The sequence below is a fragment of the Pleurodeles waltl genome, chromosome 2_2, assembly GCF_031143425.1.
Source record: "Pleurodeles waltl isolate 20211129_DDA chromosome 2_2, aPleWal1.hap1.20221129, whole genome shotgun sequence".
NCBI lineage: Eukaryota > Metazoa > Chordata > Amphibia > Caudata > Salamandridae > Pleurodeles > Pleurodeles waltl.
In genome coordinates, this window is record NC_090439.1 from 787564820 (window position 1) to 787636908 (window position 72089).

Consider the following 72089-nt stretch of genomic DNA (forward strand, 5'->3'; position numbering starts at 1 on the left):
GAAAAGTGATGGCAGGTGCAGGTCATCCTCCAAAAAGTGCTGGATGTCCAGTCCGCCCTATTTACAGAGCTTACATGTCTATACAAGACATTTGCTATTGTATGTGGGATATCTAGCATCATCCAAGCTTTAAATCAAGCCTGGAGTTCTCACTGACCCATAGACTCCATAACACTTTTCCATCTAGTCCTCTGTTAATGCGTTTTTGGCAGTAAATCCAATATTGCCACTATTGCTTTATCTTCGATAGCAACCTTCATATCACAAACGTTCTCAAAGTGGAGTCAAGTTCAACTACAATCTATGGAAACATAAAACCGGTCAATATAAGTAAATTGACTCACTCACAGGTCACAGACGTGTTTGTGTGTGACGCAGTGAAGGAATAAATGAGTACTTTAGTGTAGCCTGGAGGTGTGATGGATTGCTCCAAGGCTCACACTACTTTATCTGCGCTTATTATGCCAGTAGCTGGGCCCATGAGGCTGCATCTGACACATAATGGCAGTAACTGTGCATATCAATTTCACCTGTTATGGCAGGGTATGGGAAGGCGGGCTGTATGTGCATATGCTAGATAAACCTGGGTATATTAGACTGCACATGGGCATATGTCTGCTGCACTAGGCATTAGATGGCAGAGCCTAGACATAAAATTTACGAGTCTGTGATTTAACAATATGAATACCTATATGCATGAGGCTGTACCTAAGCCCAAGGGATTTATTCATGACCCTTTGAATAAGGAGTTCAAAGTTGCCTATAAGTAAAATCCTCCAGCAAATGGTTTGCGAATGAAAAACATCAGAAAGAGATCCAGCTCACTGTTCAGACTAATGACCTCACAATAACTGATGCTTCTTTTTTTTATCATCGTCGGTGATCTGACATAATCGATAGAGACTAGCAGTGGTCTATAAAATGGGCAAATACATAAGTAATACCTTTGTGTGTGTGGCAAAATGTGGCATAGTAATATCACTACCAGATTATGTGGTGTATATATATATATATATATATATATATATATATATATATAGCTACTCCTTTGCACGTGAGATAGTACCTGAGCACTGGGCATTTGATGGCTGTAGTTGGGCATAAGAGGCTGCACTTGTTACAAGATAAAAACATACCAAAGTCTTTTAATTTGCATTATGCTGACATAGTCAGGACAACGATTTTAGAGCACACTGACATTTTTCTGCTAAAGCCGTGGTATGACGTTATGCTCCCCCTTCTTTTCTTTGAACCCCGGTTACATGGCATATGGTACCTCAGAAATCACTAATAGTTAAAAAGCTATTTTTAAGTGGAGTGCCAGCGTGACAAATAGTCTGCTACAGGAGTGTGCTGCATGGATGTAACTAGTATTCCATGTAAGTTTCCACTTTGCCTTGAAATACTCAAGCTGTGTTCTTAAAAAGTAGGCTGTGTATTTACAGGTTTTCATGCTGGTGGTCAGAAAATGACTGAATGAGCGTGGACCATAGTTTTGTAAAATCTGATTGAACATTTTCTCAAGGTTAGTCGCTTTATTAATAATAGTTACTCTATCACCCAAGAATGCTGTAAGGAGATTCTGATTTTTTGACAGGCTTTTGGATTTGTTCTTAAAATTCTTTAATACCTTATTGTCAGCTCTTTAATTTCAGCATTTTAGGCTAAGCTCCACATTCCAATGGCGATTACAGCTTCAAATGGAATGGTTCTCCCTGTGGGGCACAACATTCAACCAACCAGGGATTCCTTGGGAAGGCAGTCGCCATTTTGACGTCTGCATGGAAGCACGTGCCAGACATCTTTGTGAACTAATCCTCTTACCTCCGTAATTGCTGACATGTGAAAGTCAGCTGTTTGTGCTCCGCTTAATCTTGAAATGTATTTTTGCAACAACACTTATAAGAATATTTTTTTTATGAATCATATTTATTAAATTGCATCACACACTATCAGCAATAAAGAAAATCCTTGTCACAAAAGCCTACTGACATTGGTTGACATTTACAATTACACCAACTCACTTTGGCTACATAAGATCTCCTTTGCAAGACTGGAATCTAAGAGGTTGATTAAAAATTCCCTTAAGTATCAGCCGGATTTCTTATGTAAACTACAGACATTTTATATTTTTTTGGTTAGGCAGAATTAAGTGATATTTTTGCTTTAATGTTTGTACTGAGTAATGCAAGGTTCTAATTGGTTGCATTTTGTGTTAATATGATGTTATCCTGGCAAAGCTCATTTCCCTTTGCGTCCCTCCACTAGCATGATCTCATCTCACTGACTCCTAAATAGAGCAAATATCAGTGTTGAACTTTTCAGTTCAAAGAATGTTCAGTCTCTTAGTGATTTCAGAAGTATCAATTCACAATTTATATTTCTGAAATGTACAATTGAAATCCAGTGTCACCTGCTGCATGCTTCATTTATTTGAAATTTACTTCCCAAAGCAAATTGATCACATGCAAGCAGAGCCTCTTCTATGACTCACAGCCTGGAGGGCTGCATCTAAAAAGACACTGACTGGGAGGGGAGTGTTCCACTCTAAGGACCTTATTTAGAGTTTGACGGAACAGAACATAGAAAATTTGAAAGAAGTGTCAGACGTCCCGGGTGGCATATTTAAAGTGCCATTTATACCAATATTCTATGGAGGCCAGGACCTTCACCATTTTTGGCAGATATTCCACATCCACTCAACTCTTCATAAAACCCTTAATCTTGTAAGAGGATTCACAATTTCTACTCCACCTTGCAGTACGGTGGGAGACACAGCTGCCATGTTTTGGACAGAAAGGGGTGCACCAGTCTGTGCTTCTGGCACAAGTGAGTCCACATGGCAAATTTTCATAAGGAGACCTGTCTACGCGACTCATGACCATATTCACTGATTGATTTTTCACTCGCGCCTCTACCAGGACACAGCACCGTACATCAGAGGGAAACAACAGAGTAGGAAAACAGGGCATTGCTCTCACTCTATATGCAGTTAAAAAATTCTGAAATCTACCTAACTCAAGAAGTGGAAATGAACGACATTTATAATTCAATTTCAAAGCCAATATAATGATTTCTGTATTTTGCCATGTTTGAGAAATTGCTCCCCCACATGTTCCTTTATCTTCAACCCGTTCACTCCTCCCATTCTTCCATTGTTCCCCTACCCCTCATGTCGTGGTTCTTTAAAAAAAGAGAGGGGGCAGCTTTTTGGAGAGCATAGCAGCTGCCTTTTGCCGTGGGGCTGTTCAATTGCTTAAAAGCACTTTTCTGCATGTTTCAATTCATGTTGTTTATTTACCACTTCAAGTGCCATCCCGAAACTTGGAACAAGCAAAGAAAAAATAAAATGCCTTCTGTGTCATGCCATGTGTGAGCATGTTTGGTGACTCATGCACTCATATGTCATCATGGTGGGCCACCATACCATCTTGCACGTGTATGCGTGTATACACATCATCCAAAAATGGTAGAACTGTTGGTTTTGTCAATGCTTGTTTTAAGTTAGCCTCTTGAAATTATGAAAGAAATGGCTTCCTGGGGGCTTCAGTAGAGCTTTTACTCAGCCTGTCATGATGCACATCACAAAATATATGAATGGAGTGATCAGAAATATATATATATATATATATATAATAATGGCTTCTCTGCACCTTGGGGCAAACTACACGATATTGCAGAACTGATGTGAAACTTTCCGTCAGTTTTTCTGCTGCAAAGAGTGCAAAAATGACACGTGCTCTAATCAGCTAGTGCAAAACAGTATTTTGTTTGCTGGTCGTTCAATGCAACTGTCGTTTTATGACACTAGTCGCACGGTGCAAATCTAAATATAAAATTGCACTGCACCGATGGAAATTTGCCTATTATGACCAAACGTGGAAAACACTTTGTAACAGTTTCTTGCCGCAAATTTTCTTTAACATTTCTCATGACTCGAGAACAACAAGTTCGCTTCAAAATATTAGTGGAGGAAAGAATAGCGAAAATATGATAAGCAGTCTGGGTCGTGTCTGGTTTAAGCAACCGCTTTTTAATGCTATTGTGAAATTAATGTGCAAAGTCAAGGAAGAAGCTGGTTCCGCTAACTGTTGCCTAACTATTTCAGTCTGTGAAAAGCATACAGAATGTGGGATGTCAGCAACTGCAACAAGCTTTCTGGAAGGTCGAGTTTGTGCTGTGGTATTTGTATAAGGCCTTTAGGGATTGTTCCATGCCAAATATAAAGAGTGATTTTAAAACGAACATGAGGACATCTGTTCGAGGGCTTGATGCAGCCGGGACGCTCCCCTTCCACAGAAATGTATTTCACTTTCTTCAATATGCCTGTTACGCGGCAGAGCAAAAAGGGGGTGCAGTAAGAGAATCTGTGTGGGTTCGAAACAATGTGATTTGTTTCAAGAATGATTACTGTTAGAAATGGGGTTTCTGGTTGGCTAGGGTATGCACCTCAGCCAGGCAGAACTTACCCACTCTAGTCAGGGCAAGGGAGTTACCGTCCAAGATAACCCCTGCTCACTCCCTTGGTAGCTTGGCACGAGCAGTCAGGCTTAACCCGGGGGCAATGTTTAAAGCGTTTGCACAACACACACAACACATGTGACGCAAAATCCCCACCACAAAGGAAACACAACACCAGATTATATGAAAATATACTGTATTGTACACAGCGTAATTATCAGACCAAACATCACATATCAGTACTATCCTGCTACCTTAGCAGTTGTCAGAACGTTACACATTAGTTACTCTGCAAACTAGCAGTAGTCACACATAACACACAGGTTACTCAGTATTCTGAAACATAAGCAGTAGTCAGGAAACACGTTATCACATTAGAACACTTGTCATAAGAATATCATAAAACGCCCATAGTAGGAACATTAGAAAACATATGGCAAGTTAGGGAAACATATTAGCAAGTCATGCCCATAAAAGGAACATTTGCAAATGTATAGGACACACCTATGTAAAAACATCAAACGCAGGTAGGTAATATATGAATCAAACAAAACTCTGTAGAAAGAACTTTGGATTGCCACTATATTGGTCCTTTAAATAGTACCTGGTTGGATGAAGGCACCTCCAGTGCCTAGAAGGCGAACAATGGCCCCCCCGGAGCTCCTATGCGCGAAACGTAGGCCTCCCTTATACTCTGGGGTCAGAGGAGGGCGACATGCATCTCCTCTCTTTTATAGACAGGCCCCTCCGGGGACCGTGATTACTGGGGGCCCCCCAGGGCCTCAACCGGCCCTCACGAGGGGGGCCAAAGCCAGCAAAAACAACTTAGGGCAGGAGGGGGGCACCACGCACACCCTCCGGTTTAATGACCGGCCCCTCCCGGGACCCGTGATCTATAGGGCCCCCCCGGGCCTCCACTGGCCCTTCCACCAAGCTGGGGGGGCACAATAATGCCTGTTTTACCTAACAGCAGAAAAGGAGCGTCCTGCTCCTAACGCAGAGGCCAGGGGGAAGGGGGCACTCCCCGCGCCTTCCCCTGGTCCTGCCGTGAAGCCAGAAGAAGATCAGACCCCTCCTGGGGCCCGAGCAGACACTCGTCTGCACCCGATGCGGTGCACGAGTGTTCTTCCAGCTTCCCAGGCTGCTGCGGTGATCTTATTTAAAGGGGCACAATGCAGCAAGGAGCCTACGAGCTCCCAAGGCTCCATAAGCGCGCTGCAATCAGCGCTATGGCAGCCACAACCACGGAGAAGCACCCCTCATGAAGAAATGGATGCAGGGGTCAGGGGCCACATCACCCTGCCCCTGGGGAGCAGAATCTTAAGACAAGGTCCTCAGGTGGAGGGCCCAGCTACAGGCCAGCACAAGGGAAAGGCAGCAAGTGGCAAGTCCTTCACAGTGACCAGGCAGGTCACAGGTCAACACAGCTGCAGCAGTCTATGGTGGTACCTGGTGAGTCCTTTCAGCCTTTGGTGTCCAGTTCCAAGATGATTCCAAGAGTCTCCAAATTGTGGGGAAAATTCCCCTGTACTTATAGTCAGTTCTTACAGTGTTTTACAATGGTAGGGAGAGGAGGTTCCAGCCAGTTACAACTGGTTCTGGGAGTGCCCCCTCTCTCCTTTCAGCACAGGCTCCAAACATCAGTGGGGGGTTAACAACCCTATTGTGTGAGGCCAGGGCACAGTCATTACAAATGCAGGTGTGCCCCGCCTCTCCCTTCTCTCAGCCCAGGAAGACTATTCAGTATGCAGATGCACCTCTGTGACATCTCCACCCTCCCTGTGTACAGGCTGTCTGAAAAGTATGCACAAAGCCCCAACTGTCACTCTGCCCAGACGTGGATTGGAGTCAAGCTGCAAAACACCAGAGTCATAAGCACAGATAAATGCACACTTTCTAGAAGTGGCATTTCTGTGATAGTAATAAAAAATACTCCCACACCAGTAAGCAGCATTTATTATCACCATCACAACCATACCAAACACGCCTACGCTACCCCTCATAAATCAGACAATACCCCTTACACATAAGGCAGGGCATTTCTAGTGCAATCCTATGAGAAGGCAGCACTCACAGCAGTGAGACACCAGTTAGGCTGTTTGTCACTACCAGGACAGGCCACGCAACTTGGCACATATCCTGCCTTTCTACATACATGGCACCCTGCCCATAGGGCTAGCTACGGCGTACCTTAGGGGTGACTTACATGTAGTAAAAGGGGAGTTCTGGGCCTGGCAAGTAAATTTAGATGCCATGTCCCTGTGGCAGAAAACTGCGCACAAAGGCCCTGCGCTAGCAGGCCTGAGACAGGTTTGAAAGTCTACTTCAGTGGGTGGCGCAAGCTGCAGGCCCACTAGTAGTATTTAATTTACAGGCCCTGGGTATAGAGATACCACTGTACAAGGGACTTATAGGTAAATTAAATATGCCAATTAGGTATAAGCCAATCATACCAACCAACTTTAGATGGGAGAGCACCTGCACTTTAGCACTGGTCAGCAGTGATAAAGTGCTCAGAGTCCTAGAGCCAACAGCGAGAGGTCAGAAAAACCAGGAGGAAGGAGGCAAAAAGACTGGGGATGACCCTGCGTAAGGCAAAAAGTCCAACAGTTACCGTCATAATGCCTCTGAAAAGATCATCAAGATCCTGATATTGGCCTTGAAAGAAGGCAGCAGTAGCCTCCATCCAGAAAAGTACCACCACTGTAGACCTATGCATCAATTGCAAAGTAGTGGCAGAGGCCAAAATACCGCCAATCACCTGGTGGCATCTCCACAAAACCTGCAACAGCTAAACTCTCACCATGTAAGGTCCGTTGGTTATACTCTCACCCCTTTTTCTACACGACCTAGCGGGGAGAAAAAATGGTGGTGGGTCCATCATGTCCGATATTTTGCAATAAAAGATGTTCTTTAACACTAAATTACATTTATTTATATTTAATATATATATAATAATTGAGCTAAAGTTTACATTATTTCCTATGGGGTTGTATTTTGAGTCCCTACTGGTTTTATTTTCTGTGGGTGGGTGTTGCAGCACCAGTAGTTTACTACTGTTTTGGGTCATCCTTTTAGGGTATAATAACTTTAGAAGTGCAGTTTGTGAATAGCAATAGGATTACTCTTTTGTGGATGGCAAAGTGTTCCTCCTAAGCTCCGCCCTAACCCTCTCTAAACCCTTTCCATTCAGCAACAAGCATGCCCTCTTTTCTAAGTATTTTTTGTGGTTTCCTCTACATTTGCTACTAGATATTAAACTTATATGGGTGAGGGCTTCCCATAGAAAAGACAGTAGAGGTGGAGGTGGAGATTTGTACTTGTATGTGTGTGAATTGCAGTTTATACTAAGTAACTAGTACTACAAAATGCAGACTGCGAATTGTGTCTTATGACCCTACCAGTTTAGCAGGTTTTTTTCTACTGGCCACTTCCCTGCTTGCAGTATTTTTTACTTTGCACCATAAATTTATTTTAATACCATTATCTTGAAGCTTGACTTGACTTGTTGACAGGTGTTTAATTAAATAAGTTTATGTCGATATGTGTTAAAATAAAAAATATATTTTTTAGGCCATACATAATCACAATTTCTTTACACATAGGCTGTATATACTCACAATTTCCAACTAAGTGAATAATACATTCCTTTGCACATAAACATCTTTGTGGCACTCAGTTTAATTGTTTTTAAATGATTCCTGCATGAAATCTGAATAAAGTGCTCCGCCACCAGTGTTTTGCACACTTTAATGTGTTGCCTTAAGTGAGACGGGTATGCCTGGACATGGTCCCACGCACACTGTGTAACTTGAACCAGGCTATACTTGGCTTTTGATGCCTAACAAGAGCAAAAACGGTCGTGGGTTACTTGTGATCTGGTTCAGAAACGATCTGGCCTGGCAATTTGTGGTGGACTATCCCCGATGGAGCAGGATCAATGCTGATTTCCATATGGCTGGGTTCAAACTGAGGTGGCATGGTGTGCAAAATCATGATGGACTAGGATGCGACCGAGTAATTAGCAGTGGCTGAGATTCATTCAAGCACTTTGTGGATCACTTTATTGTATACTTTAGCTCCTCAGAGTTATGTCTGCAATGTATTAATACCTAAATGAATATAAAAGTAATATGTTCATTTTTTTTTTCCCAATGTATTGCACTGTTATTGGTTGAAGGGAATGTTTGCTGTGACAATGGCAGGGGCGGCTCCTCCACTAAAGAGGAGGAGCATCTCCCTGCTGGATTTTTGAAAAAGGAAAAATAAAATGACAATAACGTGCACTATGTTATCATCATTTTATTTTTCCTTGGAGTAATGGGTGGGGGACTGGAGGGAGGGGGCAGGAGGAGGCATTTTGCAGCATGATGTCCGCATGTCTGTTTTGGGGCCAAACAGACATGCGCACTTTCCATGTTCTCTACCAACCTGTATTGAACAGCCGAGTGGAGAACATGCACAGGCTCCCACTCCCAGTACGAGGGGCGAAGCAGACCGCTCAGACCAATCATGACGCTGCTGTCATGCTGGTGACATCAGCGTAGTGATTGGCTGGGAGCCTGTGTGCAACCGACAAGAGAACGGAGAGGAGATGAACGTGTCTCCCCTCGAAGGGTAGTGTTTTTTTATTAATGTATTTATTTTTTTACCACCCGTCCTGTCACACCCATCCCGCCCACCATCCCCATTCAGTAGCAATCGCCACTGTACAATGGTGTGCCTTACTTTCATTGTTACATGTTTAATGTGCATGTATTTTGGGTAATCCAGAGTTATATTAGCTACCATTATTACATCCTCTATATTTTATGATTAGGCCTCTCTTGTGCAGCTGTCACTGTCATCCTTAATATAATAACATGTTACATGTGTCTTGGTATGTGTCAGGGTTCCCCAGTCACTCCCTTAACACCACCTTCAGGGACTGGCTTCATCTTCTTTGTGGTGGGACCTACTTCCTGTGACTTTCATCCACTCCCTCCTCACATCTTGCTGCATATCTTTATGCTAGCAGAACTTTCAACAGTTGCATCAGGGTGGGGTAGTGAGCACTACATTACGCCTAAACCTGAGTATTCTGGGTCTTGACAGTATGATCTTATTGCTTCTTTCATTATTTATAGAAATTAGGTATATGGGCTTCCTGGCCGTGCATGTGTGCACTTGTATGAAGAACTATTTTTGTAGCTACCTCTTGATCTCCTTACTCATAGCAGTGACATAAAGCATTATTGTATTCTTCAAACTGGCTTCAAAATAGGAAAAATGTACATCAATGTCCACTGCTTTGTATCTCTCAAACATGCTCTGCATGTTAGTACTGCCCCATCTGTGGTCAGACAGTTTCTCTGCATCAGCTAGGCTATTAAATAGTATTTACAAAACAAGATTACCCCATTTATTTCTCAGTTGACATGGACTGCGCCTGCAACCATTAGGTATATAAGTTTCAGTGCCCTTGTTTCCTACAGAGGTGATCAACCAATCAGGTAATTAAATGTGTATTGTAAAGTGGTTTTACAATTTAATTTGGTTGCTGTGCCCGTGAAGAATACTTTTGTGTGGGTACATTCTGAAGTTGATTGAAACAGTGCAGCCTCCAATACTAAAGCATGCAGTTTCCACCAGAAGCATCACCATGTCCACAAGCATTCCCCAGGCATCCTCCAACAACTCCACAGCTTCCATGCTGCACTCTTTAGTTAACTTAGTATGATCAAATTCTCATTTCTCTCTGACCCATCGTCTGTGGTCACCTTCTGCTCCACTTCTGTGATTTGTTCTTCTCTGTTTTAACCATTTGCTACCTGCTATTACTGATCCTCCTCCTCTACAGAAATAATAGAAAATGTTCTGTGCCCCAACTTCTCTGCAGTGGGTCTCCATCTTGAAGTGGAGCCTCCACCCTGGATTCCTGACAAGGGCTAGTGCAATCAATTAGGTATTTTCTTATTCCTTAATCTTGGAAGCAAGCTTTGCTTCTTGTAGGGGCAACATGATCTCACACTCCTTGGAGGTGCAGCTCTTGACCACCACTTATTTTTTGTTAATAAACATTTGCATTGCCATTTTTAGTTGTATACATAACCTGAACATGCAGAGCAGTTGAAACATGATGCCAGTACAAACGTATGGAGGACTTTACCTTGTGCTAGGCAGACAGAGCAGGCGGGGAGGAGTCAAAGAGATATGGAAGGTTGTTCCATGGCACCAGGTGGGGAAAGGGCTAGGGGAGAGGACTGTCAATCTCCAGTCTTGAAATCCTTATGTAGTTGCCCCACGTGTGGGGTAGCTGCCAGGAATGCTCTGCTCCCAGTCTGTAGTACATCCTTGTTATGCCACATATCTTAGTGAATTTCCAAGGACAGCCCCTAGCAATGCTCATTACTTTTTCAGCCTCCACAAACATGTCAATCTCTTTTGTCCATTGGGTTTTATGAGCAGCATCCATGCCCCCCACACCTTTGATAGATCTCTTTTGGCAACCACAAGGCCCGGGGAACAAAACACCAGCTTTCTGCTGATTAAATCTACATCTGCCAGGACCCCATAAGAATGAACAGAGGGGTAAGTGAAATGTCCTCTTCCAACATGATTCTCATCTCCCTTAGTATGTCCACCCAGTAGGTTCAGATTTCAGGGCAACCCCAGATTGTGTGAAAAACTGTACCCTCAGGGGCCCCACATTGTAGACCGTCCAGTCTAGGGATTTTTCCCATTTTATGCAGTATGTCTCTGGATATATATATACTCTATGGAGGACCTTTGCTCTGGTGGCCACCTCACGGGAAAGCATCAGGGCCACCTCCCAATCCATGTACCCCATGTTGCTCATATCTCGTTCTCATTGTCTCCAGAGCTCCTCAAGGTTGTCAGGTTATTATTTATGATCACCTTGTAGGTGGCAGAGACTGCTCCCTTACTAAGTGAGCCACTTATTAAGTGGTTCTTCAAGGGGGCTGCATCTAGGAGGTCCGACCAGTCCACCATCTCTGCCATGAAGGCATGTTTGAGCTGCGTGTATTTTTAATACTGTGTGCCTGCCAACTCATAGTCCTCACATAGTCACTCAAAGGACTTCACCAACCACCCCTTCAATCACATCTCCAAAAGTGGAGATGCCAATCAAGTCCCACCTGGGAAAGTCCTGCACTTTTCTAACTTTGCACAGATCACCACCTTCCCTTCTCTTCCACCCTACATACCACCTGACTCTGTCCCATGCAACCAGTACCATCCACATTGAGGCCCACAGTCAGGACCTAACCTGCTCGGTCTCTTTAAAAATGTAGGCGGTCATTCTGACCCTGGCGGTTGAAAACCGCCAGGGCAGAGTGCCGCGGAAGCACCGCCAACAGGCTGGCGGTGCTTCTGGGGCAATTCTGACCGCGGCGGTAAGGCCGCGGTCAGAAAAGGGAAACCGGCGGTTTCCTGCCGGTTTCCCGCCGGTTTCCCGCTGCCCCAGGGAATCCTCCACGGCGGCGCTGCAAGCAGCGCCGCCATGGGGATTCCGACCCCCTTCCCGCCATCCTGTGTCTGGCGGTTTTCACCGCCAGAAACAGGATGGCGGGGACGGGTGTCGTGGGGCCCCTGGGGGCCCCTGCAGTGCCCATGCCATTGGCATGGGCACTGCAGGGGCCCCCTAACAGGGCCCCATTGAGATTTTCAGTGTCTGCTTGGCAGACACTGAAAATCGCGACGGGTGCAACTGCACCCGTCGCACACCAGCAACTCCGCCGGCTCCATTCGGAGCCGGCATCCTCGTTGCTGGTGCTTTCCCGCTGGTCGCCCGCCAGCCCAGCGGGAAAGTCAGAATGACCGCCGCGGTCTTTTGACCGCGGTACGGTCTTCTGGCGGTTCCCACCAGGCCGGCGGCTTCCGCCGCCGGCGGGGGTCAGAATGACCCCATAGTACTTTCAGGATGTATCTTGCAAGCAGCATCTTTCAAGACAGACCGCAGAATTATTTTTCAGGGCATGCACCCATTAGCTGACAGTTTGGATCTGGGAGGCCCAATAAAACACACAGATGGGAAAGGGCAATCCTGCCACCATAGACCAAATGGCAGAGTGCCCCCAGTGCTATTCTAGTGGTACCTTCATCCCCTACTAGCTGCCGGACCTCCCTATCCAGTCAGGCGAAATAAGGGGCATATTTATACTCTGATTGCGCCGAATGTGCGTCAAAATTTTTGACGCACAATTGGCGCAAACCCTGCCCCATATTTATACTTTGACGTCCGACCCCGCGGGCGTCAAAATTCCACCATGTGCGTCATTTTTTGGAAGGGGGAACCAGCCTTGCGTTAATTATATGCAATGGGCGTTCCCTTCCAAAAAATGACTTTAAGGCCTGTGCCCCTTATTTATACTCTGGCGTCATTTTGACGCACAGGAGGGGTTGGGCCTTAAAAAACGGCGCTCAGCCTGATGGGCGCAGTTTTTTAACGCCTGGGTCAGGGCAGGCGTTAAGGGACCTGTGGGCTCGGAAGGAGCCCAGAGGTGCCCTCCCCTGCCCCCAGGGACACCCCCTGCCACCCTTGCCCACCCCAGGAGGACACCCAAGGATGGAGTGACCCATCCCAGGGAAGTAATGGTAAGTTCAGGTAAGTATTTTTTTCCGATTTTTTTTGTGGCATAGGGGGGCCTGATTTGGGCCCCCCTACATGCCACTATGCCCAATGACCATGCCCAGGGGACATAAGTCCCCTGGGCATGGCCATTGGGCAAGGGGGCATGACTCCTGTCTTTGCTAAAACAGGAGTCATGTCAATGGAGGTTGGGCGTCAAAAAAAATGGCGCAAATCCGGTTTGAGGCCTGAATTTTGCCTCAGACCTGACGTGCACCATTTTTTGACGTACAACCCCCATTTTCCCATACGCCGGCGCTGCCTGGTGTGAGTCATTTTTCTTGACGCACACCAATCCGCAGCGCCGGCTAACGTCATTCCATTAATAAGGTGCCCGCATGGCACGTTGGAATGGCGTTAGCCGGCGGTAAAATTTTTGACGCACAACTGCGTTGGCACAGTTGTGCGTCAAAAAGTAGAAATATGGGCCTAAGTTTCTGGCATCAGGATAGGGGAGTTCTGCATGACAGAGAGCAGTTTTGGAAGGGTTATCATCTTGAGAATAGCTGCCCTTCTCAGGAAAGTTAGGATGAGTTTTCTCAATCTTGCCACATCCCCAGACCACCACCTGCTCTTGTTCAATGCTAAAACCACCATGATTCTGACAATCATTCATGTCTCTCTGTTTTTTCTTCGAATCCTACTAGCTCATTGATTGTCCCTGGACTAATGTTGACCGACAGCTTAAAGTCCTGGATTACCTGCCTCTCTTGCATGTCGCCTTACTTACCTCACTGGCTTCTTATTTGTCAGTGCTGTCTATGGCTTGCCTAAATAAAATCTGTGTACATTTCACCATTCAAACCACTTTGTTCACAGATGACAACAATTGTTCCTCACTTTTCAATTATTCTAGTAAGTGCTATTTTGAGAAGCAGCCAAATAGTACATTTATAGACGTTTAAAAAAAAAGCACAGGGCAATAACAGGATCCGTGTATAATTTCATCAGGTTTTTTTATGTTCTTTGTGGTGACGTGCATGGCAGTACAGAGTTTGTGCTGTGTTTGGCGGGGATTACCAGGCTGCAACCACAATGCTTCATTCCATCAGGTCATCGCACACCACCTCTCTTTCTCACATATTCAATGGCCAAGAATCTAAAAACACATTCAGCAAATCCTGTCTGAGGTTGATCGGAGTGTGAACGAGGGAGGCACTATCACTAAGGATTAATAGTCCCAAATAGTGAAAAGGCTGACAGAGCAGCTATATCAAATCACAAAGGAGAGTTGTAGCTGTAGCTGTAGCCATTACAAACTCACAAAAGGTCACACACTCTCGACATAATACAATCACTGACCGATAGCTTATTGCTAAAGAGCAGACACTTGCTTTTTGGGACAGATATTTGGGGAGAAGGAAAATGTGGAAGTAATTTAAGTCACCTTATTAAGTCACCTTCAGAAAGGTCAAAATCTCATCATAGTCATCTTCTGTTAAAATAGAGGTGTTTGGCAAGAGCTGGGCCCTCAGCTCGCTTCAGCACGTTGAACATCTGGCACTTAATCAGCCATAGACAAGCACCGTCAGAGCCACTGGCTGCAGACTTCCCGTTATACACAAAAAAGTAATGCCTTCTCTGAGCGCTCGGGTTGAAGAGCAGAGCGAAGCAGAGAACTCATCTCGGGTTACTGTAGGTCATCTCCCTGGCCCGACAGACTGCCACGGTAGAGTGATCAGCAACTTTAGCTCAGCTTCCCACGTCAATGAACGTTCATTACAAAACATATTCTCTACAAGAGTGCTTTACTGTTTTGTGAAGAACTGCTCATTTATTGTGAAATGTTTTTTTTTTTAGAAAAAGCAGATCATTAAGAAATAATCCTTATGCGATTTCCACGAAGTCGTGCAAAATGCATCTCAATATTCTCATCTAAGGATGGATGGTCTGGAAATCTACAAAGTGTTAAAAGGGTAAAAACAAAGTAAAGTGACAGCGTGCCTAAATTCTTCCCTTACGGTTGACATTTGGAACTAATCCAAGTGAAGTCTGGATTAAAAGTGGCTAATGGCATTTCAGCCTGTTGTACTGGTGGAAAATTCAGCTAGAACATAAACCCACGCTCAATTCCCATTTGTATGCTGCCATTGTTGAACTGAAATGTCGCACATCCTAGAAAAAAATACGAAGAAAACTTAAATAAGAGCAAAAAACATACTGTCTTGAACAACAGCCAATAATGACATCGTGACTATACTGGCTAATTACAGATTTCGAAAATATAAATATGTAGTGACAGCCTGAAGCTACACTTTTGTCAATTAGGTATCAATGTTGTATGACAGAACAAGCATTTGGCAAAGCATGTAGGTCTGGTAGGAGAACTATTGGCTCAGTAAATGTTTTGAGCCATGTTGAACAGCATTGTGGCTGCTGTGAGTAGGGCGAAAAAAAGACCTAATGGCGATATTGTTGCATCATTTTATAGGCACAAACGTGCATTCCACACACATTAACTAACTCACAAAGCGTACTGTTTTGTCTTTTTATTGACAGTTCCAAGTTGGATCAGTAGATTTTAAAAAGTAGCGCAAAAGCACTGCTTTATAATGGAGCTTAACATGCTTAAAAATTGATGGGCTGATTATAGGAGTGGGGGGTGAGAGACAACAATTAAAAGAGGACATGGGTGAAGGAGAGCAAGATGGAGTGTGGGGACCGAGGTACATAGTGAAAGAGAGCAACACGGAGTGTGGGAGACAGAAACATCACAAAGATGAGACAGCAACACAAGGGAGAGAAGCACGTGGACAGAGAGCAAGGGAGGGAAATGCACATTAGGATGTCAGCTGGAAATCACTTGCATTCTCATGGAGGGCCTAAACACACATAGACGCCAGCCAGTCAAAGATATGACTATAGAGGCATGCTTCATGGCAAGGACAAACACAAGACTGAGATAGGCAAGGGTCGCTCCCCTGGAGGGGCAAATTGTATTTAGGCCATTTCTGCCCACTTTGGGGGCAGATCGGCCGCTTTTAGGTCAATCTGCCCCCAAGGGGGGCAGAAACCACTAGGCACCAGGGATCTTTTTTTTGCGCTGTCACGCAAGGGGAGCGACCTTGTAGGCAAGGGTCGCTCCCGGGGGAGGGTGGAGGGGCAAATTTATTTTAGGCCATTTCTGCCCCCCTGGGGGCAGATCGGCCTATTGTTAGTAGGCCGATCTGCCCCCAGGGGGGGCAGAAACCTGTAGGCGCCAGGATAATTATTATTTTTTGTTTGTTTTTTTAGAGATGGGGAGCGACCCTTTAGGCAAGGGTCGCTCCCCTGGAGGGGCACATTGTATTTAGGCCATTTCTGCCCCATTTGGGGGCAGATCGGCCGATTTAAGGTCAAACTGCCCCCAAGGCGAACAGAAACCACTAGGCACCAGGGATCTTTTTTTTGCGCCATCACGCAAGGGGAGCGACCTTGTAGGCAAGGGTCGCTCCCCGGGGGGGTGAGGGGACAAATTTATTTTAGGCCATTTCTGCCCCCCCGGGGGCAGATCGGCCTATTGTTATTAGGCCAATCTGCCCCCAGGGGGGGCAGAAACCTGTAGGCGCCAGGGCAATTTTTTTTTTTCTGTTTGTTTGTTTTTTAAGAGATGGGGAGCAACCCCTTAGGCAAGGGTCGCTCCCCTGGAGGGGCAAATTGTATTTAGGCCATTTCTGCCCGCTTTGGGGGCAGATCGGCCGATTTTAGGTCAATCTGCCCCCAAGGCGGGCAGAAACCACTAGTCACAAGGGATCTTTTTTTGCGCCATCACGCAAGGGGAGCGACCTTGTAGGCAAGGATCGCTCCCCGGGGGGGTGAGGGGACAAATTTATTTTAGGCCATTTGTTATTAGGCCGATCTGCCCCCAGGGGGGGCAGAAACCTCTAGGCATCAGGGCAAATCTTTTTTTTTTTTTTTTTTTTTTTTTTAGAGATGGGGAGCGACCCCCTTAGGCAAGGGTCGCTTCCCTGGAGGGGCACATTGTATTTAGGCCATTTCTGCCCCATTTGGGGGCCGATCGGCCGATTTTAGGTCAATCTGCCCCCAAGGCGAGCAGAAACCACTAGGAACCAGGGATCTTTTTTTTGCGCCATCACGCAAGGGGAGAGACCTTGTAGGCAAGGGTCGCTCCCCGGGGGGGTGAGGGGACAAATTTATTTTAGGCCATTTCTGCCCCCACGGGGGCAGATCGGCCTATTGTTATTAGGTCGATCTGCCCCCAGGGGGGGCAGAAACCTCTAGGCACCAGGGCAAATCTTTTTTTTTTTTTGTTTGTTTTTTTAGAGATGGGGAGCGACCCCTTAGGCAAGGGTCGCTTCCCTGGAGGGGCAAATTGTATTTAGGCCATTTCTTCCCGCTTTGGGGGCAGATCGGCCGATTTTAGGTCAATCTGTCCCCAAGGGGGGCAGAAACCACTAGGCACCAGGGATTTTTTTTTGCGCCGTCACGCAAGGGGAGCGACCTTGTAGGCAAGGGTCGCTCCCGGGGGAGTGTGAAGGGGCAAATTTATTTTAGGTCATTTCTGCCCCCCTGGGGGCAGATCGGCCTATTGTTATTAGGCCAATCTGCCCCCAGGGGGGGCAGAAACCTGTAGGCGCCAGGGCAATTTTTTTTTTTTCTGTTTGTTTGTTTTTTAAGAGATGGGGAGCAACCCCTTAGGCAAGGGTCGCTCCCCTGGAGGGGCAAATTGTATTTAGGCCATTTCTGCCCGCTTTGGGGGCAGATCTGCCGATTTTAGGTCAATATGCCCCCAAGGCGGGCAGAAACCACTAGGCACCAGGGATCTTTTTTTGCACCATCACGCAAGGGGAGCGACCTTGTAGGCAAGGATCGCTCCCGGGGGGGGTGAGGGGACAAATTTATTTTAGGCCATTTGTTATTAGGCCGATCTGCCCCCAGGGGGGGCAGAAACCTCTAGGCATCAGGGCAAATCTTTTTTTTTTTTTTTTTTTTTAGAGATGGGGAGCGACCCCCTTAGGCAAGGGTCGCTTCCCTGGAGGGGCAAATTGTATTTAGGCCATTTCTTCCCGCTTTGGAGGCAGATCGGACGATTTTAGGTCAATCTGTCCCCAAGGGGGGCAGAAACCACTAGGCACCAGGGATCTTTTTTTTTTGCACCGTCACGCAAGGGGAGTGACCTTGTAGGCAAGGGTCGCTCCCCGGGGGGGGGGGGCAATTTATATTAGGCCATTTCTGCCTCCCCTGGGGGCAGATCGGCCTATTGTTATTAGGTGATCTGCCCCCGGGGGGCAGAAACCTCTAGGCGCCAGCGCTAATTTTTTGTTTGTGTTTTTTTTTTGTCTGTTTTTTTAGAGATGGGGAGCGACCCCTTAGGCAGGGGTCGCTCTCCTGGAGGGGCAAATTGTATTTAGACCATTTCTGGTCGATTTTAGGTGAATCAGCTCCAAGGGGGCAGAAACCACTAGGCACTGGGGATCTTTTTTTTTTGCACTGTCACGCAAGGGGAGCGACCCCATAGGCAAGGGTCACTCCCTGGGGGGGGGGTGGTGGGGGTAAATTTATTTTAGGCCATTTCTGCCCTCCCTGGGGCCGGCTGAGCTAGAGGCCAAAATCCACAGGTAGGCATTTTGAAAAAAACACCTCTGTTTTCTGTGAAAAAATGTGATGTGTCCTCGTTGTGTTTTGGGCCCTTTCCTTTCGTGGGCGCTAGGCCCACCCACACAAGTGAGGTACCATTTTTATCGGGAGACTTGGGGGAACGCTGGGTGGAAGGACATTTGTGGCTCCTCTCAGATTCCAGAACTTTCTGTCACTGAAATGAGAGGAAAAAGTGTTTTTTTGGCCAAATTGTGAGGTTTGCAAAGGATTCTGGGTAACAGAACCTGGTCAGAGCCCCAGAAGTCACCCCATCTTGGATTCCCCTAGGTGTCTAGTTTTCAGAAATGTGTGTGGTTTGCTAGGTTTCCCCAGGTGCCGGCTGAGCTAGAGGCCAAAATCCACAGATAGGCACTGTTTTCTGTGAAAAAATGTTATGTGTCCATGTTGTGTTTTGGGGCATTTCCTTTCGTGGGCGCTAGGCCTACCCGCACAGTGAGGTACCATTTTTATCGGGAGACTTGGAGGAACGCTGGGTGGAAGGAAATTTGTGGCTCCTCTCAGATTCCAGAACTTTCTGTCACCAAAATGTGAGGAAAATGTGTTTTATTAGCCAAATTTTGAGGTTTGCAAAGGATTCTGGGTAACAGAACCTGGTCAGAGCCCCACAAGTCACCCCATCTTGGATTCCCCTAGGTCTCTAGTTTTCAAAAATGCACAAGTTTGGTAGGTTTCCCTAGGTGCCGGCTGAGCTAGGGGACAAAATCTACAGGTAGGCACTTGGCAAAAAACACCTCTGTTTTCTGTAAAAAAAAATGGGATGTGTCCACGTTGTGTTTTGGGCCATTTCCTTTCGTGGGCGCTAGGCCTACCCACACAAGTGAGGTACCATTTTTATTGGGAGACTTGGGGGAACGCTGGGCGGAAGGAAATTTGTGGCTCCTCTCAGATTTCAGAACTTTCTGTCACCAAAATTTGAGGAAAATGTGTTTTTTTTGCCAAATCTTGAGGTTTGCAAAGGATTCTGGGTAACAGAACCTGGTGAGAGCCCCACAAGTCACCCCATCGTGGATTCCCCTAGGTCTCTAGATTTCAAAAATGCACAAGTTTGGTAGGTTTCCCTAGGTGCCGGCTGAGCTAGGGGACAAAATCTACAGGTAGGCACTTGGCAAAAAACACCTCTGTTTTCTGTAAAAAAAAATGGGATGTGTCCACGTTGTGTTTTGGGCCATTTCCTTTCGTGGGCGCTAGGCCTACCCACACAAGTGAGGTACCATTGTTATCGGGAGACTTGGGGGAACGTTGGGTGAAAGGAAATTTGTGGCTCCTCTCAGATTCCAGAACTTTCTGTCACCGAAATGTGAGGAAAATGTGTTTTATTAGCCAAATTTTGAGGTTTGCAAATGATTCTGGGTAACAGAACCTGGTCAGAGCCCCACAAGTCACCCCATCTTGGATTTCCCTAGGTCTCTAGTTTTCAAAAATGCACAGGTTTGGTAGGTTTCCCTAGGTGCCGGCTGAGCTAGAGCCCAAATTCTACAGGTAGACACTTTGCAAAAAACACCTCTGTTTTCTTCAAAAAAAATGTGATGTGTCCATGTTGCGTTTTGGGGCATTTCCTGTCACGGGCGCTAGGCCTACCCGCACAAGTGATCTATCATTTTTATCGGGAGACTTGGGGGAACGCTGAGTGGAAGGAAATTTGTGGCTCCTCTCTGATTCCAGAACTTTCTGTCACCAAAATGTGAGGAAAATTTGTTTTTTAGCCAGATTTTGAAGTTTGCAAAGGATTCTGGGTAACAGAACCTGGTCAGAGCCCCACAAGTCACCCCATCTTGGATTCCCCTAGGTCTATAGTTTTCAAAAATGCACAGGTTTGGTAGGTTTCCCTAGGTGCCGGCTGAGCTAGGGGCCAAAATCTACAGGTAGGCACTTGGCAAAAAACACCTCTGTTTTCTGTCAAAAAATGGGATGTGTCCACGTTGTGTTTTGGGCCATTTCCTGTTGCGGGCGCTAGGCCTACCCACACAAGTGAGGTTTCATTTTTATCGGGAGACTTGGGGGAACATAGAATAGCAAAACAAGTGTTATTGCCCCTTGTCTTTCTCTACATGTTTTCCTTCCAAATATAAGAGAGTGTGTAAAAAAGATGTCTATTTGAGAAATGCCCTGTAATTCACATGCTAGTATGGGCACCCCGGAATTCAGAGATGTGCAAATACCCACTGCTCCTCAACACCTTATCTTGTGCCCATTTTGGAAATACAAAGGTTTTCTTGATAGCTATTTTTTACTCTTTATATTTCAGCAAATTAATTGCTGTATACCCAGTATAGAATGAAAACCCACTGCAGGATGCAGGTCATTTATTGGCTCTGGGTACCAAGGGTTCTTGATGAACCTACAAGCCCTATATATCCCCGCAACCAGAAGAGTCCAGCAGACGTAATGGTATATTGCTTTAAAAAATCTGACATTGCAGGAAAAAGTTACAGAGTAAAACATAGAGAAAAAATTAAGATTTTTTCACCTCAATTTCCATTTCTTTTTTTTTCAGTTGTTATTTTCTGTAGGAAACCCTTGTAGGATCTACACAAATTACCCCTTGCTGAATTCAGAATTTTGTATACTTTTCAGAAATGTTGTGGTGTCTGGGATCCAGCATTGGTTTCATGCCCATTTCTGTCACTGACTGGAAGGAGGCGGAAAGCACACAAAATCGTAAAAATGGGGCATGTCCCGGTAAAATGCCAAAATTGTGTTGAAAAAATGGGTTTTATGATTCAGGTCTGCCTGTTCCTGAAAGCTGGGAAGCTTGTGATTTTAGCACCGCAAACCCTTTGTTGATGCCATTTTCAGGGGAAAAAACCACAAGCCTTCTTCTGCAGCCCCTTTTTCCAATTTTTTAAAAAAAAACAAAATTTTCACTGTATTTTGGCTAATTTCTTGGCCTCCTTCTGGGGGAACCTACAAAGTCTGGGTACCTCTAGAATCCCTAGGATGTTGGAAAAAAAGGACGCAAATTTGGCGTGGGTAGCTTATGTGAACAAAAAGTTATGAGGGCCTAAGCACGAACTGCCCCAAATAGCCAAAAAAAGGCTCGGCACAGGAGGGGGAAAAGGCCTGGCAGCGAAGGGGTTAAAGGCTACTGTAGTGGGTGGCACAATGACTGCTGCAGGCCTACTAGTAACAATTAATTTTCAGGCCCCTCTGCAGATAGTTCCACTTTACTATGAACTTTCATGTAAATTACATGTGCCAATTAGGTGTAGTCCAATTATAAATTGTTTGGAGGAGAGAGCACACACATTTTAGCCATGGTTAGCAGTGGTAAAGTACAGAGAGGCCTAATGCCCAAAAAATGAAATTCAGCAAAACAGGATGTGTGAAGGCAAAATGTTTGAGGGAATATGACACCAAGGGTGTCAGGTCTAATATACACTAAAATTGTCAATATACACCTAATTATACCTAACGTTTACTTTCAAGTGGGTCTACTACACCTTTAGCAAATCTTTTGTAACATTCTATTCCTAAACACACCAATAGCAATAAATATATGGATTTCATCATTACTTATTTCCCCCTCCAATTCTCAAATGAAACATGAGGATAAGTATTTTAAGTATTGAAGGCATGAATATTCCATCAATATTAACAAAATCCGAACCGATTATTTCCTGGATATTATCATTTAGGAACCTAAAATACTTTAGCAAATAACATTCAGGGAGCTATGTATCTCAGTTTCAAATTTGCCAGCTTTCAATTTCCAAGACAGATTGTGTAGGTATAGTTACATTCATGTCATCAAATCTTTCTCCGTACAATCATCTAAGACGTCAAATGAATAAATCACCTGTTTCTAGAGATAAACACACAAGTGGAGTTTGTTGCATTTTGTATATAAAATATATGACAGCATTATTTTGTCTCATTAACATAGATGTAGAACAGGCAACTCTGCTTCAAATTCAGGCTTACTCACCACAATTGGAACAGGGTAAAGGTTCTCTTGTTGCTATTGAAATATTGTTCTTTTCGCATTTGATATATGGAGATACCAATCAGCATGCCAATTGTAGCAAAACACCTATTTATGATTCTGCAGAGTGAGATGAGGATCGGAGTTGTATATGGAAACATGTGTTTGTAGCTCTGCAAATGAATTATTCAATGTGTCTTTGTCGCATTCATCAAAATAAGGAATTGGAGGCAAGATGTCATCTAAATCAAGATAAAATGTATGTGGTGCTTGGTTACTCTGTGCTGGTCCTATAATTAGAAATTCTAATTCTTCCCAGTAGACGCCACCTTATAGCTGTGTGTTCTATCATATTTCCACAAGAGACTTCAACGGGCACTCTGTGTACTCCATATTATTTGTTTGGCAGTTTAAATATTGCAACCAGATTCTCTACATCCGAAACATATTTTTCATGCACCATCCTCACATGAAATACTACCATTATGATCCAAATTAGCAAACAAATCAATGTTAGAATGAGCCATACAGAAGTTCGATGTTGTATTGTATTGTATTATATTCTGATAATCCTGCATCTGAATCTAGTACTGTGCGAATACTTGAACACTGAAAGATATTATCTAATTCACTTTTGAGTTTAAGGATGGTGCAGTTGGCAATGTAACATTATTATCAATTGTTTCAGTGCTTACCACCTTTTGCTATGTGCTTAGGACTGGTTGTTATTTACTTTCATGAGGTATATCTGAGTCTTATGCATTCTGATTCTGCAACAGGGCTGTCAATTGCACAGTCTTTGGTGACTAGAACAATTGCACTGATCTGCTGAATGTAATTTGCCACATGCTTTTGTCATGACCACAAACATCTATCACATTCCCCGGTAATGGTATCAATGGTGTTTCAGGATAGGTGCAGAATCTTGAGAAGTTGGTCCAAGCACGCCCTTCAACCCCAATCTGTCTGCAAGGAGTTCACCAACCTTTGGTAGCCAGGAAAACACTGGATATGATGTTGATGATGTTGAAGTTGTAGGCTGGTTTAGACCATCCCCGGTATGTTTCAAATTGTGCAACAAAGCGATTTTTGTTTGAGAATGCAGCTCCCTCTTTTCTTGAAGGTCCAGTACATACATTTGGCACTGAAGAGCATCTCATAAGGAGAACAGTGTAGCTGTACAGGTCTTGGCATATTATTTATAGCTCTGTGTGTGCTATACAGATTGTGCACCCATGATCCACAAATATCTCGAACCCTCACAATCAAGGTTTGTTTTAACATACTGTTAGCTCTCTCATTGCCCCAGTTTGAACTGAGGCTTCAAGGGTGTGAGAACTGGTGACTTACTCCCACCTTAGCAAGTGCCTCTGCTAGTGCCTTTAGGGCAATAGCTAATCCTTAATCAAATGGAGTGTATAAATCTCATCCATCAAGACTAAGCTTGCCAAGTCATGACTTGTTGCCTTGCACACCCATATGACAAATCCATGGGGCAACTTCTACCAATGTACATCTGTACTTAACTACTTCCTTGAGTTCACCACATCTTAGATTTCATTGTCTTTCCTTGTGAGTCTTTGTAGTAATTGGTTTCCCAGTGTATCAAATCAGCATTGTATCCACACACACGCAATTATGAATAAGGCACAATCAAAGTAGAACCGGTTTATCAGCCTTATGCAAGACTAAGAGGAGTACATTCAATTCTGCAATTTGTGTGATTGAGTCACCTCAGATTTCACAAGCATATATGGCTAATTTTGAATCCTAAACCCTCAGATTTCATTTCACAGTCACACACTCTGCAACATACAGCTTCTGACTGTGCTGATCCATCAGTATACAACATTATAGTCACACAATTGTTTTTAGGCAATGTTTCAGAGATTACCTGCTGATACTGCCGGAATTTGTGTGTTCCTAATACAGGGTTGTATTGAAATTTTCAATATGTACAGTCCTGTCCTTTTGGTTTGCCTGAATTGCAATTCCGAGAAAGGTATGGGTAATTTCTTTCCTCGGGCTATGGGTGACTGTTTGATCATTAAAGTTTGCACAACAGTAAGCATTTTCCCTTTTGTAGCAAATTGCTCCTCTGCTGCTGTCTAGAAGTCTAATTTCTAATCAATAGGCATAGTTTGTCCTTTAGTGTAGAACATAGACGTGCATCATATCTCACTAGGTACTATACTGATAGCTAACTCAAATTAAGTGTATAGCTCACATTGGCAAGTGTGCTGTTGTGAGCATGTCTCTCTGTAATTCTATAAGTATTTTCATTTTGTTCCAATCTCTTCAGAAAAATGTGTTCAATTGATACAAGGGATTCACCCTTTCTGCATTTTGTGCTAACCATCTTCTGCCAAAATTCAGGATTTCCATTCATTATTTTTTTTACATAATACTTTATTAGTATTTTAGGCACATTGTGCACTTTAATCATCACAGTAGTTACAATGATTGTACTCATATCGTAGATACATTATAAAACTTCATACGTTCAATCTGCATGAGACAAATCGAACCCTTAGTCACAGGGAAATATGCACTCCACCAAAGGAGAGGGGAGATGGGTCTCCCTCTCTTGGCTCATGGTACAGCCTAACAGCAGTGAGTCTCTGCAGGCAAGTGTGAAGTAATTGGGTGGTATCATTTATGGCCAGGCAGGGAGTGGGGAAGCAGACAACACCGTGTTCACTCTTAGGGGCCCTAGGTCATCCAGGCATGCTCAAAGAGCATGGCACAGTTTTCCCCATGGTTGAAGGAAGGGTTCCCATACTCGGGTGTAAACATCGATTCGGTCATCTGTCATAGATGATACTTTCGCCTTCTGCAATTTTCGACAGTTCTGAGAGCCAATCAGCACCCCAAGAAACCACCAGTTTTCTCCAGTGGCAGAGCTTGGCAGTAACCAGTACCATTAATTATAACAGTTCACTAAGAGAACTAGGTGACTTCAGTGTCCCACAACCTTCCAAGAACTCAGGAGCAAGTTATTTTCCTTTACTGGATAATTCATTTCTTAAACGTATTACATACAAACAGCATATTTTGAATTTCCTGAAATTCAGCTTGTAGCCTGCCTCAGAAAGCATTGTGATTATTCTGTCTATAAGTCTTAAGTGCTCGATCATGTCAGCATACATTATGTATAGGTCATTTGCTTCATTCATCCATTGTTATACTCAATTGGTACCAAATATGTTTTACAATGCACGTTCAAATTGCAATAATCTAATACAATTCTTTGACTTATCAGGCTTTAAAATTGGATAAAAGTTGTTCATAGAGGGAAGGGTATGATGATTCCCTAATGCTGTAATTCATTCACAATACGGATTAAGGGGGGCATTACAACATTGGCGGTAAAAGCTGTTTACCGCCGTGCAGAAGACCGCCAACACACCGCCGCGGCCGCAGAATTCCGCCACAGCTATTATGATCCACATCTCGGAATCCGACAAAACTCAGACACCCACACAAGTCCGCCACACCAAAGGCCAGTGATAAACTCACAAAAACAAAACCTCCACCGTCACGCCAACAGAAATACGCCCACACTATCACGACACACGAATCCACGCGGCGGTCTTTCAACCGCGGTATTCCATTAGCGATACACACCGCCGCGCTCAAAATACACACACATCTCCAAAACACAGCCACATTGGACAATTTGAAATACACACACCTGATACACATACACACACCACTCCCACACATCCAATACAATATAAAACACACACCCACATCACCCACAAACCCTTACGACCACATTTACAGAGAGAAGGCCAGAGAGAGACACCACCATCCACAAACTAGCAGCCACAGGCACACAGCACCATCACCCACACAACTTCCACGCACAAAACACCACACACCACTACATATCACCACACTTATCACCACACACACCACCCCACACATCACCTTCACCACCCCATGGCACGGCAAAGACAACCCAGGTTTTCGGAGGAGGAGCTCAGGGTCATGGTGGAGGAAATAGTCTGGGTAGAGCCACAGCTATTTGGAGCACAGGTGCAGCACACCTCAATTGCAAGGAAGATGGAGCTATGGCGAATTATAGTCGACAGGGTCAACGCAGTGGGACAACACCCAAGAAATCGGGACGACATCAGGAAGTGGTGGAACGACCTACGGGGGAAGGTGCGTTCCGTGGTTTCAAGACACCACCAGGCGGTTCAGCGGACTGGCGGCGGACCCCCACCTCCTCACCCACAACTAACAACATGGGAGGAGCAGGTCTTGGCGATTCTGCATCCTGAGGGCCTCGCAGGAGTCGGTGGAGTAATGGACTCTGGTAAGTCAAATCTTAACTATTACATCCCCCACCCTAACTGCATGCTATCACATACCCCCACCCTCGCCCCCACCCCTATCACTCCAACTCCTCACAAATGTACCAATATCACAAACCACCCATCCCAACACCAAGCCCTGCATGAAACAACAACGCATGGACACCCATCACTAAAGCATGCCCACTCCACATACCCATACACCCCCCTAAACCATCATCACACAAGCCCCCACACAGGAATGCCAGCACTGGGGTACACGGTCACCCACCCATTGCACACCATGACACACACACATGCAATAATCATGCTCTTATGCCCCTGCAGGACCACTACCCAACGTTACCAGACAGGAGGCTCCAGACATCTCCACTCCACCCACAGAAGAGGCCCACAGTGATGACAGCAGCTCTGTCCAACTGGATCTAGATGACCAGCCCGGACCATCGTGGGCCTCGGGACAGTCGGTTCCCCTCACACAGGCACAGGCCACCACAGACCTTCTCCCCTCTGGTAGCAACAGCACAGCACCCACCCAGCGGGCCCATACCTCCGTCCCCTGGACACGTCAATCAGCTGTGTATCCACCACTACAGGGAACCCAGGATAACCCACCACCCCAACAACAACAGGGACCTGGGGGCAGTGGTAGTGGGCACACGGTCCTGGGGACGGAGGCCCAGGAACACAGGGGAACTGGGAGGGCTGCTGTGCGACAGGGGGTGGACAGGCCAGGGGAACCCACTCTCCACGAGGCCCTCTCCTCCATCATGGGAGCATACCACCACTCCCAGGAGACGATGGCAATGGTCCTGGCCAAGTTTCAGGAGACCCAGTGCATGCAGAAGGAACAGTATTTGGGGTTCAGGGAGGAACTCAGAACCATTAGCTCTGCCCTGGGCACCATCGTAGGCGTGCTGAAGGAAATACTCAACACCAGGAGGGACACTGTGGCACTACAAGGGGCACCTGACACTAGCATGGACGATGAACTGCCCACCACCTCCGCCGGCGCTAGAGGACAGGAGGCACTGCCACAGGACCACCAAACCAGCACCCTACCCCCTGCAGACGGAGAACCACCCCGCAAACGGTCCCTGAGATCCAGGAACAAGATAGAGCACGATGCCAAGACCCCGCCAAGAAATGAGACCACCCTGACTGTCTAGCCACTGTCCCACTTTGTCACCCTGTCCATAATAAAACTGCCCCAGCTCCACTTCCTATGCCCATATGGGCAATGCACTTGTGAGACTAATAGACTGGACTCTGCCATGGACACTCCTCCGCCATCACGCCTCACCATTTCACTTCCCCCTCCAATATTTTGTATGTAAATAAACACACCTAAAGCACCAAAAGATCTGGAGTCTGTCTCTGATTTCAAAATAGTGTATTTGCAATTACAATGACACAATTTTCAGGAATTAGTAGTGTCAACATACTTATGTCACACAGCTCTAGTCCATGAGGAATCTAAGCAGATGACACACGCTGGGACCCACACCTGTGAAACCGTAAGGGAAAGTGACAACTCAGTGACCATACACTGGGTGAAATCGACAGACAGGCTAGAGGTAGAAGTGTAAAAGTACTTGTAGTAGGCAGGAATGTATTCTCACCTGTGTTTCACTGGAAATATTGCTGGATGACTGAGTCCCTGTTGTCAATGTCTTCTTCCTCTGCTTCCTCCTCATCACTGTCCACAGGCTCCACAGCTGCCACAACACCGCCATCTGGACCATCCTCCTGCAGAAAAGGCACCTGTCGTCTCAAAGCCATGTTATGAAGTATACAGCAGGCCACGATGATCTGGCACACCTTCTTTGGTGAGTAGAATAGGGATCCACCTGTCATATGGAGGCACCTAAACCTGGCCTTCAGGAGGCCGAAGGTGCGTTTGATCACCCTCCTAGTCCGCCCATGGGCCTCATTGTAGCGTTCCTCTGCCATGGTCCTGGGATTATTCACTGGGGTCAGTAGCCATGACAGGTTGGGGTAACCAGAGTCACCTAATAGCCACACCCGGTGCCTCTGTAGTTGACCCATTACATAAGGGATGCTGCTATTCCGCATGATATAGGCGTCATGCACTGAGCCAGGGAACATGGCATTCACATGGGAGATGTACTGGTCTGCCAAACATACCATCTGTACATTCATCGAATGATAACTCATCCGGTTCCTGTACACCTGTTCACTCCTGTGGGGGGGACCAAAGCCACATGGGTCCCATCAATGGCACCTATGATGTTGGGGATATGTCCAAGGGAATAGAAGTCACCTTTCACTGTAGGCAAGTCCTCCACCTGAGGGAAAACGATGTAGCTCTGCATGTGTCTCAGCAGGGCAGACAACACTCTGGACAATACGTTGGAAAACATAGGCTGGGACATCCCTGATGCCATGGCCACAGTTGTTTGAAAAGACCCACTTGCAAGGAAATGGAGCACTGATAGCACCTGCACTTGAGGGGGGATTCCTGTGGGATGGCGGATTGCTGACATCAGGTCTGGCTCCAATTGGGTACACAGTTCCTGGATTGTGGCACGGTCAAACCTGTAGGTGATGATCACATTTCTTTCCTCCATTGTCGACAGGTCCACCAGCGGTCGGTACAGCGGAGGATTCCGCCATCTCCTCACATGTCCCAGCGGACGGTGCCTATGAAGGACAACAGCGAGCACAGAGTCAAACAACTCAGAGGTATGTACCCACAGTCTACACAGAACACGATTCAAACACAAAATCTGGCCTGTATGTGTGTTGAGAGTAGGCCTAGGTATGTGTGACACAGTTGGCAATTAGGCCATGTGGGCCCCTGAAATGGCGGCTGCCTGACCTCTAAAGCGGGACAATGGGATGTGAGGTAAATGCGCTGGCGTTGTACACCGTCGCGGTAGGCGGTCGAAGACCGTGGTGCAATGCTGCCTTGGTTAACATTGGACCCTATGGGTTCCAGGAGCCAATGACGATGTACGCCAGCGGTGATGGTACGCACCGCCGCGGTCGTGACCGCCGCTGACGTGACCCCCATTTTCTATTCGTTGAATCACTCGATACCTGATCTGAGGACCTACACTGCAAGTGCTGCTGTGACCTCGGTCTGGAAGAGACAATGGCTCGTTCGTCTGGGGAAAGGGCCCCTGCCTTCACATCGGAGGAGTTGGAGAAGCTCGTCGACGGGGTCCTCCCCAGTACACGCTACTCTGTGGTCCTCCAGACCAACAGGTAAGTACACAGGGAGCATGTTGTATGGGCTATGCCTGTGTGGAGAGGGCTGGTTGTAAGTAGGAAGGGGGCAGAGTTCTGCGTGCATGAAAGACGGTGGGTGCATGTGCCACATGGCAAGGGTAGGGATGGGGGCCACTCACTTTGACGGTGCAGTTGGTAATGACTTCTCTTCTTCCCCTGTACATTTCATGTAGGTCAGCGCCCACCAGGAGAAGGATATTTGGCGTGCCATTGCCAAGGGCGTCCGGACCCTGGGGGTCCACCACAGATGGAGCACCCACTGCCGGAAGAGATGGGAGGACATTCGCCGCTAGAGCAAGAAGACGGCGGGGGCTCAGCTGGGGATGGCCTCCCAACGTGGGAGGGGTGCCCATCAAACCATGACCCCCCTGATGTTCCGGATCCTGGCGGTGGCCTAACCTGAGTTGGATGGGCGCTTGAGGGCATCACAGCAGACACAAGGGGGTGAGTACACTCTCATTCTGCTGACTTTGCGTGCAGTGGAGGGGTCTGGGTGGGGGAGGAGAGCTGTGGGTTTCCCTAGGCCAGGGTGACTTCCGTAGGCTAGGCCCCTTCGTAAGGCATGGCCCTGTGGCCCCCCACCCCACCTCTGTAGAGTGCCAAGTACAGCTATTCATGCACCTGTGTCATCTATGTGTGCAGATGTCGTCCATAGCCTTGTAGGCCATTTCCAGGGAATTGCACTGTAGAGCCCAACAGCGCTATGTAGTGCAGGGGGCTGCTGTGTCTGTCTTGTCCGCCAACGGTAGCTGTAAGCCATGCACGTCTTTCTTCTGCCCCCCCCCCTTTTTTAGCGGTCTCCCTGTTCTTGTATGCATTAGCATCATCAGGCGGAGGAGCAGTGGCACCGGAGCACGAGGGAGCTGCATCCCACATGGGCACGGAGGCCCACACTACGGACTCTGAATACACCAGTGGACAGAGGGTGACGGGAGCAGCACAGCGGTCACAGGATCTGCAACCAGCGGCACGGACTCATCCTCCGATGGGAGCTCCCTTGTGGTGGCAGCAACATCTGTGCCCCCCACTTCTACAGCCGCCACCCCCTCTACCAGCACCGCCCTCCCAGCAGCCCCTCAGCCTTCGCCCGGGGCCCGCTCACCCAGGAGGGTGGGCATCACCTTCGCCCCAGGCACCTCAGCCCCTGCCCCTGTCACCTCTGTTGCCCTCAGTGAGGAGGCCATTGTCCTCCTCAGGTCCCACACTGTTGGGCAGTCTACCATTTTGAATGCCATCCAGGGTGTAGAAAGGGAGTTGCAACAAACCAATGCATTCCTGGAGGGCATTCATTCTGGTCAGGCTGCCCTTCATCGAACCTTTCAAACTCTGGCCTCAGCACTGATGGCAGCCATTGTCCCTGTGTCTAGGCTCCCCCCTCCAACTTCCTCCACCCAGACCCAATCCCCTGTACCTCTGCCTATCCCAAGCACACCATCAGACCAGCCTGCACACACCTCACCACACAAGGGAAGCTCAGGCAAACATAAGCACCACACATCCCACAGGCACTCACGCAAGCATCACACACATACAGACACACCAACATCCACTGCCTTCACTGTGCCACCTCCTGCTCGTCTCCCTCCTCCTTCCCACTCTCGTCTACACTCACACCTGAATGCACTACCACTATAGCCACTACGTCCCGCACCAGCACACCCACCACCACACCCCGCTTACGTGCAGTCACCACCCCCGCTACCATTTACACGTCCCCTGTGTCCTCTCCCAGAGTGTCTGTGACACCCCCTCTTAAGATACAGAAACGCAGGCACACACCCACCCAAAATACATCCACCTCCCAACAGCCTCCAGCGCATGCACCTGCACCTAAATCCACAAAATGTACACCTCCTACAACCACCACCTCTTCCTCCACTCCCAAACCCCCTCCAGCTATGCGTCCCAGTGTCTCCAAACAACTTTTCCTGTCCACCCTTAACCTATTTCCCACCACCCACCGTCCAAGTCATAGGTCCCGTACTAGCACCTCAGACACAAAATCTCCAGGACCAGTGGTGCCTGTTGTCACAGGTATGTGGAGTGCACCAGCCACCAGGCCAGCCAGTCTGTCACGGAGCCATAGCACAGCCAGTCCCCCCCCCCTGTGAAGCACCAGAAGTTGGCCAGTGCCCGGCGGGAGAGGGGGAAGACTCCAGCCAGCCAAGCCGCTCACAGGGGTCCCGGGGGGAGTGTGGACTCAGCTGTGACTCCTCCCAAGGTGGGGAAGGGGCAGAAGAAACCTGCAAAGTCTGAGAGGAGCAGCACGGCGGAGAAGACCGCCATCATCCCCGCTGGCCAGGAGGGCCCCGCCAGCCCCATTGTCGCTGCCCAGGAGGCCACCGCTAGCCCCATCGTCGCAGCCCAGGAGGCCCCCGCCAGCCCCATCGTCGCTGCCCAGGAGGCCACCGCCAGCCACGGCCCAGCTGCCCAGGAGGGCCCCGCCAGCCACAGCCCAGCTGCCCAGGAGGGCCCCGCCAGCCACAGCCCAGCTGCCCAGGAGGGCCCACCAGCCACAGCCCAGCTGCCCAGGAGGGCCCCGCAAGCCACAGCCCAGCTGACCAATGAAGGACCGCCAGCCACAGCCCAGCTGGGCAATGACGGACCGCCAGGGCAAGCACCGCTGAACAGGGCAAGCACCGCTGAACAGGGCAAAGACTGCCAAGGCAAGCACCGCTGAACAGGGCAAGCACCGCTTAACAGGTCAAAGACCGCCAAGGCAAGTACCGCTGAACAGGGCAAGCACCGCTGAACAGGGCAAAGACCGCCAAGGCAAGCACCGCTGAACAGGGCAAGCACCGCTGAACAGGGCAAAGACCGCCAAGGCAAGCACCGCTGAACAGGGCAGAGACTGCCAAGGCAAGCACCACTGAACAGGGCAAGCACCGCTGAACAGGGCAGCGACCGCCAAGGCAAGCACCGCTGAACAGGGCAAGCACCGCTTAACAGGTCAAAGACCGCCAAGGCAAGTACCGCTGAACAGGGCAAGCACCGCTGAACAGGGCAGAGACCGCCAAGGCAAGCACCGCTGAACAGGGCAAGCACGGCTGAACAGGGCAAAGACCGCCAAGGCAAGCACCGCTGAACAGGGCAGAGACTGCTAAGGCAAGCACCGCTGAACAGGGCAAGACCCGCCAACTCAAGGACCGCCCATGAGCGGCAGGGGCAGTGACGCAACTGGGACCATCACGGGGTGAGTGATGCACTCTGGGCACCAGTCCCCCTCCAGAATCAGTGGAGAACAGCATCCACTACCTCTGTCCTGCACAGGATGAAGCACTCTGGGCACCAGTCCCCCTCCAGAACCAGTGGAGAACAGGATCCACTACCTCTGTCCTTGGCAGGATGAAGCACTCTGGGCACCAGTCCCCCTCCAGAACCAGTGGAGAACAGCATCCACTACCTCTGTCCTGCACAGGATAAAGCACTCTGGGCACCAGTCCCCCTCAGAACCAGTGGAGAACAGCATCCACTACCTCTGTCCTGCACAGGATGAAGCACTCCGGGCACCAGTCCCCCTCCAGAACCAGTGGAGACATGCATCCACTTGAGAGACTGTGGCTTTGCACTCCCCAGGATGGTACAGTGGGCAATCCACCCACTGTAGGAACTTGAGAGACTGTGGCTTTGCACTGCCCAGGTTTGAACAGTGGGCAGGTCACCCACTTGTGAGACTTGCAAGACTGTGGTTTTGCACTCCCCAGGATGGAACAGTGGCAACCCACCCACTGTAGGAACTTGAGAGACTGTGGCTTTGCACTCCCCAGGATGCAGCAGTGGGCAAACCACCCACTGTAGGGACTTCAGAGACTGAGGCTTTGCACTCCCCAGGATTGAACAGTGGGCAAGCCACCCACTTGTGAGACTTGAGAGACTGTGGCTTTGCACTCCCCAGGATTGAACAGTGGGCAAGCCACCCACTTGTGAGACTTGAGAGACTGTGGCTTTGCACTCCCCAGGATGGAACAGTGGGCAACCCACCCACTGTAGAGACTTGAGAGACTGTGGCTTTGCACTCCCCAGGATGGAACAGTGGGCAAGCCACCCACTGTAGAGACTTGAGAGACTGTGGCTTTGCACTCCCCAGGATGGAACAGTGGGCAAGCCACCTACTTGTGAGACTTGAGAGACTGTGGCTTTGCACTCCCCAGGATACATCAATGGTCATGGAGCCCCCTCGTGGATCTGGCATCGTGCACTCATCCGGCTGAGGTGCCCCCCTTTCCCTTCCCCCTGAGGTGCCTGTTGTATTTCTATCTGATGCCCCTACAGTGTTCTCTCCGTCATGTTCGGGTATCTTGTGTGCGCCTCGCCCATGCATTTTGGGCCCAGTGGTCCACAGACTGTGAATGGTGCAATACCTGGACTACTAATCGTGGTGTATATTTTGTTAATAGTGTATATATATATATTTTTTTTTTTGCTTACTGATTTTTGATATATTACAATAGTTACACTCATTTCCTTTTGTCTTTGCATTCTTCTGGAGGGGTTGGGGGGTGTTACTGTAATGTATAGATATGCACTGGTGTGTGTGTTGTAGTGGGTGAGGGTGGGGAATGGGGGTTGGGGTGTTGCGTGTGTGTGTCCCTGTTTTTTCCCTCCTCCCTCCCCTATCTCATAGGTGCAGTACTCACCGTGGTCTTCGCTGCCGGCGTTGGTGCTCCTGGTAGAAGAGCAGGAAGACTGGCGCAGGGAGAATATGAAGTTCCGGCTCCATGGTGTCCTCCTTCCTTGTGGAGTGTGTAGAGGTGGGCGTTTTTCCTTCGAAATGCCTGTTTCCGCTGTGTTTTTATCCGCGGTGAATCCGCCCCGGAAAAGGTGGCGGATTGGCCTGTCACAATAGTGTGGGCGGTACATTGTCTCCCGCCTGTCTGTTGGCGGTGACTTCCTCGCTGTTTGTCTGTACCGCCGTGGTGGTCGGAGTGTTAAAGTGGCTGTCTTTGTTGGCGGTTTCCCCCACAGTTGTAATTCAAAATTTTTTACCGCCGGCTTGTTGGCGGTCTTACTGCCGCTTTAACACCGTCCGCCAGGGTTGTAATGACCACCTAAATCTTTTAGAATCTGTGACTTTATATGATACTGTTTCTGTACCTCCAGCCTTCCCTTAAAAGAACCACATGTGGCTTTGCACCTTTATCTTATGTTACTTAGTTTTGGTATAATACGAGCACTAATAATAATGGCCATTTTGCAACATGCCTGTCTTTACTCAGCGAAAGCACTAGCAAAGAGAATGCTCCTAATGGAGTTATAATTATAACTTGTGGGGGAGGGGGTTCAGTCGATTGAGTCCAGCAAATCATTGAGACCTTTCATTCAATATCCCCTACAATATGAATCTGGACTTTTCAAACTAAATTCAAGTTCATTCAGATGCCCATCAGATGTCTCTATTTGTATATAATCATTAGTCTTCTCCATGATGAAGTAGGGTTTGAATTTTATGTGGGATATAGATATTTCTGCCACGCTGTCCAGGGTGGACATTTCTCATGATCCATTTGTCAGCAGAACTCTCATTCTGTGAGGCATCCTGCTGCTTAACCATGACTACTATTTTCTTCTGAAAAGATTGCTTTGTGGTCCCAATCCCTGCCTCCCCTTTTCCCTTATGATAGTTGTGTCCCTTGTCGGGTTCTGGGGAAAAATTGGTACCTTTGTTGAACTCTTACTTTACTACGATCACTTAGGTTATATCCTCCCTGCTCTTTGACTTACTGACAACATTGTGGTTTCCTTTTTAAGCCACTCTGGACCTTCATACTACTCACTTTAGATCATCATGGTTCTGGCTTCATTTCCTTATTCATATTTTAATTTCTACCCTAGGCTTTAACTGTGGTCTTTGTTGCTTCAACTTTAAAATATTTCTTCCACTGGCGGTATAAATGTGAGGTATTATATTTTCTTTTCCTGTGACATTACAGCATACTTTTAGTGAGTGGCCAATAGTGTTGCATCACTTTTGATATTAGCAAGAACTGTTTTAGCTACCATATCTATGATATCTATTATACCTATCAGCTTCATTCCTAAATAAACAGCATATAAAGCTCCGTGTTATTCATTTACCTGTTACAATACTTCAGGCATATCACAACTGATGTTATAGTGCCAAGTCCGCCACATTGGACAATTCGAAATACACATACCTGACACACATACAAACAACACTCCCACACACCCAACGCAATATAAAACACACACCCACATCACCCACAAACCCCTACCACAAAAAATCTATCACGAAGGCCAGAGACACAGCACAGATCAGCCAATCCCACCATGCAGAGGCACACAACACCAACACAACATCCACGCACAAAACACCACACACCACGACACATCACCACATCACCTCACCACATCACCACACACATCAACACTCACACCGCCCCACACATCACACACACCACCCCATGGAACGCCAAAGACACCCCCGCTTTTCCGAGGAGGAGCTCCGGGTCATGGTGGAGGAAATTGTCAGGGTAGAGCCACAGCTATTTGGCTCACAGGTACAGCACACATCAATAGCCAGGAAGATGGAGCTATGGCGAAGAATAGTGGGCAGGGTCAACGCTGTGGGACAGCACCCAAGAAATAGGGAGGACATCAGGATGAGGTGGAACGACTTACAGGGTAAGGTGCATTCAACGGTCTCCAGGCACAACATCGCGGTTCAGCGGACTGGCGGCGGACCCCCACCTCCTCCCCCACAACTAACAACATGGGAGGAGCAAGTCTTGACCATCATGCATCCAGAGGGCCTCGGAGGAGTCGTGGATGATGGGACACTGGTAAGTCAAATCTTAACTAACATATGCCCCACCCTACCTGCATGCTATCACACACCCCCACCCTCACACCCTCCCCTATCACCCCAAATCCTCACTAATGTACTAATAACACAAACTACACATCCCAACACCAAGCCCTGCATGACACAACGATGCATGGACACCTATCACCTAAGCATGCCCACAGCACATACCCAGAACAACCCCCTAACCATCATCACACAAGCCCCCACACAGGAATGCTAGCACTGGGGTACACGGTCACCCACCCATTGCACACCATGACACACACACATGCAATAATCATGCTCTTATGCCCCTGCAGGAACACGAAGGACCGTCACCACACCAGAGCGTCCAGACAACACCACTCCACCCCCAGAAGAGGCCCACAGTGACGATAGCAGCTCTGCCCTACTGGAGCCTGATGACCAGGCCGGACCATCGTAGGCCTCGGGACAGTTGGTTCCCCTCGCACAGGCACAGCCCAACACTGACCTTCCACCCTCTGGTAACACCAGCACAGCGGGCCCAAACCTCCCTACCCAGGACAGGTCAATCAGCGGTGTGTCCACCACTACAGGGAACCCAGGCTAACCCACCACCCCAACATCAACAGGGATCTGGGGGCAGTGGTAGTGGGCACACGGTCCAGGGGACGGAGGCACAGGAACACAGGGGAACTGGGAGGGCTGCTGTGCGACAGGGGGCCGACAGGCCAAGGGAACCCACTCTCCACGAGGCCCTCACCTCCATCATGGGAGCATACCACCACTCCCAGGAGACGATGGCCACGGTCCTGGTCAAGTTTCAGGAGACCCAGCGCCTGCAGGAGGACCAGTATTTGGGGTTCAGGCAGGAGCTCAGGACCATCAGCTCCGCCCTGGGCACCATCGTAGGGGTGCTGAAGTACATACAGCAGACACTGAGGGACACCGTGGCACTCCAAGGGGCCCCTGACACTAGCATGGACGATGAACTGCCCACCATCTCCGCCGGTGCTAGTGGACAGGACGCCCCGCCACAGGACCACCACACCAGCACCCCACCCCCTGCAGACGGACAACCACCCCGCAATCGGTCCCTGAGATCCAGGAACAGGACAGAGCAAGATGGCAAGACCCCCGCCAGGAAATGAGACCACCCTGTTTGTCCCCCCACTGCCCCACTTTGTTACCCTGTCCATACTTGAACTGCCCCAGCTCCTCTTCCTATGCCCAGATGGCAGTGCAGCTGTGAGACTAATAGACTGGACTCTGCCATGGACATTCCTCCGCCATTACCCATCACCATTTAACAACCCCCTCCCAATTCTGAGCACTGCAATAAACACCCTTGAAACACAAAACAATCTGGAGTCAGTCTATGATTTGTTAAAATGTAATATCAATGACAGTGTGAAAATGCGTTGTGAGATGTAAAAGCAACATACCAATGTCACACATCAAAAGTCCTTGAAGGATGCAAGTAGATGACACATGTTGGTAACCACACCTGTGAAACCGTAATGGAAAGAAACAACTCAATTACCAAATAATTCAAAGTAATTACACACAGGATAGAGGAAGACGTGTGACAGTGAATGTACTGTAAAATCTGAACATTTTCTCACCTGTGTGTCACTGGAAATATTGCTGTATGACTGACTCGCTGTTGTCGTTGTCTTCTTCCTCAGCTTCCTCCTCATCACTGTCCCCAGGCTCCACAGGCTCCACAGCTGCCGCAACACCGTCATCTGGACCATCCTCCTGCAGAAAAGGCACCTGGCGTTGTACAGCAAAATTATGAAGCATCGAGCAGGTGATGATGATCTGGCACACCTTCTTCGGTGAGTAGAATAGGGAACCACCTGTCATATGGAGGCACCTGAACCTGGCCTTAAGGAAGCCGAAGGTGCGTTTGATCACCCCCCTAGTCCGCCCATGGGCCTCATTGTAGTGTTTCTCTGCCCTGGTCCTGGGATTCCTCACTGGGGTCAGTAGCCAGGAAAGGTTGGGGTAACCAGAGTCCCCTAATAGCCATACACGGTGCCTCTGGAGTTGACCCATCATATCAGGGATGCTGCTATTCCGCAGGATGTAGGCGTCATGCACAGAGCCAGGGAACATAGCATTAACCTGGGAGATGTACTGGTCTGCCAAACAGACCATCTGTACATTCATAGAATGATAACTCTTCCTGTTTCTGTACACCTGTTCACTCCTGTGGGGGGGGACCAGAGCTACATGGGTCCCATCAACGGCACCTATGACGTTGGGGATATGTCAAAGGGCATAGAAGTCACCTTTAACTGTAGGCAAATCCTCCACCTCAGGGAAAATGATGTATCTCCTTACGTGTTTCAGCAGGGCAGACAACACTCTGGACAAGATGTTGGAAAACATAGGCTGGGACATCCCTGATGCCATGGCCACTGTTGTCTGAAAAGAGCCACTTGCAAGGAAATGGAACACTGACAGCACCTGCACGTCAGGGGGGAATCCTCTGGGATGGCGGATTGGTGACATCAGGTCTGGCTCCAACTGGGTACATAGTTCGTGGATTGTGGCACGGTCAAACCTGTAGGTGACAATGACATGTCGCTCTTCCATTGTCAACAGGTCCACCAGCGGTCGGTACACCGGAGGATTCCGCCATCTTCTCACATGTCCCAGCTGACGGCGCCTACGAAGGACAAGAGCGACGATAAAGTCAATTTTCATCCAGGTATGTACCCACAGTTACACAGAACACGACACCACACACAAAACCCTTCCTGTATGTGTGTTGAGTGTAGGCCTAGCTATGTGTGACACAGAATTAAAAGAAGCCATGTGGGCCCCTGAAATGGCGGCTGCCTGACCTCTACACTGGGACAATGGGATTGTGGGGTAACTGCGCTGGCATTGCACACCGTCGCGGTAGGCGGTCGTAGACCGCGGCGCAATGCTGCATTGGTTCACATAGAACCCTATGAGTCCCAGGAGCCAATGACCAGGTGCGCCGGCGGTGATGATATGCACCGCCGCGGACGTAACCGCTGCGGACGTCACCGCCATTTTCTATCTGTTCAATCACTAGATACGTGACCTTCGACAGGAGAGGACCTACACTGCAGTGCTGCTGTGACCTCGGTCCGGAAGAGACAATGGCTGCTGCGTCTGGGGAAAGGGCCCCTGCCCTCACTGCTCAGGAGTTGGAGAAACTGGTAGACGGGGTCCTCCCCCAGTACACGCTACTCTACGGTCCTCCAGACCAACAGGTTAGTACACAGGGAGCACATTGTATGGGCTAGGCCTGGGTGGAGAGGGCTGGGTGGAACAGGGAAGGGGGCAGAGTTCAGGGAACATTAATGCATGTCAGTGAATGGGCCACATGGCTATAGTAGGGAGGGGGGGGCCACTCACATCGACGGTGCAGTTGGTAATGACTTCTCTTCTTCCCTTGTGCATGTCATGTAGGTCAGCGCCCACCAGAAGAGGGACATTTGGCGTGCCATCGCCAAGGACGTCCGGACCCTGGGGGCCCACCAGAGACGGGGCACCCACTGCCGTAAAAGATGAGAGGACATTCGCCGCTGCAGCAAGAAGACGGAGGAGGCTCAGCTGGGGATGGCCTCCCAACGTGGGAGGGGTGCCCGTCGCACTATGACCCCCCTGATGTTCCGGATCCTGGCAGTGGCCTACCCGGAGTTGGATGGGCGCTTGAGGGCATCACAGCAGACACAAGGGGGTGAGTACAACCTGATTCTACAGACTTTGCGCGCAGTAGAGGAGTCTGGGTGGGGGAGGAGGGCTGTGGGTGTACCTAGGCCAACCAGAAATGCGTAGACTAGGCCCCTCTGTAATGCAACCCATGTGGCATTCTACCCCACCTCAGTACATTGCCAAGTACAGGTATAGTTGCCCCTGTGGCATCCATGTGTGCAGATGTCCACCATAGCGATATAGGCCATATCCCAGGAATTGCATATGCAGAGGCCAGGAGCACGGCGTAATGCATGGGGGCTGCTGTGTCTGTCTTGTCCGCCAACGGTAGCGGTATACCATGCACTCAACCTGTTCTTCTTCTGTCTTTCCCCCCCCTTTTTGTGCTCTCCCTGTTCTTTTGTGCATCAGCATCATCAGGCGGAGGTACAGTGGCATCGGAGCACGAGGGAGCTGCATCCCACATGGCCATGGAGGGCCACACCACGGACTCAGAATGCACCAGTGGGACGGAGGGCGAGGGGAGCTTCACGTCGGCCACCGGATCACCAAGCAGCGACACGGACTCGTCCGCTGATGGGGGCTCCCTTGTGGTGGCGGCACCATCTGTGCGCCCCACTTCTACAGGTACAGCCGCCACCTCCCCTACCAGCACCGCCCTCCCAGCAGCCCCTCAGCATTCGCCCCGTGCCCGCTCACCCAGGAGGGTGGGCATCACCTTCACCCCAGGCACCTCAGGCCCTGCCCCAGTCACCCCTGCTGCCCTCAGTGAGGAGGCCATTGACCTCCTCAGGTCACTCACTGTTGGGCAATCTACCATTGTGAATGCCATACAGGGTGTAGAACGAGAGTTGCAACACGGTAATGCATTCCTGGAGGGCATTCATTCTGGTCAGGCTGTCCTTCAGCGAACCCTGCAATCTCTGGCCTCAGCACTGATGGCAGCCATTGTCCCTGTGTCTAGCCTCCCCCCTCCAACCTCCTCCACCCAGACCCAATCCCCTGTACCCCAGCCCATCCCAAGCACACCTACAGACCAGCATTCACACAAGTCAGCACACACAAGTAGCTCAAGCAAACATAGGCACCACACAACCCACAGGCACTCAAGCAAGCCTCACCCACATACAGACACCGCAACATCCACTGCCTCCACTGTGTCCCCCTCCTCCTCTTCTCCCTCCTCCCTCCCAGTCTCGTCTACACACACACCTGCATGCACCACATCTACAGGCACCAGGAATCGCACCAGGACACCCAGCACCACAAGCCGCTCACCTGCACTCACCACCTCCACTGTCATTTACACGTCCCCTGTGTCTTCTCCCAGTGTGTCTGTGACGCCCCTCCCAAAGTACACAAACGCGGCCACCCACACACCCAACATCCATCCACCTCACAACAGCCTCCAGTACATGCACCTGCACCCAAAACACCTAAAGTGACACCTCCTACAACCACCTCCTCTTCCTCCACTCCCAGACCCCCTCCAACTACCCATCCCAGTGTTCGTCAGAAACTGTCCCTGTGTAAAGTTAACCTTTTTGCCCCCCCCCCCTCCAATTCATCAGTCCCGTCGTAGCGCCTCAGCCAAAAAGCCTCCAATACCAGTGGTGCCTGTTCAAGGTATGTGGAGTGCACCGGCTACCAGGGCAGGCAGTATGACTCGGAGCCAAGGCACTGGCAGCCCACCCCCTGTAAAGGCTCTGAAATTGGAAATTGGACAACGGGACCGTGTGAAGACTCCTGGTGGGAAAACAACTCACAGGGGTCCCAAGGGGATTGGAGAGTCAGCTGTGACTCCACCAAAGGTGGGGAAGGGCCAGAGGAAGTCTGCCCAGCCTGTTGCGAGTCTCACGGTGGAGAAGGGCGGCATAATTCCTGGCGGTCAAGACGCCACCGCCAGCACCGTTGTCACTGGTCAGGAGACCACCGCCACCATCGGAGTCATTGTCCAGGAGAGCCCAAGTATCGTCACTGGTTTGGAGACCACCGCCACCGCTGGAGTCATTGCCCAGGAGGGCCCAGTATCGTCACTGGTCAGGAGACCACCGCCGGAGTCAGTGCCCAGGAGGGCCCAAGTATCGTCACTGGTCAGGAGACCACCGCCGGAGTCAGTGCCCAGGAGGGCCCAAGTATCGTCACTGGCCAGGAGACCACCGCCGGAGTCAGTGCCCAGGAGGGCCCAAGTATCGTCACTGGTCAGGAGACAACCGCCAGAGTCAGTGCCCAGGAGGGACCCGGCTGCCACAGCCCCGGTGCGCTATGAGGGAACGTCATGCCACACACCAATGCCCAGTCTGGGTATCGTCATGCCACACACCAATGCCCAGTCCATGGAACGTCATGCCACACACCAATGCCCAGTCTAGGGATCGTCATGCCACACACCAATGCCCATTCCAGAGACCGCCATGGCAAAGCACCGCTGAACAGTCCAGACACCGCCATGGCAAAGCACCGCTGAACAGTCCAGACACCGCCATGGCAAAGCACCGCTGAACAGGGCAAGCACCGCCATGGCAAAGCACCGCTGAACAGGGCAAGCACCGCCATGGCAAAGCACCGCTGAACAGGGCATGCACTGGCTAAGAAAGTAAAGACCGCCACATCAAGCATCCTTATCCCATGTGCATCTGGGACAATGACGGGACAGGAACTTTCACGGGGAGACTGATCCAGTCTGGCCACCAGTCCCACTCCAGAGCCACTGGCGGATGTTATCTACTTGAGAGACTGTGGCTTTGCACTCCCCAGGATATGGCAGTGGGCAAACCACCCATTGTGGAGACTTGAGAGACTGTGGCTTTGCACTCCCCTGGATGGTACAGTGGGCAACCCACCCACTGTAGAGACTTGTGAGACTGTGGCTTTGCACTCCCCAGGATGGTACAGTGGGCAACCCACTCACTGTAGAGACTTGAGAGACTGTGGCTTTGCACTCCCCAGGATGGTATAGTGGGCAACCCACCCACTGTAGAGACTTGTGAGACTGTGGCTTTGCACTCCCCAGAATGGTACAGTGGGCAACCCACCCACTCTAGAGACTTGAGAGACTGTGGCTTTGCACTCCCCAGGATGGTACAGTGGGCAACCCACTCACTGTAGAGACTTGAGAGACTGTGGCTTTGCACTCCCCAGGATGGTATAGTGGGCAACCCACCCACTGTAGAGACTTGTGAGACTGTGGCTTTGCACTCCCCAGAATGGTACAGTGGGCAACCCACCCACTCTAGAGACTTGAGAGACTGTGGCTTTGCACTCCCCAGGATTGATCAGTGGGCAAGCCACCCACTGTAGAGACTTGAGAGACTGTGGCTTTGCACTCCCCAGGATACATCAATGGGCATGGAGCCCCGTCGTGGATCTGGCTTTGCAGTCATCTGGCTGAGGTGCCCCCCTTAACCTTCCCCCTGAGGTGCCTGTAGTATTTCTATCTGATGCCCCAGCAGTGTTCTCTCCGATTGAGGACAGGTATCTTTTGTGGGCCTCGCCCATGCATTTTTGGACTAGTGGTGCACGGACATTGCTATGTGCATATCTGCACTACTTTTCGTAATGTATATATTTCTGGCTGATTTTCTTGTATATCTGTATATTTTTGACAGACATGTATACATGTTTGAACAGATTTCGCTTTGTCTTCCGGGGGGATTGTGGGTTGTTACTGTGATTTTTTTGGATGCATTGGTGTGTATGTTGTAATATGTGAGGGTGGGGGTGGGAGTGTTTTGTGGGTGTCCCCCTAACTTTTGCCTTCCCTCTCCCCCATGTCGTAGGTGCTGTACTCACCGTTGTCTTCGGCCGCGACGCTGTTGGTCTTCGTAGATGAGTAGGAATACAAGGGCCGGAAGAATGTGTAATTCGGGCTCCATGGAGTCCTCGTTCCTCGTGGGATGTGTTGAGGTGAGCGTTTTCCCATTGCAGTAACTGTTCCCGCCGTGTTTTTATCCACGGTGAATCCGCCCCGGAAAAGGTGGCGGATTGGAGGGTTGTGATATTATGGGCAGTACATTGTCTTCCGCCTGTCTGTTGGTGGTGACCGCCGCGCTGCTTGTCTGTACCGCCGCGGCGGGCGGTGTGTTAAAGTGGCTGTCTATGTTGGCGGTTTCCGCCAGGGTCATAATTCCATTTTTTGGTCCGCTGACCTGTTTGCGGTATTGCCGCACCTTTAACACCGCCCGCCAGGGTTGTAATGACCCCCTAGATGTGCTTTAACATGAAGGAACAAAGAAAGACACCCTCCTTTGCTGAACCAGTCTCATCTATCTCTCCTCCTAGACACCTTATCCCCTACTGGGTTGGGTTGAGCCTTAGCGTATCTTTGCAGGTCACAACTAGCTTGATGGGGGCACTGGGTCCAGACCAGGACTGTGGAACATGTGTTGCTCCCTCAGACAAGAAAAGTAGTTAGTGCCGTGGACCTTGCCAGGATTATAAGCCCAGAATTTCGTTTTAGCAGAGCAACATGAATTGTCCAGATATTATATTAACAGATCTATCAGACAATGATCACAAGACTACAGGACAATAGTAGGGCCATACAACAGGTTGTCACGCAATCCTAGGAAGTGACCCATACCCTAAACAAGAGGTTAGATAGAATGCAAGCACAGTTGCCACATCTGAGGATAGATTCATTGGGAACTCCAACTGCTCAGGAGTTTCGGGCTCATTCAGTACTACAATTCCTACTTTTCCCAGACCTTCCCTCCCTACTCCTCTAAATTCCAACACAAACCACCTTCATTAGGCAACCCACCTGTGGTTCATGTAGTCACTCCACCAGCAATGGAGTGTCGTTGTCAGCCCCCAAAAAAAGTTTATGGAGTGGCCACTAAATTTGCAGCCTTAATGACTTAGCATCAGATACATTTTATGTGCCACTCAGATCTCCTCCCTGATCAGCCATCTAAGGTGGCACTTGTATTGTCGTACCTGGGGAGAACAGCAGACTTGATTCCTTTGGTAGAGAGGGACAATCCAATATGATATAATTTTTCAGCTTTGAAGGCCAAGGTTAAGAACATTTTTGATAAGTATACTTTCATGCAAGCAGGAGATAGAGAACTGTTAAACTTAAGGCAAAGTAAGAAATACCTAATTACGTATTTGAAGCCATTCGATCATTTGGTAGTGGAGACTAATTGGCAGGAAGCCACACATGTGTTCTATCATGGCCTAAGGGGTGATTTGAAGGATTTACTCACTCAAGTGGTGACTCCACCAGAAGACTGTTAAGAACTGACAGACCTAGTTTTGGAATTCAGTCACAGACTTTCAGAACATCAGTCTGAAAAAGGAAAAGGTGAATCCAACGTCATAACAACCAGATAGAAAAAATGGAGGAGCCAAAGGTTCACAACAAAGAAAACGTCATAGAGATTGAGACTATTAGAGGATCCTTGTCAAAAGAGGAGGTAAGACACCCTGAAACTCTGCTTGTACTGCAACAAGAGTGGACATTTTCTCAAGCAATGTACAACTAAAGCGTAGATCAAGCCAAAGACTCCTGCCGCAGTACTCAACCTAACTGAAGTTCAGGATGAGAAAACCATGGAGATAGGCATTCATGAAATTAGGGTCACAAGTTAGCAGATGTGGGCCACCAATCTAGTAAGAACCTCCATTTATTTATCCCCACAATGATAGCATATGTATGGGTGCGTCTATTCCAGTACCAATTTTACTGGACTTTGGAGCTCCCAAAAGGTTTCTATATTTGACTTATGCCCAAAAAGTAGAAATCCCAACAAAGGTTAAGCAATGCTTCCAGCCTGTACACTCTATACAAAGTAGTGAAACAGCCTCCATTCCTATTGAAAAGTGTATTATCTTATTACCTCTTACTACACAAAACTCTCATGAGGAGTTGCTGAAGTCTGAGCACATCAGTGCTCAATGCAAAGCAATTCTATCTATCTATCTATCTATCTATCTATCTATCTATCTATCTATCTATCTATCTATCTATCTATCTATCTATACACACACAAACACAAATATGTATGTATGTGTATATACATGACTACATACTGGGTAGTTATAGTTGGTCAGAGGTTCCATAGGAAATGCCGTTTTTTGCTAATAACTCTGGCACCATTTGAAGACTCTCCATGAAAGTTTTCAAAAAGTTTCTCTTTTTGCCTAATTTGTGCATGGAAAGTTTCAGGGTGGTCCATCATGCGGGGCTAAGAAAAGGGGGGGGGGGGCAAAATGTAAAATACCCATGCGTTTTCCATAGCCCTGTTTAGGCAGAGCTATAGAAAAAACTGCTGAACAGAATTACACCAAATTTGGGAGGAAGCTCAATCTTGGTCTAAGAAATGTGCTTTCTGTGATTTGGTGTAAATCGATTCAGTAATTTTTGAGATATTAACCTACAAAAATATTTGATGATATCTGTACAGTTTAGTTCAAGGGACACTTGCGAGAGTCCCTCAAACCAAATAAAAGAAAATAGACCTTTCTGATTGGCACATGTTTTTTTTTCCCCTTGTGCCAACTCAGTCCTGCAGAAGTCAGGATCCTGCAGTAGCCAGCACACTGATTGTCGACCTGCAACATGAGAGAAATGTTTCAGGCAGTCATTACAGGACGCAGGGACTTAATCCTTTGTCCCGAGTTTGTTTATAGAAAAAGACATAAGGTGGTAGAGTATGAATACCCTGCTTCCCCTAGCCCTAGTTGGGGACGATCCGGGGGGCCATAATGAAAATAAAAACAATTGAAGGGTTTTCCAGAATCCCAGAAGACACCCGCAGGATCATGGCAAAAGAAATGGCAGCTGCCATTTTTTAAAAACTTTTATATGACCCCTGGGTAGGCCAGATCTTGGGAGTCAAAAAACACATTGTTTGGCGTGGCGGTGTGTGTGGGGTCTTCCCTCCCTGAGCCTGTAAGGCCCTGAGGACCCAGTCCCCGGGAGTTAAGGACAACTTTAAAGGAGCGAGCATTGCTCCCGTCCGGTAGGGGAGCAGCTCTTTTTCTTTGCTTCTACTGGGAGGGGTAATATGGGTTTCCCTGTCCGCAAGAGCGTGGGACAGGAATGTAAGTTAGCTCCCACCTGACAGGAGTTTTGAAAATATACGCCCAAACGAAAGCTAACTTACTTTCCCTGCCCGCTCTCCTGCAGCCAGTAAAACTATTGTGTCGCGGAGGTGGTCTCCCAAAACCTCAGCATGTGAGCCAGACCCCGTGTGAATGGGTCCCGAGGAGTTTTAAGGCTCGGGGAGGGTGGGCCATGCACTTCCCTCCCCTTTAATGGTGATTTCAGCCCTGGTTATGGGGATCCCATGGACTTAACAGTCTTGGGAGGGGGCAAACAGTCCCCCTTTAATATTGATCTTGGCCCAAGGGGAGGGAATCACAGAGGACTCAACAAGCTCCTCCCTTTTGCCATAGGAGTTGGGATGCTTGGTGCGCAGGATGTGCGACCGTTTTGATTCCATGAGTCTGCTCAAGTTACGCCTGGCCTGTCTGATGGTGGCGGGTTTAGTTTAGTGAGCAATGTTGATTTGGAAATGGGTGATGGCATAGTCAGTCCAGATGTGAGTCATGTTTGTGGTGATTTTGACTTGCAATGTCGTGATTACCAGGTGGAGGGTAAGTTGGTCTGGTGACTTGTTGAGTTAGTTTGAGGTTTCCATGGCTTTCGAGGCGTGCAGTGGAGTTAGGGTCGTTCCAGTTCTATAGGTGGAAATTCAGATCTCCAATTCACAATAAAAGGTTATTTATTGTGCACTATTTGTACTGAAATCTTATATATCAGAATGATGGTAATTATTACGGTAATCTCAATAGCCATAGTAAAGAATATTGTGTATATTAGTAATACCTCGACTAGACATTCCTACTGTTTCCATAAGAATATTCTACTTCCTAACTAATACTACATATCAGTCTCATGGCATTATATTGGCTGAGTGGGTATTAGAATTGCTTGACTATTTTGCAAGCCATACAAGTATTCCTACATACATCAGAAAACCTTTGGCTCTGGAGTCGGATAGCTGTACTTTGACAATCTCTGCTAACAATCAGTCCTCGTTTCTGCGCCACACAGATCCTCTACTCGTTCTACCTTCTCCGCCACTGCTTTCTATAGTGAAAGAGAGGGAAAGAGGAACTCCTTCACAGCTTCCCATATCATCACTCAGGAACATTAGCAATGTTTCTGTTATAGGAACACATGTTGCCGTTTTATTTCCATCCAAGCCTGGCTTGTGCGAGGCCGGATGCATTGTAACAGTAATCATTGCACATAGTCCTGCAGCTCTTTGGACAATGGATTTGCAGTTCTATGTTTTATTAGTGCAACAATACCTGAAAATAATATGCTAATCTTGCACACACTGTTAAGATGACGTGTGTAACATATATGTATTATCATCAAGACCTAGCCACACACTAAACTACTAACCTCCTCGAGTATGGGCACAAGTGTTTATGCTGAATTAGCCATTGATTCATCACCTTCCTGGTCCGATTCTCTTTATCTAAAATTAGTGCGCACATTGAACAAGTAGCCGCACATAACAGAACAAGACTTTAAATAGCCTTGTGCAGGCAAAGTATGTCCGACTCACACATCCAACATACCTACGAATCTCCAGTATTGTTTTTTTTAAATGAGGGGCATATTTATGAAAAGTGGCGCTGCATTCAATGCAGCGTCACTTTTCTTGCGCCCCTAAGCACCCCTCTAACGCCACCATGTGTGCGCCATATTTATAATACAGCATACCATGGCAGTAGTCAGGGTGACTATCATCATAGTTCTTGACCATAGTCCAGCGTTTTGCAGGATTAGCGTAAACAATTATTATGCTAATCCTGCAAAGCACCCACAGGACCATTCAATGGGAGCCTCTATTTTAACACCTGCTTTTAGCTGGTGTTAAAAATGCTGATAAAAATGACGCAAAGAAATCTCATAGATTACTTTGTGACATTTCTTCACCCCCCCCCCGCAGTACCGGAACGCCCCCCCTTGTATACATTATGCCTGGCGCAGGCATAATGTGGCTCAAGGGGTTACAAAGTGGCACAATGCAAGCATTGCGCCACTTTGTAAATATGGCATAGCGTTTGTGCCCTTCCAACGCCACATTAGCGTCACTAAAATGATGCTAATGTGGCTTTGGAATGGCGCTAGGGACTCATAAATATAGCCTTAAGTACATAGATCAAAGTATTGTTTTACTGTTTAAGCTTGTTTAGGTTAATTTGGAGCTGTGTAGGAAATGTTGATTACAGTTATTTCTGTAAGTTAAATTTCAACTGTTGTAAAGCGGAGATTTAAAACCTTGCATGTTTCACTGTTTTTTTTAATCCTATTTATTTTCTGCTTCAAATTAAAATAACATTTTTTTTCACAAGAGGTTTGAAAATAAATGGTCTAAAATCCAAATTTAATTCCAAGGCGAATTCCAAAATGTGACTAATAATTTACATAAAGGATAATGGCTACCACTACTTAAATAAATGCAAAACTGTTGACACACCTGTCATGTTGGCATACATAGGTATGCTTGCCCCTATTATACTTATCAAGTCATTGCCTTGGTTTACTTGCATTACAAATTGTTCACTGTCTTGCGGTTCATTTATTTCCAATACTTCAGTAGTGTCCTCTTTCACATCAACAACATTATCAGCCTCTTTTTTAACACTGAACATCTCGGAACAGCCAGCAATAGACTATCATAGTAGTATACATTTAATTTAGACTAGAAATATAAAACATTTAAAAAATCTATTTTTGGATAGGACAAAAGTGCGCTCTATTGCATAGGTGCCTTGTCCTGCAAAGAGACCACTGGGAAACCTAAAGATAAGTAGCACTGAAACCTAAGACTAATACATAACAGGCAATCGAACATATCAACAAATAATCAATGCTTTGTCATACTGTACATTAAACAAGGTTGGCAGTCAGGTTGCCCCATGTCCAAGCAAGGACCCTCACTCTAGTCAGGGTAAAAGAGAATCACCCTCAGCTAACCCCTGCTCACCCCCTTGGTAGTTTGACACGAGCAGGCAGGCTTAATTTCAGAGTGCTAGGGGTAAAGTATTTGTACCAACAAACACAGTAAATTAATGAAAACACTACAAAATGGCACAACCCAGGTCTAGAAAAATAGAGAATATTTATCTAAACAAAACAAGACCAAAACAACAAAAATCCACAATACACAAGTCAAGTTATCAATTAAAAACAAAAAAGAGTCTTCATGTAATTTTAAAAACAACTTTAACACTGTTAGCGTGAAAATGTACCTGGGGGCTTCAAAAACAACCCTGCACGGGCGAGTGTGCATCAAAAAGGGCTTGAGATGCGCTGATATCACTCACGAGCGAGACATTGCATTGTTTCTCCTTAAGTCGAGTCAGCTTGCGTCGTTTTGCCTCTCCGCTGGAGAGCGATTCATCGATTCGAACTGCACCCTCGGGTACGGGCAGGCCTTGCGTCATTTTTACACAACCAGCGATGCTTGAGTTGGAAATCCTGCCGCATGATGATCTGAAAACCATGTTTCGCTGGTTGTGATCTCACCAGCCTCCGTCAGGGATGCTGCGTGTCATTTCTCCTGCCGCGGGCATCGATCATGTGGTCGCGTTGCATACGAGCGTCGATTTTCAGCCACGAAGCCGGCGGAGCGCCGATTTTTCAGCCGAAGATCGGAATTGTGTCAAACTTTTTTCTCACTCCTGGCCTGCCAGCTTCTCCTTTCAGGGTCCCAGGAACTGTATGGGCACCACTTGGTAGAGTAGTAGTCTCTGCAGAGGCTCTAGGCGCTGGCAGAAAGAGAAGTCTTTGCTGTCCCTGAGACTTCAAACAACAGGAGGCAAGCTCTAAATCAAGCCCTTGGAGAGTTCTTCACAAGAAAGAAGGCAACACAAAGTCCAGTCTTTGTCCTCTAGCACAGGCAGAAGCAGCAACTGCAGGAGGGCTCCACAAAGCATAGTCACAGGCAGGACAGCTCTTCTTCCTCAGCTCTTATGCAGGCCGAGGTTCCTCTTGGTTTCCAGAAGTGTTCTAAAGTCTGTGGTTTTGGGTGCCCTTCTTATACCCATTTTGCCCTTTGAAGTAGGCTTACTTCAAAGTAAAGTCTCTCTTGTTTGTGAAATCCTGCCTTGTCCAGGCCAGGCCCCAGACACACACCAGGGGGTTGGAGACTACATTGTGTGAGGGCAGGCACAGCCCTCTCAGGTGTGAGTGACCAGTCCTCCCCTCCCTCCAAGCACAGATGACTTATCAGGATATGCAGGCTACACCTCAGCTCCCTTTGTGTCACTGTCTAGTGAGAGGTGCAACCAGCCCAACTGTCAAACTGACCCAAACAGGGAATCCACAAACAGGCAGAGTCACAGAAATGGTTTAAGCAAGAAAATGCTCGCTTTCTAAAAGTGGCATTTTCAAATACACAATCTTAAAATCAACTAAAGATATATTTTTAAATTGTGAGCTCAGAGACCCCAAACTCCACATGTCTATCCGCTCCCAAAGGGAATCTAGACTTTAATCATATTTAAAGGTAGCCCCATGTTAACCTATGAGAGGGACAGCCCTTGCAACAGTGAAAACAAATTTAGCAGTATTTAACTGTCAGGACATATAAAACACATTACTATATGTCCTACCTTAACCATACACTGCACCCTGCCCTTGAGGCTACCTAGGGCCTACCTTAGGGGTGCCTTACATGTAAGAAAAGGGAAGGTTTAGGCTTGGCAAGTGAGTACACTTGCCAAGTCGAATTTACAGTTTAAAACTGCACACACAGTGTGCCTGAGCCATGTTTACAGAGCTACTAATGTTGGTGGCACAACCAATGCAGCAGGCCCACTAGTAGCATTTGATTTACAGGCCCTGGGCACCTCTAGTGCACTGTACTAGGGACTTACTAGTAAATCAAATATGCCAATCATGGATGAACCAATTACATACAGATTCTGTATAGGAGCACTTGCACTTTAGCACTGGTTAGCAGTGGTAAAGTACCCGGAGTAACAAAAACAGCAAAAAAAGAGTCCAGCACACATCAAAAACCTGGGGAACAGAGGCAAAAAGTTAAGGGAGATCACGCCAAAGATGAAAAGTCTAACAGCTACTTTAGCAGAGATTGTAGGAGTTACAGTGGGCAATTTTAAAATCTGTATCACATGATCAAAACATTTATAACTGATGCCTTTTATGATTTAAAAAAATATGTTCACGAGGATTGGGAGGAATACAAAAAATGTTCACACAACCATTTGGAAACACACACACACACATCCACAGATACCCATTTTCAAAGTCTTCAGCAGTATTTTTGCTGATGAGACTTCCACCCTCGAGGGCAATGGTAGCCAGATAAGACCCACTTACATAATAGTGTAGCCCTGAAATTTTGTGACTTTATACTGCTGAGTATTGTGCCTGTTTAGTTGTAGGTTTCCTTAATTGTTTCTAGACTGTTGGGGGTTGCAGTGGCGGCTGGAGTCAGGGCAAAGTGGCCGGGTGGGGGAGGGGGTCACAAAACAAAAAAAAACACACAAAAAAGCTCAAAACTTACCTGCCACATTGCCGCCAGTTTGCCGCTCTTGAGGGTACCTCCCACCCTGTCCAGCGGCCAATTCTAACACTGGCAGCATTAGAGCAGCATCAGGATCAGCCTGAGTGCTCTCGATTTGCAATCTCAGGCAGACTGGGAGCCTGTGCCTGCTCTCTTCAACCCGGCAACACAGTTTGGCCTGAGACAGCCGGCCAACCACACATGCGCACTGAGGGGAGTGCATCTACCACTCCCTCTGGTACCTGTCATCCCCATGGCCCCTCCCGCGAAAAACATAACGATAATAAACTTAGTTATTGTTTGATTTTTTTAAGTTTGCAGCTGCTGCTGCTGACAGGGGGAGTGGAGGGGACGCTTCTCTGCCATAGCGGGGGAGCCACTGCTGGAGTGTTGCCTAACCATCTACTCTGTATGTCTTCAAGACTTGTTCAGAAGACATGTTGGACATGTGTACTCGAGCTGTGGCATGTGTTCTTGGTGTGAACATTTACTCTCTGTAACATGTTCACCTGCAAACACCTGCTTCAGCTGTTCTCTCTTTCACTTTGTAGTGCAAATGCCACAAGAGGTACAACACAGTACATTTCTGTAGATATGTGTTTTGGGAGCCTTCATATGAGCCTTCACTAGATACTTTGCAAAATGTGAAATTGTGTATTCTCTTTCCCCCTGTGTGGCACCTAAAGAGAAGGCATAGAGATTATTCTGTTTTGAGCTGAGATATTGGTTAGAGGGAGGGGATGTGTGACACTGTGTGAGCATGAAAGTTATGTTCTTAAGAGTGTGTCATGGAAGAGCTTGGAGTAAGCTGGCGGGAGAATGCACCCTTCCTCTTTTCTGTCCTCTTTGCACCTTCTCTGGTGGTAGTGTCAGCCATTAGAGGTGGATGGCACCTTTACAGCAGCAATCTTCTGAAACACTGCAGTAGCGAATGGTGAAACCAAGAGAAGGAGCTAGCTGATTATGTAGCGCTACATTTGGACTCGAATGACAAAGGAACAACCTCTCTTTCTTAGCGTAGAGTCATTCTTTTAGAAATACTTCAAATACAGCGAACATCCAAAACTGTCTTCTGCATCTTCAGCTACACATTTTCACATGTATAATGAGAAATGACATGCTACGTCTTTACTATGGCACAAGTAATATTAATGGATGTGGCAATCCATCCTTGTCACTTAAGAAGGGGCTATTAGTGCACAGTCAACCACAGTGGCGGAGGCTGAAGTTTTATCCATTAGCAATGAATATGCTTTCACAAAATAAAACTGTAATTATTCAGGAAAGGACTAACATATCAGTTTAAGGATGTGACAATTAAAAAGCTTCTTGTTTTGTGGTTACCTTTCACCGCCTTGGTCACAGGAAAGCACGTCATGATTTCAGCTGTAGTATTCAGGTCACAGGCCACCACTCTTGAAACACCAGTAAAGGTCAAGGGAGTAATCATTCTCATTTCTAACACTGAAGATAAACGATTTCCCAAGAAAGTGTACAAAGGGCGTACAGTCATTCTTTTGTTTTGACCTTCAGTTTTTGAAGATGTGGGATATCCAAAGCTTTGGTGCTCATTCAATGTTTGCCTAATCTAGGCTGCTGATTGCACACTGTGAGTACCCATACTATGGGGTACAACATTTCATGGGTGCACAATTAGTGAATCATTTGGAGGTTAGGAACTCAGAATGGAGGAATATCATGCTAATTGCCTGTCTTCGTTGTTCTGAGATTTTGCACTGTTCACCCACACAATTTGCACCATGTCTTAGTAGGGGAAAATCATTCAGATAAACACCCACCTAGTGCACAATTAGATCCAATCTGCAATTCCGAATTAGGCGGGAAGCAATCAGGATTTGTGCCATATCAAGGACGCACATGGATCATTAGGAAGAAAGGAAGGCCCATACTCACATGTCATCACAGAGTTTTTATGCCAAAATAAACTAAATACATTTTGGTTGCTTTGGATGAGTTTACATTGAAATGCAGCTGGTACTTATACTTTAAAGATGTAAGTTACACGGATTGTCAAATTTACTCCAGGATTAATTTCTCCACACTTCACTGAACCATGCTGAAACATGGCTAGATGGTGTTTTTTCATTTAAATATAGTTTTACTGCTTGAATGAAATCTGTATGAAAGTCCAGAGCCTATTCTTTTTAGGCAACTATGAATTTACAAAGAAACACAACTGGAAGCAAAGAGGTAGGCCCAACCTATGGTTCTATATTCCTCTACAGTGTGCTAATGCACCTTAGCAAGAGTGCAATCCATGCAGCCTGAAAACAACCTCCACTTCGAATGCAGATAAGGATCCTCATGAATCTCTGTAGTTGTTCCAAGACTCAAGAGAATAGATGTACTACTTTTTAATGAAGTGCAGGGTGGCAATTTTTTTTGCATTGAGCAAGAGGGAAAACACATCCTAGTGTCATTTCTTTGAAGGGCCCAATTTAGATTTAGGTGTCATAAACATGATAAAGTAGCATGCCTGCCAAACCTTGATCTGGCTTCCTCATTTAGAGATTGGTGGAGCATAAATATTGCGTTGACAAATCCCCAGTTGACTCTGTCAATGGAATACGTCCTCCAAATGCCCAACAGAGCAGGGGTCATTGGAGGTAAAACATTACACCAGTCACTCAATTTAGGGAGAAGATTGTAATGTGTTTTTTCCCTGTCCGTAATTGCCAGGAAAAAGTTGAGGGAAGTGACAACCGAACTCAAATATTAATCACAATCCTTTCCACAATGAACCACAAAATTAACTACATGAACATATACTTATCCTTCTGGTAGCTGGGTACAAAGCAGTGAGGCTTAAATAAGGGGCAATGCGTAAAGTATGTATGAAGTACTTAAACAGAAATAATGTGAAACACAACACAAGGAAAATTTAAAACAAAATTAGAAAAAAAGAGTAAATTCTAATAAATGAAATAACACTAAGAGAACAAAAATACAGTCAGTAGAATTGGAGTTATAAAGTTAAGAATTTTGAGGGTTAAAAGAGCTTCAAAACTGTTAAGCGTTAACCGTGGTCATCTAGTTGCACTTGACCAGGAAAAAGTCAAAAGCGAAGGTTGACCGTGATGGAACGTGGGTGAGATACACAGAAAAATTACATCCTTGTGAAAAGTTTTACCATCAAACAATCTCTGGACTGGAAGTCAAAAATCATCAGAGGGGCAGGTAGCATGCTGTGGCCACAGAGGGTGCAGCGTCTTCAGATAGCCACTGGTCCAGGCCTTGGTGAAGCTGTCAACTTTTGGTGGGAAAGCTCCAAGTGTGAGAAATTTGAATTTCATGCCCAGAGACGGTCCAGCGCAAACTGGATACTTTACACACCTTCTTCTGGTGAAGATTTTCACCTTGGGACGCAGTCACATTTTTGTAGTTCAAATTCTTCCTTAAGGGCAAAACTGGGGTCTGTAGCCAAAGAGGGCTCCATGAAGCTGGAAACTTTCTCTGTGAGCCCTACTGGATCATATGTGTTGCTGCAGAGAGGAATCTAGAGGTGGCAACCAGGATCTTTGGTCTAGTGGCCATGCACCTGCGTTGGCTTGGCTTGGCAAAAACATTTTGAGCTGCAGTTTTTGAAAAAACCTCAGGGGGAGTACTCTTTGACAACAGCCAAGGGTTCAGGAGCTTTTAGGACTGCACTTGGGGGTCAAGACATATTCCAGCAGAGGCCAGCAGCAGGGTCTTGGGCAGGTCCAGTTGGAACTGGTCAGCTGGGAATGTGGGAAAAGGCCTCTTGGATGTTGTTGTGTCCCTATAGACGAAACAGGAGTTTAGAGTCCACCTCTTTGTCTGGAGCATAAAAGGAAGAGCAGGTACAGTCTTCAAGTTTCTTACCAAGGTGCAGATAGCATGCACAGTCCTCTTCCACTCTTCCACAGATCCAGAATTGATCAGGAGAGGGTACTGGGGATGCCACATGTATGCTCAATGCCAGCCTGTGGGTGGAGGAAACCTCTGGCCACTCCTTAACCAATGTGATATACGTTTCCAGCAGTGACCATACCAAACTTTATAGCAATTCCTATATGTTTTATTGTAATGTATCCCACCCAAAGAGCTCTTCTCTACCTAAACCCAACATGACAGAACCTTTCTTCTCCTGGTCAGAGCTCCCTGTGCCCACCCAGAGGCATGGCTATTATAACAGTTAAACCCTCCTTAGGGTTGTCTCCAAATCATTCAGTGGTGGCTCTCCCTCCCACTGTGTTTGAAACCAAACTAATTAAAAATACAAAGGGAAGCAGGTCAAAGCATAAGCAACATCTGCCGGTGACAGTGTAGGCAACCTTTGGAGCTCAGGAAGGGGCTGGGCACAACCCCCCAAGCACTCCTCCTCAAGGAAGAAAAAGACCTTTCCACCGCCAAGCTATTTGTCCACTTCAATACACATAACACCATAGGAGAGCCATTAACAGTCAGGTGACCGTGAATACTGACAGAAAGGTACATATGGTACAGAAATTACAACTTTCTAAAAGTGTCAATCCTAAAAAAGTGATCTAAAGTCCGACTTGTCCAATTAAATTGGAGTTTAAATTATTATTAAAATGAGTCCTCGAATCCTGGCTCTAGCTGCTTCCAATCTGAAGCTAAGCATGATAAATTGTTATAACGTAACCCAGCATTTTTCTGTGGGAGGGCTAGCAGTGCCACAGTGAGAAAGGACTTTTGAGGTTTTTCATTACCAGTACATATAAAGTATTAAATATACTTCTCCTACGTTTTAAACGCCATGCAGCCTTCCCTATAGGCATTTAGGCCCGTATTTATACTCCGTTTGCGCCGAATTAGCGTCGTTTTTTTCGACGCAAATTCGGCGCAAAACTAACGCCATATTTATACTTTGGCGTTAGACGCGTCTAGCGCCAAAGTATGGGCAAATAGCGTCATTTTTTTGCGTGAACGCCTTCCTTGCGATAATTAAATGCAAGGAAGGCGTTCCCGTCTAAAAAAATGACGGCGACACAAATGCGTCGTATTTATACTCCCGGGCAAAAGTCACGCCCGGGAGGTGGCGGGTCAAAAAACCCCGCATTTGCGCCACTATTTAACGCCTGGGTCAGGGTAGGCGTTAAGGGGCCTGTGGGCTCAAAATGAGCCCACAGGTGCCCTCCCCTGCCCCCAGGGACCCCCCCTGCCACCCCTGCCCACCCCAGGAGGACACCCAAGGATGGAGGGACCCACCCCAGGGACATTCAGGTAAGTTCAGGTAAGTATAATTTTTTATATTTTTTAATTTTTTTGGGGTGGCATAGGGGGGCCTTATTTGTGCCCCCCTACATGCCACTATGCCCAATGACCATGCCCAGGGGACATAAGTCCCCTGGGCATGGCCATTGGGCAAGGGGGCATGACTCCTGTCTTTACTAAGACAGGAGTCATTTAAATGGCGTCTGGGCGTCGAAAATAATGGCGCAAATCGAGTTGAGGCGATTTTTTTGCCTCAACCTGACTTGCCCCATTTTAAGACGCCCTAACGCCATTTTCCCCCTACGCCGGCGCTGCCTGGTCTACGTGTTTTTTTTCCACGCACACCAGGCAGCGCCGGTATGCTTGCGCCGGCTAACGCCATTCCATAAATACGGCGCCCGCATGGCGCTTCAGAATGGCGTTAGACGGCGCTAAATTTTTTGACGCTAAACTGCGTTAGCGCAGTTTAGCGTCAAAAAGTATAAATATGGGCCTTAGGGTCTACCATAAGGGGGACTTATAGTTAATAAAAAGAAAGATTTAGGCCTTGCCAAAATTGTATTTTGCTAGGTGGACGAAATGGCAGTTTATAGCTGCACACACAGGCTGGAGGAGCAGGCCTGGAGTCACATTGTATAGCTCTAATAGCCCTATATTAAATAATATATCATACTATAATAGCCCATATACTGGGGACTTATAAGTAAATTAAATGTGCCAATCGGGTGACAATTTACCCTATGATCTGTTTTTGAAAAAAAATAGAAATTTAAAGTCTGATAAATGGCTTTCAAAACAGCAGTAATACTTTTAGTACATTGAAAGGAATTGCTATGAGAGTGGTTCTTTTCAATGTACAGAGATGACTGCTGGGCTGGCAGTCATCTCTACATTCGCCAGATGGTAGTCTATTAGGACGTGGAAGTAATGTCCTCCATCACCCAGATTGTCTGTAATTCAGCTGCTAAACATTCAATCACACGCTAGCATTGGTGTGCTGCTGCTGTCTTCCCCTGCACTGGTGCTCTTAAAGGCTTCCTTGCATGACCCACCACCTGTCCATGATGTAGCCAGTCAGTCAAGGGTGGGTCCCTTTCTGACCTCCTTCACATGCCACCTCATCTTTTAAATTAAATTCAGGATGCAGGGACCATGTCACTCAGTGCTGTAAGTGCTGCCACAACATATTGTTCATGCTGTTTTTCAGACAATCTGGATTGACTAATCTTAATTAGAGCATATATGGATATCAGCATTTCAGATATGCCTAATCTTTTAACCTCTTCATCTCCAATCCGAACTCCTCGTTAAAAGCAAAGTTTTAACAATTTACACTAAATAACAAAAAACACACACTCTGGGTAAAGTTTTACATTTCTGCCACAGTTGATATAATTGTGTTGAGTGTTTTTTTCCTGTATTGTTTCCCAACATTTCTTATGGAAATTAAAATGAGAAATTAATATTGTGGGTTTGAACCTCCTTTCTCTTGTCTCGCTACTTCAGAGAACACCTCAAAAGTTTCCAGAAGGAGGTGAGGTGGAAGAACTTTTTTGGGAAAGTTTAGTGCAGTTACCTCAATGGTGCTAATATATATGCATAGATACTTGATATATGTATACTATCACTGGGCAGTTATAGCTAGGTCTGCTTTTCCATAGGAGGCCATTTATTGCTTTGCTAAAAACTAGGAAGCGATTTGACAAATCTTCCTGAACACTTTCCAAATAAAGTTCATCCAACTGAGCTCCTTTCTGGAAAGTTTTGTGTGATCTTTGAAACGTAAACCATGAAACAAGGGGTCCCAATGGGAAACGTCCAGAAGCATGACCCCGGAACAACAAAGTCATGAGCAACACAAGCAGAACAAGGCTTGCGTGAACAATGACTTCATTTTTCTGTGCCTTACCCACGCACGTGCTGAATAACGCACATGCGTGGTTAAGGCACAGAAAAAGGGAGTCAGCATCAGGAGAGGATGCAGTCAGGTAAGTGGGGCTGGGGCAAGGTTGGGGGGTAGTTTTTAGGGGTGTGGGTAGTTTGGTTTTTAGGGGCGGGGTGGGGGTCAGGGTAGTTCTGGTTTTTAAGGGTCGGGATGGGGTAGTTCTGTTTTTTAGGGGTGGCGTGGGGGGATATGGTAGGCTTGTTTTTAGGGGTGGGGTGGGAGTTTGGGCTAGTTTTAGTTTTAGGGGTGGGGTGGGGTGTCAGAGTAGTTTTAGTTTAGGGGTGGGGGTCCAGGTAGTTTTAGTTTTAGGGGTGACGGTGAGGGGTTGTTTTAGTTTTTAGGGACGGGATGGGGGATCGGGGTTGTTTTAGTTTTAGGGGAGAGTTGGGGAGGTCGGGTAGTTTAAGTTTCAGGGGCGGGGTGGGGACTCAGGGTAGTTCTAGTTTTTAGAGATGGGAGATCAGGGTAGTTTTGTTTTTAGGGGTGGGGGTTGGGTTGTTTTAGTATTGGGGTGGGGGTCGGGGTAGTTTTAAGAGTGGGGTGTGGGGTGAGGGTAGTTTTTGGGGCCTTGGTTTGGGGTCATGGTAATTTTAGCTTTAGGAGCAGGGGTCGGGGTCGGGTAGTTTTAGTTTTTAGGGGTGGGGGTGGGCAGTCGGGTTAGTTTTAGTTTTAGGGGTAGGGTACTTCTGGGCGTTAGGGCAGGTGGGGGGGTCACATGCTGGAACCACGCATGCCGTCCCACACATGCCTTTACTAGGCATAACTACGTTGTTTAGGCATGCGTAGTTCCAGGATTGATTGTTCCATCATACATTCGGTCCTAATGCCAAAGTTCCCCATGTATTTTCCGTGGACTTCTTTGGAATGCAATATCCTAAGAATTCCTGAATGAAAGTGCACCAACATTTGCAGGAAGATAGATCTTGGTCAAGATTTTTTTTTGGGGGTGATTTGGTGAAATCACTTTAGTAGTTTTTGAGAAATTAAGGTTTAAAAACGTTCGTATATCTGGGTGGTTCATGGGACTGTCTTAAGTGTCCTGGGAGCACAATGTAAAAAAATAGAATGTTCTGATTGGCCTAGGGGGCTTTTACCCTTGGGCCATCTCACTCAGGAGTAGGCGCTCTGAATGACTGGCTGCAACATGAACAGAAATGTTGTGGTGGCCATTACAGGACTCTTCAGACTTTGTCCCCTGTCCTTAAAATGAGTATAAAATAAGGTATAAGAGTGCAGCGTAGGGATATCTTGCCCCCAAAATTGTTTTTTTTTTTTGCTGTGATCCTGCAGTACTCTGGTGGGGATGTGGTGAAAAAGAAAATGACGTCACCATTTTAAAAAAAGAAATAGCACCCCACACCCCAGGGTAGGCTTGGCTTCTGCCCAGGCAGGAGAAAAGGCAGGAGCTAAGAGAACCTGGATCTCCCCCAGCTGTCGGGAACTGGCCTGCATTGCAGGGGACCTAGGGCTCCCCCTTCAGCCTGCATCTGGTCTCCATTGTGGGTGTCCTGGGTGAGCAGTAGGACACCCACATAAAAATTGAAACATTTCTGGCTCCCGGAAGGGGAGCCGGCTGTGGCATGGAGGTCCAGGGTCTCTTGCAATGGCACCCAAGTAAAAAATGAACTGTGGGCACTGTGGGGGCATCTTCTTAATAAAAAAATGCGGCTTCTAAGGGCACCCATGATGAGTGCTGGCTAGGGAGCTGTCTGGTGCCACAGGGGCCTGAGGCTTCCCCGCTGGCCCCTAACCACAAAGAAAGAAGTTGGTGTCCAGAGCGGTCACCAGGACGGCCCCCCAAAAAATGTAAAAGTGAATAATAAATGAGCAGCAAAAGCTGCTCATTTATCATTCACTAATCTGGCAAAGAGCACCCCATAATGCCCTAGGACTTTTCTTTAACAAATATTATTGTGTTGGTGGTGCCCCTACAAGAGCCAGGGGCACCATCAAACATTTTTTTAATGTTGTAGGGGGCTGCCAGAAGTGCAGCAACATTAAAAAAACAGTAAGGGGGTCATTACAACATTGGCTGTAAAAGGCGCCTACCGCCGTGCAGAAGACCGCCAACACACCGCCGCGGCCGCAGAATTCCGCCACGGCCATTATGAACCACACCTCGGAATGTGCCAAAATTCAGACACCCACACAAGTCCGCCACACCAAAGGTCAGTGATAAACAAAACCTCCACCGTCACGCCAACAGGAATACGCCCACACTATCACGACCCACGAATCCACGCGGCGGTCTTTCAACCGCAGTATTCCATTGGCGGTACACACCGCCACGCTCAAAATACACACACATTTACAAAACACATCCACATTGGACAATTCAAAATACACACACGTGATACACACACACACACCACTCCCACACACCCAGTACAATATAAAACACACACCCACATCACCCACAAGCCCCTACGACAAAAATCCCGAAAGAAGGCCAGAGAGAGACACTCCAATCTTACAATCTACAACCAAGCATCCACAGGCACACAACATCATCACCCACATAACATCCACGCACCCCACACAACACACCACTAAATATCACCCCACTTATCACAACACAATTTCTCCACACATCATCCACACCACCTCATGGAACAGCAAAGACACCCCAGGTTTTCTCTGAGGAGGAGCTCAGGGTCATGGTGGAGGAAATCATCCGGGTAGAGCCACAGCTATTCGGATCACAGGTGCAGCACACCTCCATAGCTAGGAAGATGGAGCTATGGCGCAGAATAGTGGACAGGGTCAACGCAGTGGGACAGCACCCAAGAAATAGGGATGACATCAGGAAGAGGTGGAACGACCTACGGGAAGGTGCGTTCCGTGGTATCCAGACACCACCTTGCGGTACAGAGGACTGGCGGCGGATCCCCATCTCCTCCCCCACAACTAACAACATGGGAGGAGCAAGTCTTGGCGATTCTGCATCCTGAGGGCCTCAAAGGAGTAGCTGGAGGAATGGACTCTGGTAAGTCAAACCTTAACTACCTTATCCCCCACCCTACCTGCATGCTATCACATACCCCCACCCTTGCCCTCACCCCTATCATTCCAACTCCTCACACATGTCCCACTATCCCAAACCACACATCCCAACACCAAGCACTGCATGCAATACCAAAGCCTGGACACCCATCACCAATGCATGGCCACGGCACATACCCATACACCCCCTTAAACCATCATCACACAAGGTCCCACACAGGAATGCAAGCACCTTTCCCTTCCCCCTGAGGTGCCTGTTTTATTTCTATCTGATGCCCCTGCAGTGTTCTCTCCATCATGTTCGGGTACCTTGTGTGGGCCTCGACCATGCAGTGTGGGCCCAGTGTTCCACGGACTTAAATGGAGCAATACCTGGACTTCTATTCTTGGTGTATATATTTGTTTATATTATATATATATTTTTGTGTACTGGATTGTAATATATTACAATGGTTACACTCATTTCCTTTTGTCTTTGCATTCTTCCAGGGTGTTGGGGGGTGTAACTGTAATGTATCAATATGTATTAGTGTGTGTGTTGTCGTGTGTGAGGGTGGGGGTGGGGGTGTTGCGTGTGTGTGTCCCTGTTTTTCCTCCCCCCTCCCTTGTGTCGTAGGTGCAGTACTCACCGTGGACTTCGCCACCGGCATTCGTGCTCCTGGTAGAGGAGCAAGAAGATAAAGGCTGGAAAAATGTGAAACTCTGGTTCCATGGCGTCCTGGTTCCTCGTGGGGTGTGTAGAGGTGAGTGTTTTCCCTTCGATGTCCAGTTTCCGCTGTGTTTTTGTTCACAGTGAATCTGCCCCGGTAAAGGTGCGGATTGGTAGGTTGTGATACTGTGGGCGGTACATTGTCTCCCGCCTGTCTGTTGGCGGTGACCGCCGCGCTGTTTGTTTGTACCGCCGTGGCAGTCTAAGTGGCAGTTAAAGTGGCTGTCTTTGTTGGCGGTTTCCGCCACGGTCGTAATTCAATTTTTTTTACCGCTGGCCTGTTGGCGGTCTTACCGCCGCTTTTACACCGACCGCCAGGGTTGTAATGACCACCTAAGTCTCCTGAGCCATTATATCAATAACACTAAGGGCCTGATTACGACCTTTGAGGATGAGATATCTGTCACAAACGTGACAGATATCCCGCCCACCATTTTACAAGTTCCATAGGATATAGTGAAGCTTGTAATACGGCGGACAGAATATCCTTCACATTTGTGATGGAGTATCCCATCTGCCAAGGTCGTAATCAGGCCCTAAGAGAGCTTACCTTATTTTTAAAGCACTCCTAGATGGAACTCTATGCTCTTCAGCTTGAGTGCAGTGCCCCCTTTGTGGTTGGTTCTATAGCTGAATTCTGTAGCCCAAAAACTGTTAACAACAGGACTAAAAGTTATGAGGTTTTCTTTAATTAAACTTTATTAAATATTTTTATGACACAATCCTTTTTATTAAACATTGTCCTCTGTGAATTAATGAAACATATTCTTTGTTATCATTATTGGTGATTTTGTTTTTGAGAAAGACAATAGGTGCGCTTTAAACACATTGATATGCTGAACCCCTTCTTAAAGCTAACAGGCACACTTATTATATTTTGGTGTTGTGACCCTTCACAAAGTCAGTAAGTTTGAATTACTTAAAATGGCACCCTTTATACTGTCACATCATATAATCAGCGCACCACCCGCAGGAGTTTTCTAGCCGACTTAAAAGAGTGGTCCATTAAAAACAATATAATTCCTCCTAATCAAACTGGTGTCAGGAAAGGAGTCAGCACAACAACCAATATCCTAGCTTCCCTCTTCCTGGCTGAACAATGTAAACACCGGAGGAAGAACTTACATCTTGGCTTCAATGATTTTATAGCCGCTTTCAATGGTGTCAGTAGAGAGCTGCTCTAGAACAAATTGACATCCTGGGGTTTACCGGACTCACTACTGAAGGCGAAAACTTTGTTGTACACAAACACGTGAATTCAGATAAAAATTGGCGATGGCATGCGGCTGTCCCGAAAATTTCCAACACATCAAGGTTTAAAACAGGGCTGTGTGCTAGCCCCACAACTATGCAATCTTTTTATGTTCAACCTTACACCAATCCTAGATGCAGAAAACTCTCATTCTCCTCGTCTGGTTCCTCTTCACCTTACTCACTTATCAAATGCTATCATAAGGTGGGTCTTTAAAAACTGCTGAATTCACTCACCAGTTATACAAGGTATAATCACCTGGAGATCAATGTGAACAAGACAAAATCATTGCTACTTGGCATTCGATCAAGCCCTGCTCCGCATTTGTATTTAAATGATATCCAGCTAGAATCATTATTGCACTACAAGGACTTGGGTATATGCTTTGATACTCAAGGGTCTTTCATGCAGCAGAAGTTATACATCATATGCTTTCACTATTAGATGGGCCGTCCTACAACCCACTTGTAGCAGTCATCGCCTCAAAATTACTACCAACTCTCATCAAGGCCAGTGTGGCCCTGTGAGGGCTGGACGCTCCAACTATTGACAGAATCCAAATTAATGCATTTGAGCGAGTTTTCAATCTACCTCGACACACATCTCCAGCCCAACTTCACCTATAATTTAGTTTAAAGAGACAAGACCTGGCCAGAAGAGCCATATCAATTAAGACCTGGTACAAGATCAGCCATGCCCAAGCTATCTTGAATAGTGTGCTTTGGTCAGCCCTCCAAAACGATCGGCTATCGGTGTATTATAATTATTTGTGCACTTCCATCAATCTACTGAGTTTGAAAGACTATGGGGGACTGGTGCAACATATGATTTCTTTAACAAGGGAACCAATAGTGCTACAAAATGAATGTTCTTTATTGAAGATATAATCACATTTAGTGCACAGTCTCATGCATGGATGGTCATAAAGCACTACACCTCATTGGATCTAGCCCCGTACCATTCAATTCCATACGCCGTGCATTTGAACAATAGATTGATGGATCAGCATCTGGGTGGCATACTGACTTTGGCGAACATACCAGCATGGAAGCGCCTTGGCTTAACCCTGCATTGCAATAGTCAGGAGGGAGACCTTATTCATGTTATTTGTATCTGCCCTCAGCTGCGGAACCTTAGGCAGAAATTCCTGAAGAGAAGCTTTAATGACAGAACCATTTGGACTTGCAGGGAAGCCTTTGTAGCATATTTCAACCCTGGTGATCCACAGCTAAACTTCAAATTCCTCAAGTTTCAGGCATCAATGCTATCTGGACTTGCCAGTGCTCCCCAATCTTCAACTCAAATGGAAATTCGTGAATAATGCTACCGGAGTACGCTAGGACGTTTCAAAACCAGTTTTAACTGAAGGGACATGCAGGTACCTTATAAAGTCTTATAAATCAGATAAATGATCTGTTTTACTCTGGGAGGCATATCTAGCCATATAGTGGCATGCTACTTAAACTGGCCATCACATGGTAGGGGATCAGAGGTCAAATGGGAGATAATCACCACCAAGCACTTTAGCACCCCTTTTAGTACAGGTTCAAGAACCATCGCTTAAGCCCGATTTTCAATGATCACAAATTGGTAATTGTCACAAGAATATTTTATCAATGTTTAAAAGTGATGGTTTTCATTAATCAGACAATAGACAATGCTAATTACTTTCCAGTTATTGCCCCACACAATTTGAGCTGAACGTAGCAGTACCCATGTAAATGCACCATACAGTCTAGAAGCTAAAGGACAGGCAATGCAGAATAAACACCTTCTTATTCTTTCTTGAGAATGACTTTATTATGCTAATCCTGGATGTTCATATATGTGTAATGTTTATGAGATTGGTTTCATCACTTGTCTTACAATTGTAATGATTTTATTTAATGAGACAATAAACTTGACTTTGACTGCCTGTGGGTTTGTACTCACCATTTCACTTCCCCCTCCAATATTTTGTATGTAAATAAACACACCTAAAGCACCAAAAGATCTGGAGTCTGTCTCTGATTTCAAAATAGTGTATTTGCAATTACAATGACACAATTTTCAGGAATTAGTAGTGTCAACATACTTATGTCACACAGCTCTAGTCCATGAGGAATCTAAGCAGATGACACACGCTGGGACCCACACCTGTGAAACTGTAAGGGAAAGTGACAACTCAGTGACCATACACTGGGTGAAATCGACAGACAGGCTAGAGGTAGAAGTGTAAAAGTACTTGTAGTAGGCAGGAATGTATTCTCACCTGTGTTTCACTGGAAATATTGCTGGATGACTGAGTCCCTGTTGTCAATGTCTTCTTCCTCTGCTTCCTCCTCATCACTGTCCACAGGCTCCACAGCTGCCACAACACCGCCATCTGGACCATTCTCCTGCAGAAAAGGCACCTGTCGTCTCAAAGCCATGTTATGAAGTATACAGCAGGCCACGATGATCTGGCACACCTTCTTTGGTGAGTAGAATAGGGATCCACCTGTCATATGGAGGCACCTAAACCTGGCCTTCAGGAGGCCGAAGGTGCGTTTGATCACCCTCCTAGTCCGCCCATGGGCCTCATTGTAGCGTTCCTCTGCCCTGGTCCTGGGATTCCTCACTGGGGTCAGTAGCCATGACAGGTTGGGGTAACCAGAGTCACCTAATAGCCACACCCGGTGCCTCTGTAGTTGACCCATTACATAAGGGATGCTGCTATTCCGCATGATATAGGCGTCATGCACTGAGCCAGGGAACATGGCATTCACATGGGAGATGTACTGGTCTGCCAAACATACCATCTGTACATTCATCGAATGATAACTCATCCGGTTCCTGTACACCTGTTCACTCCTGTGGGGGGGACCAAAGCCACATGGGTCCCATCAATGGCACCTATGATGTTGGGGATATGTCCAAGGGAATAGAAGTCACCTTTCACTGTAGGCAAGTCCTCCACCTGAGGGAAAACGATGTAGCTCTGCATGTGTCTCAGCAGGGCAGACAACACTCTGGACAATACGTTGGAAAACATAGGCTGGGACATCCCTGATGCCATGGCCACAGTTGTTTGAAAAGACCCACTTGCAAGGAAATGGAGCACTGATAGCACCTGCACTTGAGGGGGGATTCCTGTGGGATGGCGGATTGCTGACATCAGGTCTGGCTCCAATTGGGTACACAGTTCCTGGATTGTGGCACGGTCAAACCTGTAGGTGATGATCACATTTCTTTCCTCCATTGTCGACAGGTCCACCAGCGGTCGGTACAGCGGAGGATTCCGCCATCTCCTCACATGTCCCAGCGGACGGTGCCTATGAAGGACAACAGCGAGCACAGAGTCAAACAACTCAGAGGTATGTACCCACAGTCTACACAGAACACGATTCATACACAAAATCTGGCCTGTATGTGTGTTGAGAGTAGGCCTAGGTATGTGTGACACAGTTGGCAATTAGGCCATGTGGGCCCCTGAAATGGCGGCTGCCTGACCTCTAAAGCGGGACAATGGGATGTGAGGTAAATGCGCTGGCGTTGTACACCGTCGCGGTAGGCGGTCGAAGACCGTGGCGCAATGCTGCCTTGGTTAACATTGGACCCTATGGGTTCCAGGAGCCAATGACGATGTACGCCAGCGGTGATGGTACGCACCGCCGCGGTCGTGACCGCCGCTGACGTGACCCCCATTTTCTATTCGTTGAATCACTCGATACCTGATCTTCAACAGGAGAGGACCTACACTGCAAGTGCTGCTGTGACCTCGGTCTGGAAGAGACAATGGCTCGTTCGTCTGGGGAAAGGGCCCCTGCCTTCACATCGGAGGAGTTGGAGAAGCTCGTCGACGGGGTCCTCCCCAGTACACGCTACTCTGTGGTCCTCCAGACCAACAGGTAAGTACACAGGGAGCATGTTGTATGGGCTATGCCTGTGTGGAGAGGGCTGGTTGTAAGTAGGAAGGGGGCAGAGTTCTGCGTGCATGAAAGACGGTGGGTGCATGTGCCACATGGCAAGGGTAGGGATGGGGGCCACTCACTTTGACGGTGCAGTTGGTAATGACTTCTCTTCTTCCCCTGTACATTTCATGTAGGTCAGCGCCCACCAGGAGAAGGATATTTGGCGTGCCATTGCCAAGGGCGTCCGGACCCTGGGGGTCCACCACAGATGGAGCACCCACTGCCGGAAGAGATGGGAGGACATTCGCCGCTAGAGCAAGAAGACGGCGGGGGCTCAGCTGGGGATGGCCTCCCAACGTGGGAGGGGTGCCCATCAAACCATGACCCCCCTGATGTTCCGGATCCTGGCGGTGGCCTAACCTGAGTTGGATGGGCGCTTGAGGGCATCACAGCAGACACAAGGGGGTGAGTACACTCTCATTCTGCTGACTTTGCGTGCAGTGGAGGGGTCTGGGTGGGGGAGGAGGGCTGTGGGTTTCCCTAGGCCAGGGTGACTTCCGTAGGCTAGGCCCCTTCGTAAGGCATGGCCCTGTGGCCCCCCACCCCACCTCTGTGGAGTGCCAAGTACAGCTATTCATGCACCTGTGTCATCTATGTGTGCAGATGTCGTCCATAGCCTTGTAGGCCATTTCCCAGGAATTGCACTGTAGAGCCCAACAGCGCTATGTAGTGCAGGGGGCTGCTGTGTCTGTCTTGTCCGCCAACGGTAGCTGTAAGCCATGCACGTCTTTCTTCTGCCCCCCCCCCTTTTTTAGCGGTCTCCCTGTTCTTGTATGCATTAGCATCATCAGGCGGAGGAGCAGTGGCACCGGAGCACGAGGGAGCTGCATCCCACATGGGCACGGAGGCCCACACTACGGACTCTGAATACACCAGTGGGACAGAGGGTGAGGGGAGCAGCACAGCGGTCACAGGATCTGCAACCAGCGGCACGGACTCATCCTCCGATGGGAGCTCCCTTGTGGTGGCAGCAACATCTGTGCCCCCCACTTCTACAGCCGCCACCCCCCCTACCAGCACCGCCCTCCCAGCAGCCCCTCAGCCTTCGCCCGGGGCCCGCTCACCCAGGAGGGTGGGCATCACCTTCGCCCCAGGCACCTCAGCCCCTGCCCCTGTCACCTCTGTTGCCCTCAGTGAGGAGGCCATTGACCTCCTCAGGTCCCTAACTGTTGGGCAGTCTACCATTTTGAATGCCATCCAGGGTGTAGAAAGGGAGTTGCAACAAACCAATGCATTCCTGGAGGGCATTCATTCTGGTCAGGCTGCCCTTCATCGAACCTTTCAAACTCTGGCCTCAGCACTGATGGCAGCCATTGTCCCTGTGTCTAGGCTCCCCCCTCCAACTTCCTCCACCCAGACCCAATCCCCTGTACCTCTGCCTATCCCAAGCACACCATCAGACCAGCCTGCACACACCTCACCACACAAGGGAAGCTCAGGCAAACATAAGCACCACACATCCCACAGGCACTCACGCAAGCATCACACACATACAGACACACCAACATCCACTGCCTTCACTGTGCCACCTCATGCTCGTCTCCCTCCTCCCTCCCACTCTCGTCTACACTCACACCTGAATGCACTACCACTATAGCCACTACGTCCCGCACCAGCACACCCACCACCACACCCCGCTTACGTGCAGTCACCACCCCCGCTACCATTTACACGTCCCCTGTGTCCTCTCCCAGAGTGTCTGTGACACCCCCTCTTAAGATACAGAAACGCAGGCACACACCCACCCAAAATACATCCACCTCCCAACAGCCTCCAGCGCATGCACCTGCACCTAAAGCCACAAAATGTACACCTCCTACAACCACCACCTCTTCCTCCACTCCCAAACCCCCTCCAGCTATGCGTCCCAGTGTCTCCAAACAACTTTTCCTGTCCACCCTTAACCTATTTCCCACCACCCCCCCGTCCAAGTCATAGGTCCCGTACTAGCACCTCAGACACAAAATCTCCAGGACCAGTGGTGCCTGTTGTCACAGGTATGTGGAGTGCACCGGCCACCAGGCCAGCCAGTCTGTCACGGAGCCATAGCACAGCCAGTCCCCCCCCCCCTGTGAAGCACCAGAAGTTGGCCAGTGCCCGGCGGGAGAGGGGGAAGACTCCAGCCAGCCAAGCCGCTCACAGGGGTCCCGGGGGGAGTGTGGACTCAGCTGTGACTCCTCCCAAGGTGGGGAAGGGGCAGAAGAAACCTGCAAAGTCTGAGAGGAGCAGCACGGCGGAGAAGACCGCCATCATCCCCGCTGGCCAGGAGGGCCCCGCCAGCCCCATTGTCGCTGCCCAGGAGGCCACCGCTAGCCCCATCGTCGCAGCCCAGGAGGCCCCCGCCAGCCCCATCGTCGCTGCCCAGGAGGCCACCGCCAGCCACGGCCCAGCTGCCCAGGAGGGCCCCGCCAGCCACAGCCCAGCTGCCCAGGAGGGCCCCGCCAGCCACAGCCCAGCTGCCCAGGAGGGCCCACCAGCCACAGCCCAGCTGCCCAGGAGGGCCCCGCAAGCCACAGCCCAGCTGACCAATGAAGGACCGCCAGCCACAGCCCAGCTGGGCAATGACGGACCGCCAGGGCAAGCACCGCTGAACAGGGCAAGCACCGCTGAACAGGGCAAAGACTGCCAAGGCAAGCACCGCTGAACAGGGCAAGCACCGCTTAACAGGTCAAAGACCGCCAAGGCAAGTACCGCTGAACAGGGCAAGCACCGCTGAACAGGGCAAAGACCGCCAAGGCAAGCACCGCTGAACAGGGCAAGCACCGCTGAACAGGGCAAAGACCGCCAAG